Genomic DNA, 72,089 nt, shown 5'->3' with positions numbered 1-72,089 from the left:
ACCGAGACCCTTCATCAGAAAAAGGGGGAAGGGGAGAGGGTTCTGAAATAAATAGGGAGAGAGGGGGAGGCGGATAGAAGATGGATAGAGGAGAAGATAGGTGGAGAGGAGACAGACAAGTTAAAGGGGCGGGGATGGAGCCAGTATAGGTGAGTGTAGGTTGGGAGGTAGGGAGGGGATAGGTCAGTCTGGGGAGGGCAGGCAGGTCAGGGGGGCAGGATGAGGTTAGTGGGTAGGAAATGGAGGTGCAGCTTGAGGGGAGGACGAGCTGGGCTGGTTTTGGGATGCGGTGGGGGAAGGGGAGATTTTGAAGCTTGTGAAGTCCACATTGATACCATTAGGCTGCAGGGTTCCCAAGCGGAATATGAGTTGCTGTTCCTGCAACCTTCGGGTGGCATCATTGTAGCGCTGCAGGAGGCCCATGATAGGCATGTCATCTAAGGAATGGGAGGGGGAGTTGAAATGGTTCGTGACTGGGAGGTGCAGTTGTTTATTGCAAACCGAGCGCAGATGTTCTGCAAACCGGTCCCCAAGCTTCCACTTGGTTTCCCCAAAGTAGTGGAGTCCACAACAGGTACAGTGGATGCAGCATACTACACTGGCAGATGTGCAGGTGAATATCTGCTTGATGTGGAAGGTCTTCTTGGGGCCTGGGTGGGGGTGAGGGAGGTGGTGTGAGGGCGAGTGTAGCACTTCCTGCGGTTGCAAGGAAAAGTGCCGGGTGTGTTGGGGTTGGAGTGGAGTGTGGAGTGGACAACGGAGTTACGGAGAGAGTGGTCCCTCCAGAAAGCAGTCAAAGGGTGGGGAGGGAAAAATATCTTTGGTGGTGGGGTCGGATTGCAGATGGCAGAAGTGTTAGAGGATGATGCGTTGTATCCAGAGGTTGGTAGGGTGGTATGAGAGGACTAGGGGGATTCTCTTTGGGCATTATTGCAGGGGCGGTGTGTGAGGGATGAGTTGCGGGAAATGCAGGAGACAAGGTCGAGGGCATTCTCAACCACTGTGGTGGGGAGCCTGCCCTCTACTGCAACCCAAAACCAGCCCAGCTCGTCCCCGCCTTCTTAACCTGTTCTTCCTCTCACCTATCCCCTCCTCCGACCTCAAGCCACCCCCAATCTCCCACCTACTAACCTCATCTCACCCCCTTGACCAGTTTGTCCTCCCCGGACTGACCTATCCCCACCCTTCGCCCCCACCTGCACTCACCTTTACTGGCTCCATCCCCACCTCTTTGACTTGGCTGTCAACTTTCCACTATTTTCTCTATCTATCTTTGATCCACCTCCACTTCTTTCCCTATTTATTTCAGAACCCTGTCCCTCTCCCCCTTTTCTGATGAAGGTCTAGGTCCAAAACTTCAGCTTTTGTGCTCCTAAGATGCTGCTTGGCCTGCTGTGTTCATCCAACTCCACACTTTGTTATCTTGGATTCTCCAGCATCTACAGTTCCCATTATCTCTGAAATAATTAACAAATGTTTATTACAGCTTCTGGTGCATACATCAGTTACAGTCCCAGGTACTTCAGCAAGCAGGCTAACAATAAACTATTCAATTAGGAAAAATTAACACAATTTCATCCATGTGTCATGCTTCACGTGGCCCACGTTACAATGGAGCCCGAGACCTTTTACCTTCAGGATGTGTACAATGATATAGCAATGATATTGAGCATGCCAGTTACAGTTATCCTGCATTCCACCCCAAGCACCACAGGTGGCAGTAGTCATGCTTAAACTTCACTGTCTGTGTAGAAGACTATAGACCGTGGATGCCATTAGCAATGTTACCAGACTCAGTTTTCAGTATTCACATTCCTTCTCTCTTTAATGTTTATTATCAACATTTCTAAACTAAATTTCATTTCTACCTTGAAATATCACTGATTTTCTCTATATATTCCAAACTGCTGTATAAAAATCTAAGTTGATTGAAAATCTCCTCTTGTAAGTGAATCTTATGCTCATTCTTTCATCAGGTATGACAACTTCCTTGGTACAAATTTGCAACAAAATGTTAAATCAGCTGAAATTACTTGTTATGATGCACCATCATGTTTATAAAGACTGCCCATTTATTGTGTCAAATACTAAACTGTACAGTGCAGAGTCACATTATTATAATGTCTCAACCTGATGAAAGCTATCAGATTGTCTTGAAATTCCAAAAATTCTAACATGCACCTCTATCATTTCATGAGCTCTAAATAAAAGCAATTACTTTTGGATTCAGTCAAACTTGTAATATTATTTGACTCTTCAGTCCATCACATCAACAGGAAAGGAAACCATTTGATGCACCAAGTTAACACTAATTCTGAAAGCGCAATATAATTAGCCTCATTCACTATTCTTTCCCCAATGCTTTGCACATTAACCTACACTGAGTCCAATGTAGCTGCTAACCTTTCTGATAAGACAGTGAATGAAAGCTCCATCTGTCAGCTAACATCAGTCTCAACTGTTGGAAAGATCCTTTGGGTTCTTTGTGAAATGAGTAGATAGCCCCCCTGGCATCCTGAGCAATCTTCAGCAAATTGCCAAAAACAAAATTGATTAATTATTTATTTAATTGTTTATGTAAGAGTTTGCAGTGCGTCAAATGGCTCCTGTGATTTGCAAACACTCCAAAAGGCATTTATTGTCAATAAAGTGAAGTGTTCCAAGACATTTCCAAAAGATGTGATATAGCATTTTGTAAGTGCAAGTCTTGCATTTGTTTTAAACTGATATTTACATCAGTCTCTCTAGTCTTTTGAAACAGAAAAATATGGCCAGTGCCAAAGCGACACTATGGCATAAATTGCATGTCTATTTTATCCTCGAGCAGGGATTCAAGATGGAGACATTTGACACCACACAGATGTTGGCTTTACATTTCAGCGATGTCTCCCTAATGATTTTGCTGTAGCTCATCCATGGGAGAAGGGATGTACTGTTTCCAAAGGATGGCCACAAAAAGCCAGGCTGACTGACCAGACAGGTCATTGCAGAGATTGGCAACTGTGGACAACACAAAGAGATTCTCTACCCTATGCAATAAAACAATGACTTATCTATTGTACTCTATTGATAGACAGACTATAAGACCTAAAAGTAGGCAATTCAGCCCATGAAATCTATTCTGTCATTCAATGAGATCATAGCCAACTTGATTATCCTTAACTCCACCTTCCTGCCATTTCCCCCATGACCCTTGATTCCTTTCCCAATTGAAAATCTGCCTTTCTTAACTTTGAAAATACCAATACTTAATACCTCAATGGCCCCCCTGTGATAAGCTTCTCTACCCTCTGAGCAATTAATCCTAAACTCTGTATTAAAAGGGCAGCCTTGTTTAGATATTATACACTGTTGTCCTAGACTCTCCCACAAGAGGACAACCTTTCTACATTCACGCTGTCAAACCCTCCAAGAATCTCTGGATAATATGATAGTAAAAGATCTAACAAACATTTATCACAGCTCATGGATACATATAAATACTACATTCTCAGGCACATCAGTGTCTGGGCTGCTGTTAAGTTATCTGGTTACCAGCTTCAATCAGTGGGTTATGTTCTAAGTGACCTAAGTTAGGACAGACTCTGAGAACATGATACCCATAGCACATATGCTGTGATACAGCAACGATACCATGGGCATGTCACGTGAATGTATACTGACATATTGACTGTCAGACATTACACAAATTTTCCCCTTTTCCCCAAAGAATAGAAAAACTCCAAGTAGATATATATAGCTATACATAGGCACATGTCAAATCCAACAAATTATACAGCTAGTGTAAAACCCAAGTTTACAAGGTTAACAATTCATTCCCCAATGTTACAATTTGGAGAAGTAACCATTACCCTCTTAGGATGCTGCTTGTCCTGCTGTGTTCATCTAGCTCCACACTTTGTTATCTCGGATTCTCCAGCATCTGCACTTCCCATTATCTCTCATTACTCTCTGTTGCACTTGTTTAATAATTTGGTTTTCTTGTTGCTGTCTTGTGGGACTCAGCACCTCACATAATTATCATAGTTCTTCCTCACTGTGTGTGAGAGAGATTGGTACATCGGTCTGAGCAGCTTCTCTTCTTGCACAATGTAACTCCTTAAATCAGACATTAAACGATCATGGTTGGTTGCACATTTCAGAATCATTCACTGTTAACCAAGTATTTAGTATCTCTAACATGCCCAAAGCACAGTTTCGTTAATTATCTATTTGCTCACTTGTCATGTATTTCAAAGAATGCCCTGTGATTAGGAATGGTTAGGGTATTATTTGCTGGACAGTTGTGCGTTGCCTTCCAGCATAAGTTGTGTCAAGGATGGTGATCGTTTCTCAATTGAGGTTGGAAGAAAATGTAGCAATGCAACATGAAAATTCTGTTTGGCTGCAAGATGCTCCCCACTTGTCTGGATGAGTGCAACTTCAACATGAAGCTCAACACCATCCAGGAGAAAGTAGTCTCCTTGATTAGCACTACATCTGTAAACTCCACCACCCACACACATAAGCTGCAATGGGTTCCATTTACTGGATGCACTGCAGAAATTCATCAAAAAGTCTTAGATAGTACATTCCTAACCCAAGACTACTTCCATCTAGAAGGTCAAAGGCAGCAGATATATGGGAACACCACCACCTGCAGTTTCCTCCACTCATCATCCTGACTTGGAAATGTATCAAAATCCTGGATAACAAAGTATGGAGCTGGATGAACACAGCAGGTCAAGCAGCATCTCAGGAGCACAAAGGCTGACGTTTCGGGCCTAGAAAAGGCCCGAAACGTCAGCCTTTGTGCTCCTGAGATGCTGCGTGGCCTGCTGTGTTCATCCAGCTCCACACTTTGTTATCCAGGATTCTCCAGCATCTGCAGTTCCCATTATCTCTGATATCAAAATCCTGGAACCACCTCCCTAAGGGCATTGTGTGGCCACCTACAGCGCATGGACTGCAGCAGTTCATGAAGGCAGCTTACCACCACCTTCCCAAGGGCAACTAGGGATGGGCAGTAAATATTGGAGGGAAGGGCATTGATGAAGCAACTAAAGACGGTTAGGCCTAGGACACTACTCTGACGAACTGGAGGTTCTTGTGGCACAGTGGTAGTGCCATTGCCTCTGAAACAGACATCCTCAGTCCAAGTCCCACCTGCTCCAGAAATTTATAATTACATCTGTGAACAGATTGATTAGAGATATCTACCTTGAGAAACTCCTGCAGAGATATCCTGGAGCTGAGATGACTGGCCTCCAACAACAATCATCTTCCTTTGCACTAGGTATAACTGGAACCAATACAAAGAGTGTTCAGGGAAAAAATATGCAATAACACAGTTGGGCTGAACAAACAAAACACTTCTAACCATGATAAATGGAAGGAATTTGCAGGATCAAAGGGACCTTGGAGTGCATGGCCACTGTCCTTTAAGGCAGTTGGGCAGGTAAATGGAGTGGTCAGGAAGGTATATAGGAAACTTGCTTTCGTTAGCTGAGGCACCGAGTTTAAGAGCAGGACAGTTATGCTGCAACTGGTTTGTTCGGCCACAAATGAAATGCTGTGTACAGTTCTGGAATCCAGATTATGAGAGGGTTGTGATTGCACTGGAGAGAATGCAGAAGAGATTTATGGAGGATGCAGCCTGAGCTGGACAGTTTTAGTTCTGATGAGAGATTAGACAGTCTGGGGTTGTTTTCGTTGGAGCAGAGGAGATTGAAACTGGATATGATTGAGAAGAATAAAGTTATAAAGGGGCATTGACAGAGTGGACAGGAAGAATCTTTTCATTTTGATGAAGGGATCAATGACCAAGGGAATAGATTTAAGAAAAGGAGCAGGAGGTTGTCAGGATCCCAGAACTTATTGTTTGTAAGGGTGGTAGAGACAGAAACTCCTGAGTCATTTAAGGAGCATTTATATGTGCGATTGTGATTCCAAGGCATGCATAGCTATGGCCAAGCGTTGGAAAATGGGATTAAAATAGGGAAGTAGTTATATTTATTTGGCCAGGGCACATGCTGAAGGGACTTTTTCCTATGCCGTAGATGTCTATAACTCTAAGCCTATGACTCTAACTCAACATTTCATGTTTGGCATTTCCTGTGCAGCATGAGAATTCATCGATGTTCCAGCAGCTTCGCACCTCCACCAACCTGAACAGAAGTCTGATTGGACACCCCGTGACCCTATGATAACTACAATGTTTTCAATAATTAGAAGGTTTTGTTCTTAGAAGAAATGAAAATTAACCTTTAAATGAGGGGGGGTAAGGGGCCAACAGTTATCCTGACATCATGTGGAGCTGTTCCATCATCCCAAGAAAGTTAGAACAGGTGGTTGTCACTGTTGTGTCAATCAGTCCCTAAAATAATGTATATCAAATGGGATAGACAGACAGAGTGATTCAAAAAGGTTCTAGCCACACCATCTCCTTCGCCGCCCTACCTTCATCCCTCCATCGATGAGGGAAGGGCAGTGGATGTTGTCTACATGAACATCAGTAAAGCCTCTGACAAGGCCCCTCATGGCAGTCTGATACAGAAGGTAAAGTCACACAGGGTCAGAGGTGGATTAAAAAAATACCTGGCTCAGTCATAGAAGGCAGAGGGTAGCAATGGAAGGGTGCGTTTCTGAATGGAGGGCTGTGACTAGTGGTGTTTCACAGGGATCTGTGTTGGGACCTTTGCTGTTGGTAATATATATATATATATATATATACACACACACACACACACACGACTTGGAGGAGAATATAACTAGTCTGATTAGTAAGTTGCCGATGGCACAAAAGATTGGTTGAATTGCCAAGAAGACTGTAAGAGGATACAGATCGGTTGGTGACTTGGGTAGAGAGATGGCAGATGAAGTTTAATCTGCAAAGTGTGAGGAAATACATTTTGGAAGGTCTAATCCATTTGGAAAATATACAGTAAATGACAGAACCCTTAAGAGTACTGGTAGGCAGTGGGATCTGGGTGTACAGGTACACAGGTCACTGAAAGTGGTAATGCAGGTGGAGAAGGTAGTCAACAAAGCATATGGTATGCTTGCCTTCATCGGCCAGGGCACGGAGTTTAAAAATTGACAAGTAATGTCACACCTTTAGACAAACTTACTTAGGCTGCATTTGGAATAGTGTGTTCAATTCTGGTCACCACATTACCAGAGGATGTGGTAGCTTTGGAGAGGACACAGAAAAAAATTACGAGGGTGTTGTCTGCTATGGAAGGCATTAGCTATGAGGACAGGTTGGAGAAACTTGGCTGTTCTCACTGGAATGACGGAGGTTGAGAGGGAGAGCTGATAGAGGTCTACAAGATTATGAAGGGCATGGACAGAGTGGACAGTCAAAAGGTTTTTCCCAGGGTGGAAGAGTCAGTTACCAGGGTCCATGGATTTAAGGTGCCAGGGGAAGGTTTAAAGGTGATGTACGAAGCAAGTTTTTTTTAAAAATACAGAAGTTGGTGGGTGCCGGGAACTCACTGCTGGGGGAGGTAGCGGAAACAGATACTATAGTAACTTCTAAAGGGCATCTTGACAAATACATGAATAGGATGGGAATAGAGGGATAAGGTCCCTGGAAGTGTAGGGGGTTTTAGTTGCGACAGGCAGCATATCAGTGCAGGCTTGGCTGAAGGGTTTGTTCCAGTACTCTAATTTTCTTTAAAAAGCAAAAAATGTACTGCACACCAGGAACAAAAACAAAAGTTGCTGGAAAAGCTCAGCAGATCTGGCAGCATCTGTGGAGGAGAAAACAGAGTTAACGTTTCGGGTCCGGTGACCCTTCCTCAGAACTAATGGTGGCTGGAAAAACAGCTGTTTATATGAAGAAAGCAGGGAGGTGGGTGAGGTAGGGAGTCAATGATAGGATAGTGCCCAAAGAGATAGAGAAAGACAGTTGGAGAGACAAAAAGGTTTTTTGTCTCTCCAACTATCTTTCTTTCTCTTTAAGCTCTATTTTATTGTTTACTCCCTACCTCACCCACCTCCCTACTTTCTTCATATAAACAGCTGTTTTCCCAGCCACCATTAGTTCTGAGGAAGGGTCACCGGACCCGAAATGTTAACTGTTTTCTCCTCCACAGATGCTGCCAGATCTGCTGAGCTTTTCCAGCAACTTTGTTTTTTGTTCATCAGTGCAATGTATCATCAACTGCCTAAAAATCAGTAGCTGTGACCATGAACCCTTTAAAATGAACACCTCTCATGCAATACAAATATTCCTTTCCCTTTGAGTTGGTATTCTTGTGCATTATTCGGATGTATCCAAGACAAAACATTTTGAAAAGGTATCCTTTTTAAGAATTCACTCTTGTATGGATTAATTTTCATAGCAATACAAGGTTAAGGGGTAGCCTGACAGTGAGGTTTAAAATGATTACAGGATTGGATAGCTCGTAGGAAATAAATTACTTCCTCTGGCCAGAGAATCAGAATGAATGGGACAATCTCAGAATGAGAAAAAGGCCATTCAAAGATGGCCTAAGGAAACCTTTCTACTGACAACAGTGATTGGAAATCTGGAATTCTATCTTGCAAAAAGAAGCTGGGTCAATTATAAATTTAAAGCAGACTTTGATAGATTTTTATCTGTCAAGTGTTACAGAACCAGTATCAGGCAACTCAAGTTCAGAAACAAAAACAAAGTGCTCGAGAAGCTCCGCAGGTCTGGCAGCGTCAGTGAAGGCAAAAAACAGAGTTAGCCTTTCGCGTCTGGTGAACCTTCCTCGGAACTCCGCTCAAAGTTCAGACTCAGTTTGGTAACAGTTTCTGTCAACAAACTTCCAGATGCTGCATGATTTCTTTGTATTGCATGTTGAGTTGTCTATGGTTTTACTAAAATATTGAATTGGCAAAAATCTCTCCTATATTCTATAATACTTTGAACAGCTGTAAATTAATATCTGTATTAGACTACATAGCTTCAGGTATAAAGTTAACCTGTCAGTCTTATTGATTGTGAAGGTTAAGAAACAGCTGAAAGTCAATATTACAGATATCACTTGATTACTGAATACAAAGAAAAACCCCCATGAATGGCAAGGGTGGGGGGAATTTGAAATATAGCAAGGCCATAAAGCTGGCAAAATTCTCTTAGGTGCTATTGTGCACTTTTTCTGATTCTCTTTTTCATTAAAGTTAATAGGTTTTCTCTTTGAAAACACATATCATATTCCCTTAGAAATTCCAATTTCTATCATTATGTTTCCATCTCACTTTCAACCTGTGCTTTCCAGATCATAGCACTTCCTAGAATGTGTGCACCACAATCTCCTTCTCAAAGCGAACTGCCAAACTATACGTGCTGAGAATATCCAGCACAAACTGCAACTCAAGTGTTCAAAGAAATAAAAGGTTACAAAAAAAAAATTGATGTGAAAAGCCATGGAACCTGATCAGCTCACTCTGTTGTCTAGGTACGCTGAGAGGACACGGTCAGTTGTCCATCAATTTCATCCGATTTCCAAATTGATACCCATCTACTTGCTGCTAAAACAAGGATCAAATCTAATTCCTTATAACCACTTCAACTGCCTCAATATTTACTGCAGAAAGTGGCAGTCTGCTTCATTTATCAATGTTAAATATAGAGAGATCACTGTATAAGGATGGGGAAGCAATCAGTGGAGACCATGATTAACTTTGAGAACGATAGAGAACTTAAAACTATAACAACTTTTCTATAGGTCAGACAATTGCAGCAATAAAAAGAAAGCTTTATTTCAGTTCATTTAGAGGGGCAGGCAGAGAGAAGTAATGTTTTTCTATCAAGAGACTTCAATAGATTTGGTACAGCAGAATAGTTGCAATCAGTCAGTGATAACTCAGCTGCTGGAGCTCTCATCTTGGGGTCAGTGTTGAGGGTTGGACCACGTCTCTGGGGACTTGACCACAATACAGAGCAGTTCTATTGTTGCAGGTGCGGTGTTATAGATGGAATATCAAACAAATCTGCTTTCTGAAGTGGGTGTAAATGGCTTCATGGAGCTATTTTACTTCCTGTAGAGGGGCAAGGATTTACTCTGCTGACTGACATTAACAAACATGCTCAAGCAGATTTAGAATCATGGAATCCCTACAGAATGGAAGCAAGACATTCAGACCATCAAGTCCATGCTAACCCTCCAAAAAGCATCCCAGCCAGACTCACCCACTACCATAGGTAGACAAATTGTAATTGTAACTGCTGGGACCATATGTAAGTGGATTAGGAACGTGCCACAGCATTCAAGACTATGAGCCTAGTGTGGGAAATTGGGACTGTTGTAGGTTGTCGTATATTTTTGGTGGTGCAGACTCTTCTATACTGTATAATTCTGATTCCCATCCAGCCACATCCCCAAACTCTGCTTGCATGTCTTTCACAGACCCCTGAGGAGGTTAATGCCAGCTCTGCCAGTCCAAAAAACAAAAAAAAAAGTCTTTTTTAGAAATATTTCATTGCCATTTGGCAAAGTGCTGAAGGCCAAGGGAGGCGATTGCCTAGTGGTATTATTGTCAGACTGTTAATCCAAAAACCCAGGTAATGTTCTTGGTCCAAATCCTGCCAGACAGATAGTGGAATTTGAATTCAATAAAAGAATCTGGAATTAAGAGTTGAATGATGACTGTTAGAAGGAAAAAAAACCCATCTGGCTCACTAATGTCCTTTAGGGAAGGAAACTGCCATCCTTACCTGATCTGGCCTACATGTGACTCCAGACGCACAGCAATGTGGTTGACTCTGAACTTCCCTCTTGGCAATCAGGGATGGGCAATAAATGCTGCCTCATCCCAGTGGCACCTTCATTTTATTAATGAATTAAACATAAAGGCCATCCTACATGGGAAAATTAAGGTCAATGGGAGTTGGGTGAAAATTGCCAAGAGGTTGTGTCTTACCAATTACAAAGATGATTGTAGCTTGGAGATAAAATTCTCTCACCCCCAGGACAGCAATACAAGAGTCTCTCAGCATACTATCCATGGTCCCAATATCTTCAGCTGTTACATCAATGACCTTCTCTTCATTATTAGGTTTGAACTGGGGACGACTGCCTAGTGTCTAGTACCATTTGTGAATCTGCTGATACCAAGTGACTATGTACAGCATGAATAAAAACAGAAATTACTGATAAAGCTCAGCAGGTCTGGCAGCACCTGTGAAGAGGAAAAAAAAAACAAGAGTTAATCTTTCAGGGTCCGGTGACCCTTCCTCAGAATTTTCAATCTACACCAAGAGGGATTCTACCATCCACTCCTTTGAAGGTTTTCATCACATCAGCCATTCACCACCCACACCCTGTAACCTACATCATTTCTGCAGTTAATCCTCTTAGACATTGGAACTGTATATGCATGGGCATGGTCCTGATAACCTGCAGCAATTCTCCTGATCTTCCTTTGCATTACAGAAGACCATTAGAAAAAGGAGGTAAATGCCACCATTCTCACTGCACATTCCTGATTTCTGCCAATCTCTCAGTGGCATTACACAAAGTGTCAGACGAACCCTTATAGAATTTCAAGGCCGAGGTTTTCAAACACACCAAATGTAACCCAAGATTACAATTTGGTTTTCTTCAATTCCAGGCTGCACCCTTTCACCTTATATTAAATATCGATTTAATCATTGCATTACTGTTCTGCCTGAAGGCCCAAAAAAAAAAATGAGTTTGTAGAAACCGAGAGAAAAGTACAATTGGCAGTAAAATGAATAAGTGCAAACTGGACAGAAACTGTCATGAAATTGACATGGTGCTGGTCCCTTATTACAGGAGGAGCATGATTAAATAGACAAAAAGAAATGCACTTGCTCTTTTTCTTAAATGCACCTACACATCCCATTTTTATCTTGCTGTCTAAACCTCTTCATTCCTGTAGGGTATAAATGAATTTTGAGGGCAATTTTAAACTGAACTGAAATTCATGGCACCAAAATACAGAAGGAACTATTGGCATGCCAAGTTCTCCTTTTTCAATGTATTACAACTGTGTAGCCTAAAGACAGGCTTGAGCTCATTACACTTCTAACACAATAGGCACATTCTGGTTTAGAAAACAGCAAGTAATACTTAAAAAGATTCCATTTAATTTAAAGACGTGAAAGAAAACAAGGGGTTGAGTTGTAGGGTAAGTCCCCCTCCCATTCCTCAGACGACATGTCCATCATGGGCGTCCTGCAGTGCCACAATGATGCCACCCGAAGGTTGCAGGAACAGCAACTCATAGTCCACTTGGGAAACCTGCAGCCCAATGGTATCAATGTGGACTTCACTAGCTTCAAATCTCCCCTCCCCCCGCTGCATCCCAAAACCAGCCCAGTTCTTCCCCTCCCCCCACTGCATCACAAAACCAGCCCGGTCCATCCCTGCCTGCCTAACCTGTTCTTCCTCTCACATATCCCCTCCTCCCACCTCAAGCCACATCTCCATTTCCACTTACTAGCCTCATCCCACCCCCTTGACCTGTCCATCCTCCTCGGACTGACCTATCCCTTCCCTACCTCCCCATACGGTCCTCTGCACTGATCTTATCCTTTATCTATCCTCAGTCTGCCTCCCCCTCTCTCCCTATTTATTTCAGAACCCTCTCCCCATCTCCCTTTTCTGATAAAGGGTCTAGGCCTGAAATGTCAGCTTTTGTGCTCCCAAGATGCTGCTTGGCCTGCTGTGTTCATCCAGTTCCACACTTTGTAGTCAGGTGACTCACAGCAGAAATGGCTAGGAGACTGGTTAAGAGCTAGAACGTAGCATGCTGGGATTTCAGTCAAGCTAGTGTAAACTCTGACCTCAGTTAAAATTGCGGTCAGGACACGTGACCTGTGGTTTCCTTGTTGATCAAATAAGGTAAGTGTCATGTGACCAGCTAAACAGACAGTACCATATATGGTCCATGGTGTGTAGCAACTTAAACATTTGGAAGTTTTTCTGAAATAGTAAAACTCCATATTTTGGAAACAAACAATATGTTCAGAGGTTGAGTGCCAGAGAGCTTTCTGGAAACGGAGCATATGTTTGAGATAAGTAGCAGGACAAATGGCTTTTTCTAGAGAAGTCATTGAGATCGACAATTGGGAAGCATGTACCTTGAAGCGATCTTCTGACAAGACAAAGGACCACGAGGCCAGACCTACAAGAAGAACAAAGTCAGCCTCTTCGCTCAAATCAGGTTAGTATTTGATAGAAACCAAACTTCTAGAGTTACAATTAAGGTTCAATGTGAATTAAATAATGTAAGAGTACAGTAAAGTACAATGAAGGGAGTTAAAAGTTGGATATTTTTAGATGAAGTAAGAATAAATGTTACAACAAATATGTTTTATACAGTATTGGTACCTAAAGGGTTAAATAAAGAAAGGGTTTGTTTAAATAAAATCTGAGCCAGTTCACACAATGGAAGAACACCTGGGGAAAATGTTTCAACACTCCTTTTCAGACAACAGATTAATTCCAGTCATAGAACATAACAGCGCAGTACAGGCCCTTCGGCCCTCGATGTTGCAAAACCAATCTGAAGCCCATCTCACCAACACTATTCCATTATCATCCATATGTTTATGGAATGACCATTTAAATGCCCTTAATGTTGGTGAGTCTACTATTGTTGCAGGCAGGGCATTCCACGCCCTTACTACACTGAGTAAAGAACCTACCTCTGACACCTGTCCTGTATCTATCTCCCTTCAATTTAAACCAACGTCCCCTTGTGTTAGCCATCACCATCTGAGGAAAAAGGCTCTCACTGTCCAACCTATCAAATCCTCTGATCATCTTGTATGTCTCTGTTAAGTCACCTCGTAACCTTTTTCTCTCCAATGAGAACAGCCTCAAGTTCCTCAGAAGACCTTTCCTCCATACCAGACAACATCCTGGTAAATCTCCTTTGCACCCTTGCCAATGCTTACACATCCTTCTGATAATGCAGCACTCAGAACTGCATGCAATACTCCAAGTGTGGCTGCACCAGAGTTTTGTACAGCTGCAACATGACCTCATGGCTCTGAAACTCAATCCCTCTATCAATAAAACCGAACACACCATATGCATTCTTAACAGCCCTATCAACCTGGGTGGCAACTTTCAGGGATCTATGCACATGGACACCAACATCTCCCTGCTCATCCACACTACCAAGAATCTTACCATTTGCCTAGTACTCTGTATTCCTGTTACTCCTTTCAAAGTGAATCACCTCGCACTTTTCCACATTAAACTCCATCTGCCACCTCTCAGCCCAGCTCTGCAGCTTATCTATGTCTCTCTGTAACCTGCAACATCCTTCCGCACTATCCACACCTCCGCCAACTTTAGTGTCATCCACAAATTTACTAACCAATCCTTCTACGTCCCCATCCAGGTCATTTATAAAAAAAAATGACAACCAGCAGTGGCCCCAAAACAGATCCTTGTGGTACACCACTAGTAACTGGTCTCCAGGATGAACATTTTCCATCAACCACCACCCTCTGTTGTCTTACAGCTGGCCAACTTCTGATCCAAACCACTAAATCACTCAATCCCATGCCTCCATATTTTCTGCAATAGCCTACCGTGGGGAACCTTATCAAATGCTTTACTAAAATCCATATACACCACATCAACTGCTTTACTCTCATCCACCTGTTTGGTCACCTTCTCAAAGAACTCAATAAGGTTTGTGAGGCATGACCTTCCCTTCATTAAACAGTGTTGACTATCCCTAATCAAATTATTCCTTTCTAGATGATTATAAATCTTCTCTCATGATCCTTTCCAACACTTTACCCACAACCAAAGTAAGGCTCACTGGTCTATAATTACCAGGGTTGTCTCTACTCCCCTTCTTGAATAAGGAGACATTTGCTATCCTCCAGTCTTCTGGCACTATTCCTGTAGACAATAACAACATAAAGATCAAAGCCAAAAAGGCTCTGCAATCTCCTTCCTAGCTTCCCAGACAATCCTCGGATAAATTCTATCCAGCCCAGGGGACTTATCTATTTTCACACTTTCCAAAATTATTAACATCTCCTCCTTATAAACCTTAGTCCCGTCTAGTCTAATAGCCTGTATCTCAGTATTCTCCTCGACATCATTGTCTTTTTCCTGTGTGAATACTGATGAAAAATATTCATTTAGCACCTCTTCTATCTCTTCAAACTCCACGCACAACTTCCCACTACTATTCTTGACTGGGTCTAATCTTAATCTAGACAATCTTCCAGGGCTGAATCATAACAGAAATTGTCTAGGTGTTGTTGAGTTTCTGGGAGAGGGAGAATTTCTCTCCATTGAGGCCTGGTGAGTTTTCTTGTACTATCATCCCATATTTTTCTCAAACTATCCTTGTCCCTAGACAGCCTGATGATCCTATTCAACCCACGTGGAGGGGTACTCAATACTTCCACAATATCCAAGGCACGACAATGTGTACCTGGATAACTGCTGGCAAATGGAGTTACCCTGCACAGTTCCTCAGAGACAGCAAGAACTGCCGATGCTGGAGTCAGAGACAACACATTATGGAGCTGGAGGAACACAGCAGGCCAGTAAGCATCAGAGGAGCAGGAAAGTTGACATTTCAGGTCAGGATCCTTCAGAAACTGGGAAGGGCGGGGGAAGGGAGCTGGGGAAATAATTGGAAGGAAGAGGGGTTGGGCTGGGGAAGGTAGGTGGGATGGTCATAGGTAGATGCCAGTAGGTAGTGGTGGGGATTGGTTAGCAGGAAGGGCTGGGCGGATAGGTGGAGAAGATGATGTGTGATAACGGGAACTGCAGATGCTGGAGAATCCAAGATAATAAAATGGGAGGCTGGATGAACACAGCAGGCCCAGCAGCATCTCAGGAGCACAAAAGCTGACGTTTCAGGCCAATCCTCTCTGATGAAGGGTCTAGGCCCGAAACATCAGCTTTTGTGCTCCCGAGATGTTGCTAGGCCTGCTGTGTTCATCCAGCCTCACATTTTATTACCTTGGAGAAGATGATGGACATGTTGTGTCAGGTCAAGGAGGCAGGGTTGAGGCGGAGATTTGGACATTGGATGAGGCGGCGGGGGTGGGCATTGGGAAAATTTTAACACTGTCGAATTCCACGTTTAGGCCATCGGGCTGTAGGCTCCCGAGGAGGAATCGGAGGTGCTGTTCCTCCAGTTTGTGGGTGGTGTCATTGTGACACTGGAGAAGGCCCAGGATGGACATGTCACCCAGGGATTAGGAGGGGGCATTAAAATGGTTAGCCACTGGAAGATGCTGTCGATTACCGCAAACAGTGCAGATGCTCTACGAAATGGTCTCTGAGTCCGCGCTTGGTCTCACCGACGTAGAGGCCACCACATTGGGAGCAGCAGGATACAATTGACTAAGTTGGAGAACATACAGGTGAACCCCTGACTGATATGAAAGGTTTACTTGGGCTATGGACTGAGGTGAGAGGGCAGCTGAAGGGGCAGGTGTAGTACTTCCTGCAGTTGCAGGGAAAGGAACTGGGTGTGGTGGAAGCACCTGTCACCAACCCATTACCTTTCCCCAGCCACACCCATCCACCCCCTCCCCTTCTTGACCTGACACAACCTGCCCATCTTTTCTCCCACTTATCTGCTCCACCAATCCCACTGACCAATCCCCACCACTCCCCACTCGGGCTCATCACCATTCCACCTACCTTTCCCAGCTCCACCCATCCCCTCTTTATTTAAACCCCAGTTCCCTTCTCTCTCCCCATTTTTGAAGAAGGGTCCCAACCTGAAAAATGACAACTTTCCCGCTCCTCTGATGCTGCCCAGCCTGCCGTGTTCCTCCAGCTTCACGCTATTTTCTCTGCACAGTTCCTGATGTTTTTCTTTGACATTGTGGGTGAGGGAAAGTAGTTGCCCCATTTTGTGAACAGGGACCTGATGTCCTGGTGTATAGAGTCCTGCAGAGGAGGCTTGTCCCCCTTCCCCCAAGGACCTACTGAGAACTAAACCCCCAGCTGAATCAGTCTGCACCCACCTCCCACCAAGGCTGGGCCACTCTCACTAACACACACAGCATCACTCTTATCCATTGCAACACACCTGGTCCTATTCACTTGGTATGGCATCTGTGCTGCGTATTCACTCACTTGGGATACTGTGCCATCTTTCCTTGACCTGCATGGGAACTGACAGCTGCACCACCATTGTCACCTTCTTCTCCCCCCTTCTCTCTTTCCAGCCTCCAAATGGGACAGGAAGTGCCAGGCTGTGTGGCAGGAGAGCTGGGTGTCAACCTCTTTACCCCTTAGGGGACAGGATCTTATCCCTCTTGGTGAGGATTGGGATTGGCCCTCATGAAACACTGAAGTATCCACACATTGGCATCCTTGTCTGACAATTGTCCATTGTTGTGCTACTTCTGCATTACCCTTCTGCTCCCCTGCCCCCACTGTGAACGCGTCATTAACCTACCTGAACTCCTATCACTTGTTCATGACACATTCTTTTGTCTCCTGAAGGCATTAAATACAATCCCCACAGCTAAGACATCCCCTTCTCCAACTCTGAGAAAGATAGCACAAATGTCTAAGGGTGCACCAGCAAAGCTGCCTCCTGCACCCACGCCCCCACCAGCTCAGATACTGATGCCCCCAATCCAAACCAAGGTATCTGGTGCTGAGCATATCACTGCCCTGTCTGTTCAACCGACTGAGGAAGTAATGGCCAGGGGGCCCGCACATGGAGAATGCTAAAAGCCAAGTTCTTTCTCAGGCTCAGGTTAGAGAGAGGATCCCATGGTGTCAGCCATTTGTGAATTAATTGCAGTGCACAAAGAAACACAAGAGCAGCAGGTGGGTTTTGTCTAGGACTCTGAGCAAATCCTTCCCCATTTCTGAAGGGTCTAGGCCGGAAAGCTAACACTTTCGTGCTCCTCTGATGCTGCTTGGCCTGCTGTGTTCACCCAGTTCTACACCTTGTTATCTCAGATTCTCCAGCATCGGTACTTCCTACTATCTCAAATAATTTTAAGCCCACTGCGAAGGCTCTTCTAAGGATGCCTACCTTGAAGAAGTTACCCTCCTCCCTCCAAAAAGACCTCACTGGATCTCTTTCCCACAGCAGCTCTCTCATCAGTCCCCTCTCCACCTCTCCCTATTTATTTCAGAACCCCCTTCCTCTTCCCCCATTTCTGAAGAAGTGTCCAGGCCCAAAGCATCAGCTTTCCTGCTCCTCTGATGCTGCTTGGCCTGCTGTGTTCATCCAGCTCCACACCGTGTTATCTCAGATTCACAAGTGTCTGCAGCTCCTGATATCTCTTGACAACGGTTGCTAGGCTGTTGTGGTGCTTTTGGGATCCTGCTGCCTTTGCCTTCAGGCAGCCTCTGTCTCCATGGGACAGGTTGCTGGCTGCCTTGGAGAGCCAGATCCAGACCTTTCAGAGTCTTCCAGGTATTCACCCAGGTCTGCTCTCCACTGCTGCAGCCATTGGTGCCGAGCACCAACAGCAAGGCGGCAGACACAGGTCCAGGGGGAGGGGTGAGTGTGGCAAGGGGCCTTGACCTCAGTCAAGGCACTCATTCCTCACAAGGAGACACGGAGGGGTCCTGTAGACCTCCAACCCCCAGGTGAGATGCCACATATACAGGACCTCCCGAGTCTTCTCCAAGAACACTCCAGCCATGGCTGGGCCATCCACCTCCACCCTGAGTACAGCAGGAGTTCAAGCAGAGGAGTCTGCACCTGGGAAGGACGAATTCAACAGGCCTGAGCTTTCCAGGCACAAACCCTCCTGTGGACTCCCAGCCAAAACTCTATGGCCACTGGCACCCTCTTTAGGGTAGGTCTCTCTGCCTCAGCTGTGGAGCCAGGAATGGTACAGAATGGAAGGAAGAGAAAGTAGAATATCATCCGAGGGCTCATAGATGTCAAGGGTGAGAGTTCATTGGAAATATGTGATCATACTTGTTGATATATGTTCACTTTTCAGAATTAGCAGCATGCGTAACTGTCTGACTAGTCACAACGATGACATTGAAAGTGCAGAGCGCAGCAATCGTTGACACTACACAAGGTATTCTGGTCCGAGAAGTGAAGTGAACACCTCTTGCAACATATGAAGTCTGTGGCCTTTGGAAGTTGCTTGTTGATTTGACAAGAGTGACTACTTCTGGGCTACAATACATTGTTTGTACATCACAGAAACAGGCCTCTGGCAACCTTTTTCAGCATCTGCGTTTCCCCTAATCTTTGTGTCATCCACAAAAGAAGCTTCCAATGTTCTCCTCAAAATCATTTACCCATTACGGACAACAGGGGTTCCAGCACTGATCCCTGCGGAACACCACTAGTCACAGATTTCAGGCAAGGGAAAATATCCTTCCACTGTTACTCTCTCTTCTACGACTAAGCCACTTTTGTATTCATCTTACCAGCTTGTTGCAGATCCTATGTCACTTTACTTTGTGTATCAGACTACCGGGGGGTCCTTGACAAAGATGTTGCTAAAGTCCATATAAAATCAACATTAACTGCAGCATTCTCAATTATCTTTGAGGAACTGGCAATCAAGTTTGAGAGACACAACCATGCCTGCATAAAACCCAGCTCTCTGCCCTAATAATTTATACCCACAACCCATCAAACTAATGTAGTGTAATGTACAAAATACCATGTGAGGACTGAGAGAAACATTACATAGGCCAAACCAGAAGAAAGCTGACAATAAAAGGATACACAAACACCAACAAACCACCAAGAGACACGACCAGTTCTCACTGGCCTCAATACAAAGCAGGACACAGATTCGACTGGGACAGCACATCCCTAGTAGCACAAGCCAAACAGAGACACGCCAGGGAATTCCTGGAGGCCTGGAATTGGAACCAGAACTCTGAGCAAACATGTTGAGCTGTACCCAATATGCAAAATGCTGAAAAACAGAATCAGAAGTGATCCCAACCGAGCAAACCGAGGCATATAAATAACAAGTGAGGCAGACACCAACTCTTCACCAGAGACACACTGATGATATTACCTAGCAGGATGATGAAACATCTGCCACTAAAAAAAACTTATCTGCTCTGAGGAAGGGTCGCTGAACCCAAAACATTAACTCTGATTGTTTTCTTTACAGATGCTGCCAGACATGCTGAGCTTTTTCAGCAACTTCTGATTTTGTACCTGATTTACAGCATCTGCAGTTCTTTTAGTTTCTAGAACCTTAGTCTAATGCTTTTCAAACACCCAACACCTCTTCCCTTTTTAATATTGACATGCACCAGAATTGCCCTTGAATTTTGATTACACACAGAGTTATTATCAAATGTTCACATACAACATGTAGTGCTAGTAAATATCTTTCATTCATTCTGTTGTCATTCTTTCAAAAGCCTCTTATTGCTCTCATGGCTGATCCCAACTATTCTCCAAAGACTTGTCTTTATCTTACCTTGAGATCACTTTCCACTTATTTTTAAGTCCAATTAATGAGAGGCCTAATTGCCAGCAGAAATACTTTTGCCCCTTTTTATTTACGGCTTGCAGATCTGAGGTGACTTTAAGTACAAGGCTAGAGTTCCTGTCAACACATGGATACTGTGCAAAATATTTAAAATATGATCCTACACTGTTTTTTGGGCTGAGATACAATGTTGGTCTCTCATTTTGAGAATCCCTCTCATGCAGCCTGTGAGAAATCATCAAGGCTCTAAAAACACTTCTTGTCCATTTTGTATCACCATGCTGCATTCCTGTAGCACAATGCCTCAGTTAAGCCAGCTCAAAGAGAAATGGTCAGCTTTCTTGCCCAACCTTGACCAGCAAGTACAGTAATAGCACTGATAGATATGAAATAATATTTGGGTACTAGTGTAGAAAGATTAGCTCCTTGGCAAGACTCAGCACTTCACTTTCTTGAAGACACCAAAACTGAAAATCAGCCTTGACCAACTCAATTTTAGGAGCTGTTACCTTGAAATAATAGCCACTTCACAGTTACAAACCTCTCTCCTACTGATCCAGGACCTAGCCTCCCACACACATAGATCAGAATTCTGCTTTTCCAGGCTCAACTCTCTGGCTTCTCTACTTCACATCAAACTCTCTGGATCCTGATGTCCATACCCCAAAGTAGATATGGAACAGTGGCAGCACACAGAACACTTTAAAATCAAACTCCCTACGTCCTCTGGACTCACCCCATAAGTCACTGCAATTTCCCAGAAAGCAGGAAATTTGTATTTAATGAGCATTAACTGCCTTGTTTGCTGTCACTGCTTCACTTTAATACAATTAGATTGCACTGGGGACAACCAGATTAGTCTGATTGAGTGGAGAGGTTAAGAACAAAGCAAAATGAACACACCATCCAACCAGCAGAATCTGTTTGTATAATGGTATTTTAATGGTATTTTACTCAACAAACACATTTGCAGCTCAGAGGATGAATTGCAGTGTAACTTTCTTCCTGAAATGGACTTATAGACTAAGTAATTGAGTTAAAAGCTTTCAAAACAATGTGACAGTAATATAATTAAAATTGGCAAACAAATTCAGCAGGTATCACGGAAATGACTGACACTGGGTGACAATGGACTGCAGGCCCCATAGTGACAACCAACGTTCTCCTAATTCTTATTCTCACTCTGTGGACCCTGAGGTCCATAGAACAGCAATATCCACAGACAGACTTCAATGTGTCAGCATTCTGACTGATACACAGCAGTTGCATTACCTCCAGAAACAATTAAGTCAAGCCGAAAGATGTGACAGTAAACAGAACTCAGTTCCGATTATCTCAGAACTCTGTCTCTGTTGCTTTTCTTGGATGCTGCAAAATGGTGGTAACAGGAAGAGATAGGGTTGCATTTTATCTTGTGTTTTGAAATCCTTAACATTGCTTTATATTTGAATAGCTTGGTTTTATTTTATCAACATTTATCTTGTGTCATGAACTTCAATTTATTATTAAAACGAAGATCTGCAGCACAGGGTATTATGTTTCAGGGAAAGAGCTATAAAGTTTGAGCTATCAAGTCAGATTTCAGGTGCCATCCAACTTGTTAAGTCATAACATCAGCTGGGGTCAGAACGCTATCCTTGACATCAAGCAATCACTTCTCCAATAAAGAACCCAACAAACCTGGACTCAGTGGAAATTGGATAAAAGCTCACACTGCTTAGGATCATGTGAGAACAAAGGAAGGTGGCTGTGGTTATTGGAGAACAATCATCCAAGTGTGCGGGACATCTCCGACCGGGTTGAAAGGATATTGGTGCGGGAGGGGGAGGGTCCAGTTGTTGTGGTCCACGTTGGGACTAACGACATGGGCAAAGCTAGGGTAGAGGACCAGTTCAGGGATTATCAAGCACTAGGAAAGAAATTGAAGTACAGGTCCTCAAGGGTCATAATCTCCGGATTACTGCCCGAGCCACGTGACCATTGGCATAGGGAAAAGAAAGTTAGGGAAGTAAACACGTGGCTAAGGGATTGGTGTGGGAAAGAGGAATTCCATTTCATGGGGCATTGGCATCAGTTTTGGAACTGGGGGGATCTGTACCATCGGGTCAGTCTCCACCTGAACCGATCTGGAACCAGTGTTCTAGCGGAAAGGATAAATAGGGTGGCCAGTAGGACATTAAACTTGTGAGTCGGGGGGAAGGGGAAGGGAAAGAGACAGGGAGTATGGAGTTAAATGGAAAGATAAGCAACAGGATAGCATGTAACCAGGTGGATTTAAGCTCGAGGCAGACGAGGAATACGGCAAAATGGAAGGATAGCTTAAGTCATCTTGGGATTTCCAACCTCTCTAATAATGATAAGAAAGTTAGCATTAAGACACTTTATCTAAATGCTCATAGTATTCGCAACAAAGTAGATGAATTAACAGCACAAATACTCTTGAATGACTATGATGTGGTAGGCATCACAGAGGCATGGTTGCAGGGAGCTCAGGACTGGCAGTTAAACATCCAAGGATTCACAACATATCGAAAAGACAGGGAGGTGGGCAGAGGGGGTGTGGTTGCCTTGTTAGTTAAGAATGAAATTAAATCTATGGCACTGAATGACATAGGGTCAGAAGATGTGGAGTCTGTGTGAATGGAATTGAGGAACCACAAGGCAAAAAAACTATAATGGGAGTTATGTACAGACCTCCTAACAGTGATCTGGACCAGGGGCGCAAGATGCACCGAGAAGTAAACAGGGCATGTCAGAAAGGCAAGTTCACGGTGATCATGGGGGACTTCAGTATGCAGGTGGATTGGGTGAATAATGTTGCCGGTGGATCCAAAGAAAAGGAATTCATGGAATGTTTGCAGGATGGCTTTTTGGAACAGCTTGTGATGGAGCCCACAAGGGAGCAGGCTATTCTGGACTTAGTGCTATGTAATGAGTCAGACTTTATAAAGGCCTTAAAGTAAGGGAACACTTAGGAGGCAGCGATCATAATATGGTAGAGTTCAGTCTGCAGTTTGAAAGAGAGAAGGCAAAATCGGATGGAATGGTGTTACAGTTAAATAAAGGTAATTACAGGGGCATGAGAGAGGAATTGACGAAAATCGACTGGAAGCAGAGCCTAGCGGGGAAGACAGTAGAGCAACAATGGCAGGAGTTTCTGGGTATAATTGAGGACACAGTACAGAGGTTCATCCCAAGGAAAAGAAAGATTATCCGGGGTGGGATTAGACAGCCATGGCTGACAAAGGAAGTCAGGAAATATATCAAAGAAAAAGAGACAGCCTATAAAGTGGTCAAGAGCACTGGGAAATCAAAAGATTGGGAAGGCTACAAAAACAAACAGAGGATAACAAAGAGAGCAATAAGGAAGGAGAGGATCAAATATGAAGGTAGGCGAGCTAGTAATATTAGAAATGATAGTAAAAGCTTCTTTCAATACACAAGAAACAAACGAGAGGCAAAAGTAGATATTGGGCCCCTCCAAATTGATGCTGGAAGGTTAGTGATGGGAGATAAGGAAATAGCTGAAGAACTTAATAAGTACTTTGCGTCAGTCTTCACAGTGGAAGACATGAGTAGTATGCCAACAATTAGGGAGATCCAAGGTACAGAGTTGAGTATGGTAGGCATTACAAAAGAGAAAGTGCTAGAAAAATTGATAAATCTCCTGGCCCCGAAGGGTTATATCCTAGAGTTCTGAGGGAGGTGGCTGAGGAAATAGCGGAGGCTTTAGTCGTGATCTTTCAAAAGTCACTGGAGTCAGGGAAAGCCCCAGATGATTGGAAAATCACTGTTGTAACCCCCTTGTTTAAGAAAGGATCAAGGCAAAAGATGGAAAGTTATAGGCCGATTAGCCTAACCTCGGTAGTTGGTAAAATTCTAGAATCCATTGTCAAGGATGAGATTTCTAAATTGCTGGAAGTGCAGGGTCAGATTAAAACAAGTCAGCATGGATTTAGTAAGGGGAGGTCATGCCTGATAAACCTGTTAGAATTCTTTGAAGAGGTAACAAGTATGTTAGACCAGGGAAACCCATTAGATGTTATCTATCTAGACTTCCAAAAGGCCTTTGATACGGTGCCTCATGGGAGGCTGCTGAGCAGGGTGAGTGCCCATGGTGTTCGAGGTGAGCTACTGGCTTGGTTTGAGGATTGACTGTCTGGCAGAAGGCAGAGAGTTGGGATAAAAGGCTCTTTTTTGGAATGGCAACCAGTGATGAGTGGTGTCCCACAGGGTTCAGTGTTGGGGCCACAGCTGTTCACCTTATACATTAATGATCTGGATGAAGGGACTGGGGGCATTCTGGCGAAGTTTGCTGATGATACAAAGATAGGTGGACAGACAGGTAGTTCTGAGGAGGTGGGGAAGCTGCAGAAAGATTTAAACAGTTTAGGAGAGTGGTCCAGGAAATGGCTGATGAAATTCAATGTGAGTAAATGTGAGGTTTTGCACTTTGGAAAAAAGAATACAGGCATGGACTATTTTCTAAACGGTGAGAAAATTCGCAAAGCAGAAGTACAAAGGGATCTGGGAGTGTTGGTCCAGGATTCTCGAAAGGTTAACTTGCAGGTAGAGTCCGTAATTAAGAAAGCGAATGTAATATTGTCGTTTATCTCAAAAGGGTTGGAATATAAAAGCAGAGATGTGCTTCTGAGGCTTTATAAAGCTCTAGTTACGCCCCATTTAGAATACTGTGTCCAACTTTGGGCCCCACACCTCAGGAAGGACATACTAGCCCTGGAGAATGTCCAGCGGAGATTCACGCGGATGATCCCTGGAATGGTAGGTTTAACATATGATGAACGGCTAAGGATCCTGGGATTGTACTCATTACAGTTTAGAAGGATGGGGGGAGATCTAATAGAAATTTACAAGATAATGTATGGTTTTGAAGGGGTGGATGCTAGGACGTTTTTTCCGTTAGGCGGGGAGACTGGGACCCGTGGGCACAGCCTTAAAATTAGAGGGGGTAAATTTAAAACTGAAATGAGACAACGTTTCTTCAGCCAGAGAGTGGTGGGCTTGTGGAATTCATTGCCGCAAAGTGCAGTGGAGGCCAGGGCGTTGGATGCCTTCAAGGCAGAGGTCGACAAATTCTTGATCTCAAAAGGAATCAAGGCCTACCGGGGGAGTGCAGGGAAGTGGAGTTGAAATGCCTATCATCCATGATTTAATTGGCAGGGTGGACTTGATGGGCCGAATGGCCTTACTTCCACTCCTATGTCTTATGGCCTTATGGTCTAATGTTTCTGATACCTCCACAATGTTTTGCATTGATATTTTGTGGTGTAGAAATCATCTCAAAATATTGTGACTACCTGCCTCTTGCAGCCCCAGCAAACCTAGATGGTTTCTTTAGGATAATAATGCAACTTGGAAGTATCTTGTGGAAAGTTAGATAGCAAGAGCTGCAGATAATGGAGTCAGAAACAACACAGCAGATCATGCATCATCAGAGGAACCAATGTGGCCTCCTCTACATCGGTGAGACAAAACATAGACTCGGATTTCATTTTGCAGAGCATCTGCATTCTGTACATGATAAATGACAACACCTTCAGTTGCCAAGATAATAAAGTGTGAAGCTGGATGAACACAGCAGGCCAAGCAGCATCTCAGGAGCACAAAAGCGACGTTTCTGGCCTAGACCCTTTATCAGAGAGGGTCTAGGCCCGAAACGTCAGCTTTTGTGCTCCTGAGATGCTGCTTGGCCTGCTGTGTTCATCCAGCTTCACACTTTGTTATCTTGGATTCTCCAGCGTCTGCAGTTCCCATTATCACCTTCAGTTGCCAACCATTTTAACTCCCCCTCCCACTCCCTTGGTGACATGTCCATCCTGGGCCTCCTCCAGTGTCACAGTGACACCACCCACAAACTGGAGGAGTAGAACCTCATATTCCATCTCTGGACCCTGCAGCCCAATGGCCTAAACATGGAATTCACCAGTTTTAAAACTTCCCCACCCCCCAGCCTCATCCTGTGTTCAACCGTCCCTGTCATCACCACCTCCTTGACCTGACACAACCTGCCCATCTTCTCCCCCACCTCACTGACCAATTCCCACCACTCCCTGCCTGCACTCCCCTATCACCATCCCATCTGCCTTCACCAGCCGCACCCCTCTCCTCTATTTATGTCCCAGCTCCCATCCCCATCCTCATTTCTGAAGAAGGTTCCTGACCCAAAAAGCCATCTTTTCTGCTCCTCTGATGCTGCCTGACCTGCTTTGCACCTCCAGCTCCACAATGTACTGTGGAAGTCTAGTTTTCCAAGTGCTTTTGTTTGCTTTTCATTGATTTTTCAGCCTCAATTTCATGTAAAGTAATCATAAGGGTCCTTATGTAACATTTAAAGTTGAGCAGATTTGGAAGTACAGTACCCATTATATGTCCTGAACAACACATCTCCTGGAAACTCGTAGATTGATACATTTATTTTCAAAATGATTTTAATTATGTCACGGCTGTCAGTCAGATGGAGTACTTTTCTGCAACTCTTCTTTAGCGTTTAGCAATTTTGGATTTTGGAGTTATTTACCTGGAAGCATGTCTAACACTATGCACTGGAGAATTGCCTTTAATTGTTTCCTCAATTGCTGTAATTAAGCCTATAGAATTATCGAATTATTGAGGATTGTTCACGAAACTTGCAGTTTTCTTTTCTTGTCCTGGTGAAATCTTTAACTTTATTTTTAATTCTGTGCATAACATTCCCTAATGTATTTTATTTATTGTCTGTGATCAAAGTGTTTTTATGATCGACTTTAATGTGTTTTGTTACCTTTGAAGTGATTTGTCTGAATGTAAATGATTCCAGCAGCAAACTTCTTTGTCTTTAAAAATAAAGATTGTTAGTTGTTATGGATTTTGCACAGAAGTTCAGAACATGATGTCTCACATAGCTATCATATACATAGAAGACTAGATGCAAGTGGAAAAAAAATCAAAATAATTACCCTTTGGGATTATTATAGTCTTTTCATTAGCAGGGCTGCAGTTTCTTAGATGAATCAATGGTTTGTTTGCAATGGATGTCACACAAAAGTAGAGGATTTTCAGCAAATTATGAGACCAAGAAGTTAGATTTCTGATGAATTTGAAATTGGAACGGTGTGGTGTGGTGGTATGGTGGGGGTGGGGGAGACCCATTCCCCTACTTTCAAGAACAAAAACAAAGTTGCTGGAAAAGCTCAGGAGGTCTGGCTGCATCTGTGGAAAAGACAACAGAGTTAATGTTTTGGGTCCAGTGACACTTCCTCAGAACTTTCAAGCTGTTTTACCTTTGTTCCTTAGTCATTTAGTAGCTGGTTTGATACTTTACAGGTGTTTTGTTTTCAGGTGGTATCTGCCATAGAACAGTATCTGCCATTGTTTTGAAATGTAGTTAGCAACAAATGCTGATTTGCTCATATGACCCTCTACTGGTCCAAGGACATTTTACAAATAAGATGATGCATTAAAATGATACATATCATGTGTCATACCTTTTCACACTTTGTGCATCTGAGACAATGGAAGTCTTTATGTTTGGAATGAACAGCCAACACAACACAATTAAATCATGAAGGGTCTTGGCCCGAAACATCAGCTTTTGTGCTCCTGAGATGCTGCTGGGCCTGCTGTGTTCATCCAGCCTCACATTTTATTATCTACAATTAAATCAATCACTGGTTTTTAGGTTTTATTGGTAGAGGGATTGAGTTCTGGAGCTGTGATGTCATGCTGCAACTGTACAAAATGCGAGTGCAGCCTCACTTGGTATATTGCACACAGTTCTGGTTGCCCCATTACAGGAAGGATGTGGAAGCATTGGAAAAGTGCAGAGGAGATTTACCAGGATGTTGCCTGGTCTGGAGTGCAGGCCTATGAAGAAAGGCTGAGGGACTTGGGTGTGTTCTCATTGGGGAGAAGAAGGCTAAGAGGGGATTTAATAGAGACATACAAGGTGATCAGAGGATTAGATAGGGCGGACAGTGAGAGTCTTTTTCCGAGGATGATGACTTCAGCTTGTACAAGGGGGCATAGCTACAAATTGAGGGGTGATAGATTTAAGACAGATGTCAGAGGCAGGTTCTTTACTCAGAGAGTGGTAAGGGCATGGAACGCCCTGCCTGCCAATGTAGTTAACTCAGCCACATTAGGGGCATTTAAACAGTCCTTGGATAAGCATATGGATGATGATGGGATAGTGTGGGGGGGAGGGGCTTAGATTAGTTCACAGGTCAGCGCAACATCAAGGGCCGAAGGGCCTGTTCTGCGCTGTATTGTTCTATGTTCTATGTTCTACGTTCTGTGGTATGTGAAATTATCCAATAACCCACAGCTTGGGTTTGGTTAGTTCAATTATCTGGAAGGCTGGTTTGTGAATGTCAACAGGGTGGATTCAATTCTTGCATTGGCTCGGGTTACCGTGAAATCTCCACCTTCTGAACCTCACCCCCTGCCTGAGGCCTGGTGTCCTTCTGGTTAGATCATCACCCAGTCATCTCTCACAAATGAGCGAGCAATCATTATCTTTTGTAATATTTGTTTAGTCAATACTCTGCATAAATAGTCAAGAGAATAGTCTCAAGTTCTAGGCTTTAACCCTTGAATGATATTTTAAGTCATGTTTTCTCCGACCAAATATTATCACTTGCTGTTTGTGATCATGATTGCCCAAAGATAAAAAGCGAAAACAGCCTCCCTCCACAATGATTCTAAAAGGGCAATAAATATTTTTTTAAAAAGCCTGAAGGCTGTGTTACTCAAGGTAAGGAGAATTTCTGATAAGGCAGAGGAATTAACTACGCAGACAGTGATTAACGGATATGATGTAGTTGGGATCGCAGAGGCCTGGCTCCAGAGTGACCAAGGATAGGAACTCAATCTCCAGGGTTATTCAATCTTCAGGAAAGATAGACAGAAAGGAAAGGGAAGTGGGGTAGTGTTACTGGTCAAAGAGGAGATTAACACAACAGTAAGGGAAGACATTAGACTGGACAATGTGAAATAAGTATGGGTGGAGTTTCAGAACTCCAAAATGAAAAAGATGTTGGTTGGACTAAACAGTAGTTGTGATGTTGGGGACTGTATCGTACAGGAAATTTGAGATGCATAGACGAAGGATACAGGAATTATTATGGGTGACCTCAATCGACATATTAAATTTGGACTAATCAAACTGGCAGCAATTCATTGGAGGAAGATTTCCTGAAATGTATGAGGAATGGCTTTCTCGACCAATATGTCGAGAAACCAACTGAAGAGCAGGCTAACCTAGACTATGTATTGTGTAATGAGACAGGGCCAATTAGCAAAATTGCGGTGTGAGATCCCTTGGGGCACAGTGACCATAATATGGTAGAATTCTTCACTAAGGTGGAGAGTAACACAATAAAATCTGGAACTAGGGTCCTGAACTTAAAGAAAGTTAACTTAACTTTGCTGGTGTGACGTGTCACTTGGCTGGGATAAACTGGCTTAAGGGGTTGACAGTAAATAGGCAATGGCAGACATTTAAAGAAGATAACAGATAAAATTCAATAATTGTACATCCCTATCTGGCTTAAGACTAAAACAGGCAAGGTGGCGGAACCATGGCTAACAAGGGAAATCAGGAATCATGTTAAAGCCAAAGAGGAGGCATATAAATTGGCCAGAAAATACAGCAAACTCCAGGACTGGGAGAAATTTAAAATTCAGCAGAGGAGAACAAAGTGTTTAATTCAGAGAGGGAAAATAGAACATGACAGTACGCTTGCAGAAAACATAAAAACTGACTGCAAAAGCTTCTACCGAGATGTGAAAAGAAAAAGACTGGTGAAGACAAATGCACGTCCCTTACAGTTGGACTCAGGTGAATTCATAATGGACGGCAAAGAGATGGCAGACAGTTGAACACATGCTTTGGATCTGTCTTCACGAAGGAGGATGTGAATAATCTTCTGGAATTGCTAGGGACAGAGTTTCAAGCATGAAGGAGGAACTAAAGGAAATCCTTATCAGTCAGGAAATGGTATTGGGGAAATTGATGTGATTAAAAGTCAATAAACCCCAAGGGCCTGATGCTTTTCATCCCAGAGTACTAAAGGAAGTGTCGCTAGAAATAGTAAATGCATTGGTGATCATTTTCTAGAATTCTGAAGACTTTAGAAGAGTTTCAATGGATTGGAGGGTAGCTGATGTAACCCCACTCTTTAAAAATGGAGGGAGTGAGAAAATGGGAAATAATAGACTGATTAGCCTGACATCGGTGGTGGGGAAGATGCTGAGCATTTGAACAGTGGTGACTGAAGGGCAATCATGCTTGACAAATCTTCTTGAATCTTATGAGGATGTGACCAATAGGGTAGACAAAGGTGAATCAGTAGTTGTTGAGTATCTGACCTTCAAAAGGCTTTTGACAAGGTTCTACTCGAGAGAATGGTAATGAAAATTAAAGTTCATGGTACTGGAGGTAATGTATTGGACAAAGAGCTGGTTGGCAGGCTGGAAGCAGAGAGTTGGAATGAACAGGTCCTTTTCAGAGTGGCATGTAGTAAGTGGGGTGCCACATGGTTCAGTGCTGGGCCCCAGCTGTTCATAACATATATTAACAATCTGGGAAAAGGAATTGAATACCATATCTCTAAATTTGCAGATGACACTAAGCTGGGTGGCAGTGTGTGCTGCGAGGAGGATGCTAAGACACTGCAGGATTCCTTGGACAGACTGGCTGAGAGGGCAAATATTGGGCAAATACAACATCATGTGGATAAATGTGAGGTTATTCACGTTGGTCACAAAAACAGGAAGTCAGATTATTGTCTGAATAGTAAGAGTTTAGGAGAAGGTAAGTTGTAACGAGACCTGGGTGTCACAGTGGAACAGTCACTGAAGGTTGGCACGCAGGCGCAGCAGGCAGTGAAGAAAGCTAATGGCATTCTGGCCTTCATAGTGAGAGGACATAAAACATACATAGAACATTACAGCACAGTACAGGCCCTTCAGCCCTCGATGTTGTGCCGACCTGTCATACCGATCTGAAGCCCATCTAACCTACACTATTCCATGTACGTCAATATGCTTATCCAATGACAACTTAAATGTACCTAAAGTTGGCGAATCTACTACCGTTGCAGGCAAAGCGTTCCATTCCCTTACTACTCTCTGAGTAAAGAAACTACCTCTGACATCTGTCCTATATCTTTCACCCCTCAATTTAAAGCTATGCTCCCTCGTGCTCACCGTCACCATCCCAGGAAAAAAGGCTCTCCCTATCCACCCTATCTAACCCTCTGATTATTTTATATGTTTCAATTAAGTCACCTCTCAACCTTCTTCTCTCTAATGAAAACAGCCTCAAATCTCTCAGCCTTTCCTCATAAGACCTTCCCTCCATACCAGGCAACATCCTCGTAAATCTCATAGAACATAGAACATAGAACATAGAACAGTACAGCACAGAACAGGCCCTTCAGCCCACAATGTTGTGCCGACCATTGATCCTCATGTATGCACCCTCAAATTTCTGTGACCATATGCATGTCCAGCAGTCTCTTAAATGACCCCAATGACCTTGCTTCCACAACTGCTGCTGGCAACGCATTCCATGCTCTCACAACTCTCTGCGTAAAGAACCTGCCTCTGACATCCCCTCTATACTTTCCACCAACCAGCTTAAAACTATGACCCCTCGTGCTAGCCATTTCTGCCCTGGGAAATAGTCTCTGGCTATCAACTCTATCTATGCCTCTCATTATCTTGTATACCTCAATTAGGTCACCTCTCCTCCTCCTTTTCTCCAATGAAAAGAGACCGAGCTCAGTCAACCTCTCTTCATAAGATAAGCCCTCCAGTCCAGGCAGCATCCTGGTAAACCTCCTCTGAACCCTCTCCAAAGCATCCACATCTTTCCTATAATAGGGCGCCCAGAACTGGACGCAGTATTCCAAGTGCGGTCTAACCAAAGTTTTATAGAGCTGCAACAAGATCTCACGACTCTTAAACTCAAACCCCCTGTTAATGAAAGCCAAAACACCATATGCTTTCTTAACAACCCTGTCCACTTGGGTGGCCATTTTAAGGGATCTATGTATCTGCACACCAAGATCCCTCTGTTCCTCCACGCTGCCAAGAATCCTATCCTTAATCCTGTACTCAGCTTTCAAATTCGACCTTCCAAAATGCATCACCTCGCATTTATCCAGGTTGAACTCCATCTGCCACCTCTCAGCCCATCTCTGCATCCTGTCAATGTCCCGCTGCAGCCTACAACAGCCCTCTACACTGTCAACGACACCTCCGACCTTTGTGTCGTCTGCAAACTTGCTGACCCATCCTTCAATTCCCTCGCCCAAGTCATTAATAAAAATTACAAACAGTAGAGGCCCAAGGACAGAGCCCTGTGGAACCCCACTCACCACTGACTTTCAGGCAGAATATTTTCCTTCTACTACCACTCGCTGTCTTCTGTTGGCCAGCCAATTCTGTATCCAAGCAGCTAAGTTCCCCTGTATCCCATTCCTCCTGACCTTCTGAATGAGCCTTCCATGGGGAACCTTATCAAATGCCTTACTGAAGTCCATATACACCACATCCACAGCTCGACCCTCATCAACTTTTCTAGTCACATCCTCAAAAAACTCGATAAGGTTTGTAAGGCATGACCTACCCCTCACAAAGCCGTGTTGACTGTATTTGATCAAGCCATGCTCTTCCAGATGGTCATAAATCTTATCCCTCAGAATCCTTTCTAACACCTTGCAGACGACAGACGTGAGACTTACCGGTCTATAATTGCCGGGGATTTCCCTATTTCCTTTCTTGAAGAGAGGAATTACATTTGCCTCTCTCCAGTCCTCAGGTACGACTCCAGTGGAGAGCGAGGATTCAAAGATCTTCGCAAGTGGCGAAGCAATTGCATTTCTCGCTTCCCAAAGCAGCCGAGGACAAATCTGATCCGGGCCTGGCGACTTGTCAATCTTAATGTTTGACAAAATTTTCAGCACATCAGCTTCGTCTATCTCTATCCATTCCAGCATGCACACCTGCTCTTCAAAGGTTTTATTCACTACAAAGTTGGTTTCTTTCGTAAAGACAGAAGCAAAAAACTCATTTAGGGCTTCCCCTACCTCCTCAGGCTCCACACACAAGTTCCCTATGCTATCCCTGATCGGCCCTACTCTTTCTTTGACCATTCTCTTATTCCTCACGTAAGTGTAAAATGCCTTTGTGTTTTCCCGGATTCCTTCTGCCAAGCCTTTCTCGTGCCCCCTCCTGGCTCTCCTCAGACCATTTTTGAGCTCCTTCCTTGCCTGTATGTAATCCTCTCTAGCTGAACTTGACCCTAGCTTCCTCCACCTTATGTAAGCTACCTTCTTCCTTTTCACTAGAAGCTCCACCGCTCTCGTTATCCAAGGTTCCTTAATCTTACCCCTTCTTGCTTGTCTCAGAGGGACATATTTACTCCCAACAACTGTTCCTTAAACCATCTCCACATGTCTATAGTTCCCTTACCATGGAACAACTGCTCCCAGTCCATGCTTCCTAACTCATGTCTAATCGCATCATAGTTTCCTCTTCCCCAATTAAATATCCTCCCATTCTGCCTAATCCTCTCCTTCTCCATAGCTATGTAAAATGTGAGGCAGTTATGGTCACTATCACCAAAATGCTCTCCCACCACAAGATCTGATACCTGCCCCGGCTCGTTTCCGAGCACCAAGTCTAGAATGGCCTCTCCCCTCGTCGGCCTGTCAACGTACTGCGTTAGGAAACCCTCCTGAACACACCTTACAAAAACAGCTCCATTCAAATCTTCTGCTCGAAGGAGGTTCCAATCAATATTAGGAAAGTTAAAGTCACCCATTACAACAACCCTACTGCGTCCACACTTTTCCAAAATCTGTCGACCTATGCTTTCTTCAATCTCCCTGCTGCTATTGGGGGGCCTGTATTAAACCCTTAACGAGGTGGCTACTCCCTTGATGTTCCTAATTTCCACCCATACTGACTCAGTAGGCAGATCTTCCTCGACAATGGAAGCTTCTGTAGCTGTGATACCATCTCTGATTAGTAGTGCTACACCCCCTCCTCTTTTTCCCCCCTCCCTATTCTTTTTAAATGTTCTAAACCCTGGAACATCCAGCAACCATTCCTGCCCATGAGAAACCCATGTCTCTGTTATGGCCACAACATCATAGCACCAGGTACTGATCCATGCTCTAAGTTCATCACTTTTATTCCTGATACTCCTTGCATTAAAGCAAACACACTTTAAATGGTCACTATCACCAAAATGCTCTCCCACCACAAGATCTGATACCTGCCCCGGCTCGTTTCCGAGCACCAAGTCTAGAATGGCCTCTAGAATCTCCTCTGCACCCTTTCCAAAGCTTCCACATCCTTCTTATAATGCGGTGACCAGAACTGTACACAATAAGTGCGGCCGCACCAGAGTTTTGTACAGCTGTGGCATAACCTCTTGGTTCCGGAACTCGATCCCTCTATTAATAAAAGCTAAAACACTGTATGTCTTCTTAACAGCCCTGTCAACATTGGTGGCAACATTCAAGGAACTGTGTACATGGAAACCGAGATCTCACTGGTCATCGACAGTACTAAGAATCTTACCATTAGCCCAGTACTTTTCCTTCCGGTTACTCCTACCAAAGTTGCATCACCTCACACTTGTCTGCATTAAACTCCATTTGCCACCTCTCAGCCCAGCCCTGCAACTTATCTATGTCTCTCTGCAACCTACAGCATTCTTTGTCACTACCGACAACTCCACCGACCGAAGTGTCGTCTGCACATTTACTAACCGATCCTTGTACGCCCTCAGTAAGAATGGGAACTGCAGATGCTGAAGAATCCAAGAAATAAAGTGTGAAGCTGGATGAACACAGCAAGCCAAGCAGCATCTCAGGAGCACAAAAGCTGACGTTTCGGGCCTAGACCCTTCATCAGAGAGGGGGATGGGGTGAGGGTTCTGGAATAAATAGGGAGAGAGGGGGAGGCAGACCGAAGGTGGAGAGAAAAGAAGATAGGTGAGAGGAGAGTATAGGTGGGGAGGAGGGAGGGGATAGGTCAGTCCAGGGAAGACGGACAGGTCAAGGAGGTGGGTTAGTAGGTAGGAGATGGAGGTGTGGCTTGGGGTGGGAGGAAGGGATGGGTGAGAGGAAGAACAGGTTAGGGAGGCAGAGGCAGGCTGGGCTGGTTTTGGGATGCAGTGGGGGGAGGGGAAGAGCTGGGCTGGTTGTGTGGTGCAGTCGGGGGAGGGGACGAACTGGGCTGGTTTTGGGGTGCGGTGGAAGAAGGGGAAATTTTGAAGCTGATGAAGTCCACATTGATACCATATGGCTGCAGGGTTCCCAAGCGGAATATGAGTTGCTGTTCCTGCAATCTTCGGGTGGCATCATTGTGGCACTGCAGGACGCCCATGATGGACATGTCATCTAATGAATGGGAGGGGGAGTTGAACTGGTTTGCGACTGGGAGGTGCAGTTGTTTATTGCGAACTGAGTGGAGGTGTTCTGCAAAGCGGTCCCCAAGCCTCCGCTTGGTTTCCCCAATGTAGAGGAAACCTCACCGGGTACAATGGAAGCAGGATACCACATTGGCAGATGATACAGTATACCACATTGGCAGATAATACAGGCCCCAAACCCCACCTCTTCCTCCTTTACATTGATGACTGTATCGGCGCTGCCTCTTGCTCCCCAGAGGAGCTCGAACAGTTCATCCACTTCACCAACACCTTCCACCCCAACCTTCAGTTCACCTGGGCCATCTCCAGCACATCACTCACCTTCCTGGACCTTTCATTCTCCATCTCAGGCAACCAGCTTGTAACTGATGTCCATTTCAAGCCCACTGGCTCCCACAGCTACATAGAATACACCACCTCCCACCCACCATCCTGCAAAAATTCCATTCCCTATTCCCAATTCCTCCGTCTCCGCGGCATCTGCTCCCACGATGAGGCATTCCACTCCTGCACATCCCAGATGTCCAAGTTCTTCAAGGACTGCAACTTTCCCCCCACAGTGGTTGAGAATGCCCTTGACCACATCTCCCGCATTTCCCGCAACACATCCCTCACACCCAGCCCCTGCCACAACCGCCCAAAGATGACCCCCCTCATTCACACACACCACCCCACCAAACTCCAGACACAACGCATCATCCTCCGACACTTCCGCCATCTACAATCCGACCCCACCACCCAAGACATTTTTCCATCCCCACCCCTGTCTGCTTTCCGGAGAGACCACTCTCTCCGAGACTCCCTTGTTCGCTCCACACTGCCCTCCAACCCCACCACACCCGGCACTTTCCCATGCTACCGCAGGAAATGCTACACTTGCCCTCACACCTCCTCCCTCAGCCCTATCCCAGGCCCCAAGTTGACTTTCCATATTAAGCAGAAGTTCACCTGCACATCTGCCAATGTGGTATACTGTATCCATTGTACGCAGTGAGGCTTCCTCTAAATTGGGGAAACCAAGCGGAGGCTTGGGGTCCGCTTTGCAGAACACCTCCGCTTGGTTCGCAATAAACAACTGCACCTCCCAGTCGCAAGCCATTTCAACTCCCCCTCCCATTCCTCAGATGGCATGTCCATCATGGGTCTCCTGCAATGCCACAATGATGCCACCCGAAGGTTGCAGGAACAGCAACTCATATTCCGCCTGGGAACCCTGCAGCCCAATGGTATCAATGTGGACTTCATCAGCTTCAAAATCTCCCCTTCTTCCACCGCATCCCAAAACCAGCCCAGTTCGTCCCCTCCCCCGACTGCACCACACAACCAGCCCAGCTCTTCCCCTGCCCCCACTGCATCCCAAAACCAGCCCAGCCTGTCTCTGCCTCCCTAACCTGTTCTTCCTCTCACCCATCCCCTCCTCCCACCCCAAGTTGCACCTCCATTTCCTACCTACTAACTTCATCCCACCTCCTTGACCTGCTCATCTTCCCTGGACTGACCTATCCCCTCCAACCTTCCCACCTATACTCACCTCTCCACCTATCTTCTTTTCTCTCCACCTTCGGTCCGCCTCCCCCTCTCTCCCTATTTATTCCAGAACCCGCACCCCATCCCCCTCTCTGAAGGGTCCAGGCCCGAAACGTCAGCTTTTGTGCTCCTGAGATGCTGCTTGGCCTGCTGTGTTCATCCAGCTTCACACTTTATTATCTTCTACGCCCTCATCCAGGTCATTTGTGAAAATGATAAACAGCAGGGGACCCAACACCGACCCTTGCAGTACACCACTAGTACACCACTAGTCTCCAGGATGAACATTTCTCATCAACCACCACCCTCTGTCTTCTTTCAGCAAGCCAATTTCTGATCCAAATTGCTATATTTCCCACAATTCCATTCCTCCACATATTGTACAATAGCCTACTGTGGGGAACCTTATCGAACGCCTTGCAGAAATCCATATACACCACATCAACCGGTTTACTCTCATCTACCTGTTTGGTCACCTTCTCAAAGAACTCAATTAGGTTTGTGAGGCACGGCCTTCCCTTCACAAAACCATGCTGACTATCCCTAATCAATTTATTCTTTTCTAGATGATTATAAATCCTATACCTTATAACCTTTTCCAACACTTTACCAACAATTGACAGGATGCAGAGATGGGCTGAGAGGTGGCAGATGGAGTTCAACCTGGATAAATGCGAGGTGATGCATTTTGGAAGGTCGAATTTGAAAGCTGAGTACAGGATTAAGGATAGGATTCTTGGCAGCGTGGAGGAACAGAGGGATCTTGGTGTGCAGATACATAGATCCCTTAAAATGGCCACCCAAGTGGACAGGGTTGTTAAGAAAGCATATGGTGTTTTGGCTTTCATTAACAGGGGGATTGAGTTTAAGAGTCGTGAGATCTTGTTGCAGCTCTATAAAACTTTGGTTAGACCGCACTTGGAATACTGCGTCCAGTTCTGGGCGCCCTATTATAGGAAAGATGTGGATGCTTTGGAGAGGGTTCAGAGGAGGTTTACCAGGATGCTGCCTGGACTGGAGGGCTTATCTTATGAAGAGAGGTTGACTGAGCTCGGTCTCTTTTCATTGGAGAAAAGGAGGAGGAGAGGGGACCTAATTGAGGTATACAAGATAATGAGAGGCATAGATAGAGTCGATAGCCAGAGACTATTTCCCAGGGCAGAAATGGCTAGCACGAGGGGTCATAGTTTTAAGCTGGTTGGTGGAAAGTATAGAGGGGATGTCAGAGGCAGGTTCTTTACGCAGAGAGTTGTGAGAGCATGGAATGCGTTGCCAGCAGCAGTTGTGGAAGCAAGGTCATTGGGGTCATTTAAGAGACTGCTGGACATGCATATGGTCACAGAAATTTGAGGGTGCATCCATGAGGATCAATGGTCGGCACAACATTGTGGGCTGAAGGGCCTGTTCTGTGCTGTACTGTTCTATGTTCTATGTTCTATGTCTAACTGAGGTAAGGCTCACTGGTCTATAATTACCAGGGTTGTCTCTACTCCCCTTCTTGAACAGGGGAACCACATTTGCTATCCTCCAGTCATCTGGCACTATTCCTGTAGACAATAACGAGTTAAAGATCAATACCAAAGGCTCGGCAATCTCCTCCCTGGCATCCCAGAGGATCTGAGGATAAATCCCATCCGGCCCAGGGGACTTATCTATCGTCATACTCTGTAGGATTTCTAATACCTCTTCCCTGTGAACCTCAATCCCACCTAGTCTAGTAGCCCGTATCTCAGTATTCTCCTCGACAACATTGTCGATTTCTAGAGTGAATACTTTTGAAAAATATTCCTTTAGCGCTTCCCCTATCTCATCTGACTCCACACACAACTTACCACTACTATCCTTGATTGGGCCTAATCTTACTTTCGTCATTCTTTTATTCCTTAAATACCTGTAGAAAGCCTTAAGGTTTACCCTGATCCTATCCGCCAACAACTTCTCATGTCTCCTCTTGGCTCTTCTGAGCTCTCTCTTTAGGTCTTTCCTGGCTACCTCATAGCCGTCAAGTGCCCTAACTGAGCCTTCACATCTCATCCTAACATAAGACTTCTTCTTCCTCTTGACCAGAGATTCCACCTCCTTCGTAAACCACGGCTCCCGCACTCTACAGCTTCCTCCCTGCCTGACACGTACATACTTATCTAGGACACACAGGAGCTTTTCCTTGAATAAGTTCCATATTTCTAATGTGCCCATCCCCTGCAGTTTCCTTCCCCATCCTCTGCTCCCTAAATCTTGCCTAATCTCATCATAATTGCCTTTCCCCCAGCTGTAACTGTTGCCCAGTGGTATACACCTATCCCTTTCCATCACTAAAGTAAACATAACAGAATTGTGATTGCTATCACCAAAGTGCTCACCTACTTCCAAATTTAACACCTGGCCGGGCTCATTACCCGGTACCAAATCTAATGTGGCTTCACCCCTTGTTGGCCTATCTGCATACTGTGTCAGGAAACCCTCCTGCACACTCTGGACAAAAACTGACCCATCTATAGTACTCGAACTATATGTGTTCCCAGTCAATATTTGGAAAGTTGAAGTCCCCCATGACAACTACCCTGTCTTTCTCACTCCTGTCGAGAATCATCTTTGCTATCCTTTCCTCTACATCTCTGGAACCATTTGGACACCTATAGAAAACCCCCAACAAGGTGACCTCTCCTTTCCTGTTTCTAACCTCAGCCTATACTACCTCAGTTGATGAGTCCCCAAACATCCTTTCTGCAACTGTAATACTGTCCTTGACCAACAATGCCACACCTCCCCCTCTTTCACCATCTTCTCTGTTCTTGCTGAAACATCTAAACCCCAGAAGCTGCAACAACCATTCCTGTCCCTGCTCTATCCATATCTCCGAAATGGCCACAACATCGAAGTCCCAGGTACTAACCCATGCTGCAAGTTTACCCACCTTATTCCGGACGCTCCTGGCATTGAAGTAGACACACTTCAATCCAACTTCTTGCTTGCCGGTGCCATCTTGCTTCCCTGAAACTTTATTTCGGACCACCCTACGCTCAACCTTTTCTATACTCTCACTACAATTTTAGTGCCATCCCCCTGCTGAATTAGTTTAAACCCACCTGAATAGCCTCAGCAAATTTCCCCCCCAGGATATCGGTACCCCTCTGGTTCAGGTGAAGACCATCTTGCTTGTAGAGGTCCCACCTACCCCAGAAAGAGCCCCAATTATCCAAGAATCCAAAACCCTCACTCCTGCACCATCCCTGTAGCGAGGTGTTCAACTCCTCTCTCTCCCTATTCCTCGCCTTACTAGCACGTGGCACAGGCAACAAACCAGAGACAACAACTCTGTTCGTCCTAGCTCTCAGCTTCCACCCTAGCTCCCTGAATTTCTGCCTTAAATCCCCATCTCTCTTCCTGTCTGTGTCGTTGGTGCCTATGTGGACCACAACTTGGGGATGCTCCCTCTCCTGCTTAAGGATCGCAAAAACACGATCAGAGACATCACGCACCCTGGCAGCTGGGAGGCAACACACCAACCGTGAGTCTCTCTCGTCCCCACAGAACCTCCTATCTGTCCCCCTAACTATGGAGTCCCCAATGACTACTGCTCTGCTCCTCTTCCCCCTTCCCTTCTGAGCAGCAGGGACAGACTCTGTGCCAGAGACCTGTGCCCCACTGCTTTCCCCTGGTATGTCGTCCCCCCCAACAGTATCCAAAACGGTATAATTATTGTTGAGTGGAATGGCCACAGGGGATCCCTGCTCTGCCTGCCGGTTCCCTTTCCGTCCCCTGACCGTAACCCATCTGGCCATTTTCTTGTACCTGAGGAGTGACTACCTCCCTGTTACTCCTCTCAATAACCCCCTCTGCCTCCCAAATGATCCGAAGTTCATCTGTCTCCAGCTCCAGTTCCCTAACGCGGTTTTCAAGGAGCTGGAGTTGGGTGCACTTCCCGCAGATGTAGTCAGCAGGGACACTAGTGGTGACCCTTACCTCCCACATTCTGCAGGAGGAACTTTCAACTGCCCTGACCTCCGTTCCCATTATTCTAAATTCCCAAGACTTAAAAAATAAAGAATAAAAAATAAACTTGTTACCTTCCCAATCAGGCACACAGAACCTTTTTTTTTGGTTAGAGGAGGAGAATGGGTGGGAGACAATACCCGAGTAGTGTTTCGGGGAACGCAACCACACAAATATATTACCTCACTCACTCACCAGTCCCGTGTCGGCTCCTACTCAGTGTACCTCCGCCTATTCACGAGGTAAGCTTTTTAAAGATTCAAAAACCGTGACTCACCGTCTTCCCGACAGTCCCCTGCTCCAAGTTCCCACTCGCGCTGCTGCTCAACCAGAAATGGAAGGCACCGGCACTCGAGGTAAGCTTTTTATAGATTCAAAAGCTGTGACTCACCGGCTTCCCCACAGGCTCCTGCTCCAAGCTCCCGCTCGCGCTGCTGCTCAACCAGAAATGGATTTGAGTATTGGAGTAAGGATGTCCTGTTGCAGTTATACAGGGCCTTGATGAGGCCACAACTTGAGTATTGTGTGCAGTTTTAGCCTCCTAGCCTGAGGAAGGACATTTTTGCTATTGAGGGAGTCCAGCATAGGTTCACCAGAGTGATTCCCAGGATGACAGGACTATCATATCAGGAAAGATTGAATTGACTGGGCTTGTATTCATTGGAATTTAGAAAAATGAGGGTGTTCTTATGGAAACATGATAAACGTGAAACCCTGATAGGATTGGACAGGCTAGGTGCGGGAAGATTGTTCATGACGTTGGGGAAGTCCAGGACGAGGGGTCACAGCCTAAGAATAAAGGGTAAGCCATTCAGAACTGCGATGAGGAAGAGTTTCTTCACTCAGTGTTGTTAATCAGTGCAATTTCTCCCACAGGAAGCTGTTGGGGCCAGCCCATTAGATATTTTCAAGTGGGAGTTAGACATGGCCCTTGCAGCTAAAGGGGTCAGGGAGTATGGGGAGAGGGTGGACATGGAATATTGAGATTGCATGCTCAGTCATGATCATACTGAATGGTGGGGCAGTCTTGAAGGGCCAAATGGCTTACTCCTACTGGCCTATTTTCTATGTTTCTATGTTTCTGTGTTTTTATCCTAATCTGCTTTGATTTTGAAATTCTTTTCCAATAAGAACACTTTAGAATTGGCAATAGTACTATGCTTAGAAAATTATCCTTTTGACGAAGTTTCTTTAAAGGACAAGAATTTTTGTTCTCACCTGAATTTTGTCTTTGTCCGGCTTTGTTCTGGCTTTTGGCAAAATATTCAATGAAACTAGTTCCATTCTGATCACATATGCAGAACATAAAGAGGTGAGATCTGGGTATATCCTGAAACCAAACTGAAATTTTGACAACCCACTGACAATTTGGTAAAGCATTGTGGCTCAACTATGCTGTTAAAGCTCTGATAGAATGCAGGATGACAATGATAAATTCGGAGTTCTTAATACCTAGGTGTGTGAGCTTAGACATTCTATTATTGCCACCCTAACCTTCCCTTCACCATCATTTATAATTGTTGGTGCTATTTCAGAATGTGTAAATTTCTGTATTGTGCCACTTTTTAGCGAAACTCACTTTCCAACACCAGATTTTATCCGCTGGCTAATTTCATGCTCATTTTCATAGGGATTTATGAGGATTTGAAAGTTTGAGAGTGATCATTTTTATTGACACTTGATCATTTATTGTGTGCTTTGAAAAAAACACTCTTCAACCTGTGACAAAATGAGGCAAGAAACTGTTTGCACCACAATAATGCAAAATCTACACATTGAAATCTAATTTCATTCGCTGAAAGAACAGTGAAGAAACCAGGCCCAAGGATATTAAAGATTGTAGTATTTAATAAGATTACAGAGGGCAGATCCAAGACTTAGAACATAGAACATAGAACATAGAACAGTACAGCACAGAACAGGCCCTTCAGCCCACAATGTTGTGCCGACCATTGATCCTCATGTATGCACCCTCAAATTTCTGTGACCATATACATGTCCAGCAGTCTCTCAAATGACCCCAATGACCTTGCTTCCACAACTGCTGCTGGCAACGCATTCCATGCTCTCACAACTCTCTGCGTAAAGAACCTGCCTCTGACATCCCCTCTATACTTTCCACCAACCAGCTTAAAACTATGACCCCTCGTGCTAGCCATTTCCGCCCTGGGAAATAGTCTCTGGCTATCAACTCTATCTATGCCTCTCATTATCTTGTATACCTCAATTAGGTCCCCTCTCCTCCTCCTTTTCTCCAATGAAAAGAGACCGAGCTCAGTCAACCTCTCTTCATAAGATAAGCCCTCCAGTCCAGGCAGCATCCTGGTAAACCTCCTCTGAACCCTCTCCAAAGCATCCACATCTTTCCTATAATAGGGCGCCCAGAACTGGACGCAGTATTCCAAGTGCGGTCTAACCAAAGTTTTATAGAGCTGCAACAAGATCTCACGACTCTTAAACTCAATCCCCCTGTTAATGAAAGCCAAAACACCATATGCTTTCTTAACAACCCTGTCCACTTGGGTGGCCATTTTAAGGGATCTATGTATCTGCACACCAAGATCCCTCTGTTCCTCCATGCTGCCAAGAATCCTATCCTTAATCCTGTACTCAGCTTTCAAATTCGACCTTCCAAAATGCATCACCTCGCATTTATCCAGGTTGAACTCCATCTGCCACCTCTCAGCCCATCTCTGCATACTGTCAATGTCCCGCTGCAGCCTACAACAGCCCTCTACACTGTCAACGACACCTCCGACCTTTGTGTCGTCTGCAAACTTGCTGACCCATCCTTCAATCCCCTCGTCCAAGTCATTAATAAAAATTACAAACAGTAGAGGCCCAAGGACAGAGCCCTGTGGAACTCCACTCACCACTGACTTCCAGGCAGAATATTTTCCTTCTACAACCACTCGCTGTCTTCTGTTGGCCAGCCAATTCTGTATCCAAGCAGCTAAGTTCCCCTGTATCCCATTCCTCCTGACCTTCTGAATGAGCCTACCATGGGGGACCTTATCAAATGCCTTACTGAAGTCCATATACACCACATCCACAGCTCGACCCTCATCAACTTTTCTAGTCACATCCTCAAAAAACTCGATAAGGTTTGTAAGGCATGACCTACCCCTCACAAAGCTTCTTAATGTAGTATCAGTATGTGTCTCTGATTTTGTATGGAGCACATTGTTTCAAGTTGAGGGACTCTGATGAATGAATACTGTGTTCTATAGATACATTTATTTTAATAGCAGTTTTCAAAATTCATCTTTGGTTGCTTCATCAATGACCTTCCCTCCACCATAGCTTTAAAAATGGGGACGTTCATTGAGTAATCAATGTTCAACATCATTTGGGACTTCTTGTTCTTTGTTCATTTGGGACATCTCAGATACTGAAGCAGTCCATGATCAAATGCAACAAGATCTGGACAGTATCCAGGCTTGGGCTGACAAGTGACAAGTCTCATTCACATCACACAAATGCCAGGCTATGACCATCACCCATAAGAGGCAATTTAACCACCACCCCTTAATGTTCAAGAGTGTTACCATCACAGAATTGTCCAATCTCAAGGTCCTGGGATTACCATTCACCAGAAAGTAAACTAGACTAATCAAATAAATACAATAGCTACAACAGCAGGTTAGAGGCTCGGAATCCTGCAGGAAATAATTCACTTCTTGTCTGCCTGAAGCTTGTCCACCATCTACAAGGCATAAGTCAGGAGTGTGATGGAATACTCCCCACTTGTCTGGATGGGGGCAATTCTAGCAACACTCAAGAAGCTTGACACCATCCAGGCCAAAGCAGCCTGTTCGGTTGGCACACATCCATTACTTGTAGTTTCCCCTCCAAGCCACTCACCATTCTGACTTAGAAATATATTGTTGTTTCTTTAATGTCGCCGAGTAAAAATCCTGTAACTTTTCCTCAAAGGGCATTGTGGGTTTACCAACAGGACACAAACTGCAGCAGTTCAAGAATGCAGCTGACCACCACCTTGTCAAGGGCAACTAGGGACGGGCAATATATAAAAAATGAAAAAACTGCGGATACTGGCAGCAGCTGGGCTTTTCCAGCAACTTTGTTTTTGCTATGGGCAATAAATGCTAGGCTAGCCAGCGACATCCTTCCCATGACTGACTGAAAACAACTCAAATTAGCACAGATTAGTACAAAGTAACTCCATAAAATAGGAGCCATGGAAACAAGTCAGAAATGATTGAAGGCTGAGGACCAGACATCATCTCTGGTGATCAAAAACTTTGCAGTTACTGAGGGAATGTCAATGAGAAAATGGCTGCCTGAGTGAAGCACGAATAAGTTTTTTAGGAAGGCCTAGGGATCATCTAAGAGTCCAAGACCACCTTACATGTTGACCAGGAAGTAATCCCATGATTCCATGGTCCAACCAGTGCCATTTGCCTCATGGGTAAAAGTGGAGGCAGAAATCAGGAGGCTGGAAGGGGAAGGAATCATCAAACCAGCCCAGTTTGGGGAATGGACATTGCTGGTCGTACTGATTGTGAAGCCTGGTGGGTCGGTTTGTCTTTGTGGGGATTTTAAACAAGCAGCGAACTGCTCCTCACAGCTGGATAAATACCCAGTCCTTCGCACAGAGGGTTTATTTGCACAGATGGCAGTAGGGCTCTCCCTCACAAAGCTAAAAATGAGCCATGTGCCCTTGTAATTGCAGTTCGATGAGAATTCCCAGAAGTGTGCTACAATTAATACCTGTTAAGGTTTGTATCACTGAGTGTCGCTGCCATTTGGCGTTTTGTCAGCCTGGTCTCTTTTCCAGCGGGTGATGGAGAACATTTTACAAGGTCTACCCCAGGTTCCATTGATCTGGATGACTTGCTAATACCAGGACCAACAAAGAGCACTTAGGGAACTTGAACATGGTTGTTAACCTTTTTCCGATGTGGGCAATGCCCTAGAATAGAAAAGAAAGTGTCCCAGGTCCCCTGGTGATCTACTTGGGCTACACAGTCAACAAGACCAGAGGTGTCTGTTGGAAGATAAAGCGGGGGTGATCAATGGTGCTCCGACTCCCATGTGCACACCAGAGCTTAGGGCTTTCCTTGGATTGGTGAATAATATGCAGAAAATTCATATGTAACCACATTACCATCCTGGCACCCTCACATCTTCTATCGAGAAAGGGTCACCCTTGGAAATGGTCTCATAGTCAGGATGCAGCCTTCAAGGAGGTGAAGAAGCAGCTATCATCTTTAAGGTATTGGCATAATACGATCCCAAGCAAGATGTGGTGCTGACATGTGATGCCTCCTCATATGGTATTGGTGTAGTGTTGGCTCACAGATGGCCCAATGGAGAGGAATGCTAAGTTCAAATACGCTTAGATAGAGAAGGAAAGTTTGGCTGTTATCTTTGGTGCGAGAAGGTTCCACAAATACTTTTTTGGATGTAAATATGTGGTAGTAACAGATCACAAATGCCCTGCTAGGGCTACTCAAAGAGGATAAGGCCATGCTGCCCATAGTTTCAGGTCAGATTTAGTGGTGGGCTCTCATTCTCATTGTTCCAACTTGTAATTGTACGCAATGTCCAGGAGGCCAAGAAGAAAATGAAGATGCTTGGACCCCCTCCCTCTGACAGATCCATGACTGGTAGAGCTGTCACTAGGAAGGTCCATTCTAGTTTTAAACTTTCTGGACACACTCTTCTGGTCACCACTGACAATACCAGACTGTGGGCACAAAAAGGTGCTGTCCTGGTGAAATTGAAGCAGCTGGCGGTGATGGGGAAGCAAAAGGGCCATCACAACCAGGATTAAAATCTTTCTGGACCCAGTGAGACCAGATCACTGTAGAGGGATAATTATGGGAAACATGAGTAACTTTCCCAAGTAAATGTTGCCGCCAGATGCTGGCTGAACTCCACCAGCGTACCCTGGGGTTTCCAGAATGAAGATGTTTGGTGAGATTTTATGCCTGGTGGCCAGGATTGGATGTAGCCTTGGCTGTGTTGGTGAGGCAGAGCCCAGAGCATCAGAAAATTACCACCAGCAGCTCCTCTACATTTGTGGGAATGGCCGGTTAAACCTGGACTGTTACACATTGATTATGTTAGGCCTTTCATGGGGTCTAGGTTTTTAGTCATTGCGGACACTCATTCAAAATGGCTGGAGATGCACAGAGTTCATGTGTCATACACGGGGATGGCGAAAGAAAAACTGCACAGAGTCCTGGAAGTGTTGACCACAGACAAAGGGCCATCTTTTACCCACAGAGAGTTTGAGTATTTCCTAAAGTCAGATGGCATTCGGCATGTAAGGACAGCTCTGTACCATCCATCATCCAATGGTTTGGCAGAAAGAGTAGCCTAAACTTTGAGGGCAGGCTTAAAGAAACAGTTTACACCTTCACTCGATACCAAACTGTCCTGGTGCCTATTTGATTACAGGACCATCCCTCGTCCAACTAAAGAGCTAGCTCCAGTAGTGTTACTGATGGGGAGAACACCCCCATCAGGTTAAATCTGATCTCCTTGGACTGGGGTCGGGGCTGGAGGGGTGGGTTATATGACATCAGAAACGCCACTGCTGGATACAAGTCTCCTCTGAGTGAGTGAAACAGTTTTCTTCGGGGGATGAGTTTCGTGCTGAAACCATGGAAATGGCCCTGCATGGGTAAGAGGCATGGTTAGGCCCCATGGAGTAAAAAGTTCACATGGTAGGGTGGTCCTGAAGCATGTGGGCCATGTATGAAAGCTACAAACTTGTAAACATTGCAGGAACAAAACATGCCCAGCTGCTCAACAGTCTTCCTGATTGTTCTGGAACACATGGGTTCTTCCCTTTCATCCAGCGTCAAAGAAACTCTGCAGTCTGAAATGTTACAACATCGATACCTTTATCCTCTGAAGAAAAGAATGAATTTCTTCTGAGATGCTCTGAGTGCAAGAGGCAGGCTACGAACCAGCACAGCCCACTTGTACCCAAGGCTGAGTTGTAGGAATGGAATGAGGTGCGAAAATGCCCCGGGGGGAGCTACCAGAAAAAAGATTAAGCCTCTGCCCTCAGATACAGGGTTTTAGTCATCGGGTCAGATAGTTATACAGCACAGAAACAGACCATTCAGTCCAACACATCCATGCTGACCAACATCTTAAATTAATGGAAACCCATTTGTCAGCATTTGGTCTCTATCCCTCTAAACCCCTCCTATTCACATACCCATCCAGATACCTTTTAAATGTTGTAGTTGTACACACCTCCACCACTTCCTCTGGTAGCTCCTTCCACATACTCGCCACCCTCTGCATTAAAATGTACCATTAGGTCCCTTTTTAAATCTTTCTCTCTCACCTTAAACCTATGCCCCTCTAGTTTTTGACTCCCCCTCTGGGGAAAATGCCTTTGTTATTACCTTATCCATGCCCCTCATCATTTTATAAACCTCTATAAGGTCACCCCTCAGTCTCCATGCTTCAGGGAAAATAATTATAGTTTATTCAGCCTCTTCCCATAATTCAAACCCTCCAACCCTGGCAACATCCTTGTAAATCTTTTCTGAATCTTTTCAAGTTTCACAATATGCTTCCTATAGCAGGGAGACCAAAATTGCATGCAGTATTCCAAAAGTGGCCTGACCAATGCCCTGTCCAGCCGTAACATAACCTCACAACTCTGACTCTCAATGCAATGTCCAATGAATGCAAGCAGACCAAACACCTTCTTCACTATAACAAAATGTGAAGCTGGATGAACACAGCAGACCAAGCAGCATTTCAGGAGCACAAAAGCTGATATTTCGGGCCTAGACCCTTCATCAGAGACCCTAGGCCTGAAACGTCAGCGTTTGTGCTCCTGAGATGCTGCTTGGCCTGCTGTGTTCATCCAGCTCCACACTTTGTTATCTTTCTCCAGCATCTGCAGTTCCCATTATCTCTGATCACCTTCTTCACTATCCTTTCTACCTGTTTCTCTGCTTTCAAGAACTACGAACCTGCATCCAAGGTCTCTTTGATAACAAGGTGTAGAGCTGAGCCAGTGTCAAGAATGCTCCATGTGTAAATAAAAGTTGATTTGCTGGTGGGACAGCAGCCTCTATGAAGTTATTTCAAGGTAAAAGCAAATTGCCAGTAGTTCACTGCTCTCCCTTAGCCTTCCCTGTGAGCTGTTCTCTCTGCAAATTTCCCTGTTGAAAGGAAGAAGAGGGAAACCCCTTTTAGAGGAACTGCAGGAAGATTCCTCAGTGAATGAATGACTGAGAATTGCTTTGTCCATAACCTTGCTTTATGAGCAGAAAATTGGAAGAATGATGAAACAAGACAGCTAATTGATATCTGTGATCCAGCGTGATGCCAAGATTATGTCCCTCTGACTTTTATTTTTCTATCTCTATGATACTAGTATCTTGTCTCTTTGTGGGTTTGTTTGAGTTAACACACCCATGCATATGAAAATCTTAAACTGGGGTTCATCTTAAGGTATAGAGTTATAGGTTAGCAATTCAATGTCATTGATTTTTGCCATTGGCTACATGTAATCTGTTGGATTACAAGACATTCATCGGAGAGGTGATGGCCTAGTGGTATTAAAGCTGGACTTCTAATCCACAGACTGTATGTACTGTTCTGGGGACCTGGGTTCAAATCCTGCCGCAGCAGCTGGTGGAATTTGGATCCGATAAATATCTAGAGTTAAAGGTCTAATGATGATTATGAATCTATTGTCGATTGTTGGAAAAACCCACCTGGCTCACTAATGTCCTTTAAGGGAGGAAACTGCCGTCCTTACCCAGTATGGCCTACATATGACTCCAGGCCCACAGCAATGTGGTTAACTCTGAACTGCCCTCTGGGTAATTAGGGATGGGCAATAAATGCTGCCTGGCCAGTGACGCCCTCATCCCATGAATGAATAAAGAAAAAAAATGAATTTCCTTCCAAATGAAGAAATACCTAGTGTAACATTTTTTAAAAATTTGAATTAAGCAGTGAGAGAAAATTGGATAATTCTGCAATTTAATCAAATGTTAACATTTGTGATAATTCTGTGAATAATGGGGCTTGATTTCCAATATCCTACTGCAATGAGTTGTGACAGTTAGTTTCTTGTGATTTGATTTGCAAATATATCCAGATCCCTCTGAATACCAACATCTCCACAGTATTTACATGCTCAGCTGCTTTAATACCCCAGGTAAATGCTGGGCATAATTTTTGGTTGAGTTTGCACAATCAAAACTCTTAGGACTAATACTCGTAGGATCTCATGGACTGTAAAATCATGATGTGTCTCACATTAGTGTTTTGAATGATATCTGGATGAGTTCACCTGCTGAACAGACAAAGTCAGGAACGTGGCTAAACTTGACCTATAAGTGAACTAGATAACAAAGTGTGGAGCTGGATGAATGCAGCAGGTCAAGCCGCATCTCAGGAGCACAAAAGCTGACGTTTCGGGCCTAGACCCCTCTCTGATGAAGGGTCTAGGCCCGAAAATGTCAGCTTTTGTGCTCCTGAGATGCTGCTTGGCCTGCTGTGTTCATCCAGCTTCACATTTTGTTACCGTGGATTCTCCAGCATCTGCAGTTCCCATTATCACTATAAGTGAACTAGGCAGGTCATCAGGAATTTTATCATGAAACCAAATAAAATGTTATAGATTTGAATCAGTACATAGCAGAAGTTGCTGCTGGGTTTTTGTGAAATTTGTCTATTGTCTCCTCCTGAGTAGAATCTGATGAAGTTATATGTATAAAATCAGTTGGTTTCAGCCTGTCTTATAAGCCCAGAAAGAAAAACACAACACCAGGTTATAGTCCAACAAGTTTATCTGAAAACACAAGCTTTTGGAGTATCTCCCCTCCAGGTGGTAGTGAGGAATTTACTGATAAAGGTGAGAGGCTCCAAAAGCTTGTGTTTTCAAATAAACCTGTTGAACTATAAGTTGTAATAAAATGTGAGGCTGATGAACACAGCAGGCCCAGCAGCATCTCAGGAGCTTTTGTGCTCCTGAGATGCTGCTGGGCCTGCTGTGTTCATCCAGCCTCACATTTTATTATCTTGGATTCTCCAGCATCTGCAGTTCCCATTATCACTGAACTATAAGTTGTTGTGTGATTTCTGACCTTGTCCACCCCAGTCCAACACAGGCACATCTATATTACATATTTCAGTAGAATATGAAAGCAACATTTCTATGTATCTGTGCCTTAGGCACTTGTTTAATTATAAACTAAAACATAAATGAATTGAGTAGTTTAAATTTACGTTCATTATGCTCTAATGAGGATTACTTCCTTATACATTTCAATAAAAGATCATAACATCTTCAATCAGACAACTGTCCAAATGACCTTTCAACATGTTTATGAAGCTGTGAGGGCATATGGCTCGAATTTGAAATTATCATTTGTAGTCCATCTCTTTTCTCGCTATCACAATGCTAATTGGTAAAGTTTTCATTCAGCTAAAACACAGTCCTACAATAAATCTATTTTGGTTTACAGAATACTTATCACAATACTTATAAACTTATAAACCCAGGATAATAGTCTGTTCCATTACTAAGCAGACTGCACACCGTGATCCCAGTTTATGATATTATCAGACGAGTCAGAGCTAAGTCAGGAACATGGCTTAAAAGATTATGTCGAATTTGTTTTGTTTTCAACAAAGTGATTTTTCACTGAACTATAAGTATACAATGCTGTAGATTTTTCATAACAATAAAACAGGAACAATAAAACAATTAACAAGAGAAAGTAAGATAAAATGGAATAAATCAACCCACCAACTTCTAACAGATGCAAATTTTAAATACACAGTAAAAATGTGATTGAAAAGCACTCATTTTTTTGTACAGTAGCCAAATCTCCACCCCACAATACTATACCACAAACCCTCTAGCTAGGTTTAAGTCACTTGCAACTTAATTTTTAGACTGTAACTGTACAAAGCTCTAGAAAAGAGGCTGTCACATACCATCTTAAATGTAGTTAGCTTTGAGTACCATTTTCAGGGCTTTATCGCAAGACCCCTGCTCTGGCACTAGCACGAGCTCCCCACTCTAGGGTAATGTCACTGCATATCCTTCCGTGTTTATGCTTCTGATTTCCAGTAATCATAGTTAAGTCAAAATGAAAATGGAATCGGATGAAAAAATGTATTCTGGGTTTTTTTTTGTTTATCTTTTTATCTGATTTTATACAATATACAAACACAACCAGAACAAGATTGAGAATCTTACTCTGTAATCAAGACACCTTGAAATATGATTTCTGCTTTGTTTTGTTGGTAACACACTTCACTGTAGTGCCAGATGAGTTTTTGCAATTTTCTTGGCTGCAAATTGCTATTAATGGGATGCAGACAGTCTTAGACTTTGGCCCAACAAGTTCACATTGACCCTCTGAGCATCCTACCAAAGTCCATCCCCCTAATCTACACATCCCTGAACATGACCATTTCCCATGGCCAACCCATTTAGCCTACATATCTTTGGACTGTGGGAGGAAACTGGAGCACCCGGAGAAAACCCATGCAGACACGGGGAGAATATGCAAACTCCATACACAGTCGCCCGAGGGTGGAATTGGTCCCAAAACCCCTAGTGCTGTAAGCCAGCAGAGCTAACCACTGAGCCACCACAGCTACCATTGGGTGAATACATATTAAAAGCAAAGAATGGCACCTCGCTGTCTCACATTTGAGCAAAAATATCAAAATATATTTTTCCAGAATTTCCATAATTCCTGAAGGTCTTGAATCCAATCACCAATTTCATAATTATGTGCTCCTAAGATGCTGCTTGAACTGCTGTGTTCATGCTTTGTTATCTTGGATTCTCCAGCATCTGCAGTTCCCATTATCTCTGGTACAATTTTAACCTCACTGCGAAGCCTCTTCCAGGGACGCCTAACCTGAAGTAGTTACCCTCCTCCCTCCGGACCAACCTCAGGGGATCTCTCTCCCACTGTAACTGTCTTGTGGTCCCTATTTATTTCAGAATCCTTTCCCCATCCCCCTTTTCTGATGAAGGGTCTAGGCCCGAAACGTCAGCTTTTGTGCTCCTAAGATGCTGCTTGGCCTGCTGTGTTCATCCAGCTTCACACTTTGTTATCATAATTATGCATAATTGTGAAAGTAAGTGTCTTAAGTTTAAACGGAAAATCAATATGTTCCGAAGCATTGGCAGTGTTTCCTTGCTGAGGACTGAAGCAGTGAGAACTATTACTTGGGAAATTGGATATATTAGACAGGAAGCTGTATTTTCAGCTGTTTAAAAGGATTTATCTCACAGTATGAAAACTGATGTCTTCAATGACAAATGTATTTTTTTATTCCATCAGATATAGCTTTATGAAATATGTTTTACTTATACTATCAATTTTTCATCAGCTGAAATGGGGATATAACTTGCTGCAATGTAAGTCGATAATAATAAGTTTGAAGTCAAGTCCTGACCTGATTGATGGAAGCAGCATGATGATGTGAGAGCTCCTGGAGGAGGATATCTTTGAGCTGATATCGCAGGAAGCATCATTATGTTCTGGTGTGAAGTCTGCTTTCAACTGTGCTTGGAATTCACTGGACTCCTTGAATACTTTATTAATTTAGATAAAGCTTATATAAATGCCTTAGAAGTGTGAATGTTCTTGTGAAAAGACAGCTGTATCCACACGCGTGAAATCATTGGAAGAATCCTGTTTTCTTTACGTTCTTGGTGTGAGGAGACAATCAATTGAGAATTAATGTGGTGGGCTTCAGATTTAGACCCTCAGAACTGAGCAAAAACAAAATAAAAGTGTTATCTAAAGACAACATATTTCAAATACTATATTGGTGCGGTGGGTTAGTTTTATTTATTTGAGGGATGTGGCCATCACCGGCTGGGCCAGCATTTATTGCCCTTGCTGCCCTTGAGAAGATGGTAGTGAGTTGCTTCCTTGAACCCCTGCAGTCCATGTGTTGTGGGTTGGCCCACAATGCCATTAGGGAGGGAATTCCAGGATTCTGATTCAGTGACACTGAAGGAACAGCAATATAATTCCAAGTCAGGATGGTTAGAAGCTCAGAGAGGAATTTGCAGGTGATGGTGTTCCCATGCATCTGCTTGTCCTTCTGGAAAGTAGTGATCATTTGTTTGAAATGTGCTGTGCGAAATCTTTGAATTTTTGTAGTGCATCTTGTAGATGGTAAACACTGCAGCTGGAGTGGACAGTGTGGGATGTTTGCAGATGTCATGCCAATCAAGCGGCTGCTTTGTCCTGGATGGTATCAAGCTTCTTGTGTGTTGTTGTGGCTGCACCCATCCAGGCAAATGGGGAGTGTCCCATCACACTCCTGGCTTGCACCTTGTAGATACTGGACAGGCTTTGAGGAGTCAGGAGCTGAGTAACTCACCGCAGTATTCCCAGCTTCTGAACAGCTCTTGTAGTCATTGTGTTCATGTAGCAAGTCCCGTTGAGGTTCTGGTAAATAGTCATCTCCAGAATGTAGTTAGTGGAGGATTTAAGTGATTGTAACATTACTGAATGTTAAGGGGCAGTGGTTACATTGTCTCTTATTAGTGATAGTCATAGCCTGGCATTTATGTGACACAAATGTCAATTGCCATCTGTCAGCCTAAGACTGGATATTGTCCAGGTCTTGTTGCATTTGAACTTGGACTGCTTCAGTATCTGAGCAGTCACAAATGGTGCTGAACATTGTGCAATCATCGGTGAACATTCCTGACATTATGATGGAGGAAAAATCATTAATAAAGCAGGTGAAGATGGTTGGGCCTAGACCACTATCCTGAGGAACTCCTGCAGAGATGTCCTGAAGTTGAGATGACCGACCTCCTACAACCACAACCGACGTGTCAGGTATAACTCTAACCACGGGAGAATTTGTACCCCTGATACCTATTGACTGCAGTTTTGCTGGGGCTCCTTGATGCCACATTCAGTCAAATCCGACCTTGATGTCAAGGTCTGTCACTCTCTCCTCACCTCTGGAATTCAGCTCTTTTGTCCATGTTTGAACCAAGGCTGTAATGAGATCAGGAGCTGAGTGGCCCTGGCAGAACCTAAACTGGGTGTCACTGAGCAAGTTATTGCTGAGTAGTTGCTGCTTGTTACAGTGCCATGTTCAGGACTCCAGGAAGATATGTTGCCTCTCTCGTGCCAGGGTCCAGAACGTCCCTGAGCAGTTGCACAAAATTCTTAAGGGGAAGGGTGAGCTGCCAGAGGTCATGGTGCACATTGACACCAATGACACAGGTAGAAAGAGGGATGGGGTCCTGCAGAGCTGGAAGCTTGTGAAGTCCACATTGATACCCTTGGGCTGAAGAGTTCTCAAGTGGAATATGAGTTGCTGTTCCTGCATCTTTTGGGTGGCATCATTGTGGCAATGCAGGAGGCCCAGGATGGACATGTTGTCTGAGGAGTGGGGGGGAAGAATTAAAATGGTTTGCGGCTGGGAGGTGTAGTTGTTCGTTGTGAATTTCACAAGCTTTAAAATCTCCCCTCCCTTGACCACATGCCAAAACCAGCCCAGCTAGTCCCCGTTTCCCTAACCATTCCTCCCACCTCAAGCCCCACCCCCATCCCCTACCCACTAACCTCATCCTGACCCCCTGACCTGTCCATCCTCCCTGGACTGACCTATCCCCCTCTAACTCCCCACCTACATTCACCTTCACTGGCTATAACCCCGCTCTTTGACCTGTCTGTCTCCTCTCACCCTATCTTCTCCTCTATCCATCTTCTATTCGCCTCCCCCGTCTCCTATTTATTTCAGAATCACCTTCCCCTCCCCCATTTCTGCGGAAGGGTCCTGACCCAAAACATCAAGCTTTCCTGCTCCTCTGATGCTGCTTGGCCTGCCGTGTTCACCCAGCTTCACACAGCAATAAAAACAGAGTCGTCATAGTGGGTAACTTTAATATCCCCAGTATTGACTGGGACTCCCTCAGAGCAGGAGGCTTAGACAGGGCAGAATTTGTTAAGTGTATCCAAGAGGGTTTCATGGAACAGTATGTCGCAAGGCCAACTGGAGGATGGGGCCATCCTGGACCTTGTACTGACTAATGAGCCTGGCCCGGAGACTGATCTTTCAGGAGGAGAGCATTTTGGAAACAGAGATCGCAAATTAAGTTTTAAGGTAGCTATGAATAAGGATGTCAGGATCTTGCAAAAGGTACAAAAATGGGGGAGAGAAAATTATGTCATTATTAAGCAGGAGCCGGGGAATTTTATTTGGGAAGACCTGTTATCAGGCAAATCCACACTTGATTGTGAGAACTGATGGATCTTTACCTGCTAATAAGAGGTCAGGACAGGCATCCAAGGGACCTTTGGATAACATGAGCAGTTGTGAATTATTCAAAAGGAGAAAAGAAGCATATGTAAGGTTTAGGAAGCTAAAATTGGATAGGAACCATACGGGATATAAAGAAAGCAGGAAAGAACTCAAACAGGGAAAGAGGAAAGCAAGAAGGTTCCATAAACTGATCTGGGCAAGCACGGTTAGAGAAAGTCCCAAGGCATTCTATACTTAGAGTAAAAACTAACCAGGGAGAAGGTGAAGGAGCAAACTTGTGCTTGGAGGCAAAGGATGTGGGTGAGATCTGAAATAAGTACTTTCGGCCAGTATTCACTTAGGAGAGGGATATGAAGGATAGTGAGATTTGTGCAGAGAATGCTAATATACTACAGCATTTTGAGATCAAGAAAGACGTGGTGTTGGGCCACTTGAAGGGCTTTAAGGTGGGTAAGTCCCCAGGGCACAATGGTATCCACCTCAGGTTTTGAGAAAGACAAGTGAGGACATTGCTGGGTCCTTGTCCATGATCTTTATAGCCTTGCTAGCCACTGGAGACTTCCCAGAGTACTGGCAAATTCTTGATGTTATTCCTGTGTTCAAGAAGGGAAATGGTGTCTTCCATGAAACTATAGATAGGTAAGTCTCACATAAGTGGTTAGTAAGCTATTGGAGGGAATTCTTGGGGGTACCATTCACATTAGTGACAGTCGCCATGATTTTGTGCAGGGCATGTCATGTCTTACTAACTTGATTGAATTTTTCAAAGATGTGACAAAAGTGATCGCTGAGGGTAGAACAGTGGATATTGTTTCATGGGTTTCAGTAAGGCTTTTGACATGATCCCTCACGGTAGGCTTAGCCAGAAGTTTAAGATGCATGGGATCCATGGTGATTTGGCCACTTGGATTCAGAATTGGCTTGCCCAGCACAGGCAGAAAGTTGTGGTGGAAGAGTATATTTCAGGCTAGAGGTCTGTGACTAGGGGTGTTCCACAGGGATCCGTACAGGGACCTCTGCTGTTTGTGATATATATAAATGACTTGAATGAAAATGTAGATGGGTGGGTTAGCACGTTTTCAGATGATATAAAGATCGGTGGAGTTGTGGATAGTGTGGAATGTTGTCAAAGGATATAGCGGGATATAGATCAGTTGCAGATATGGGCAGGGAAATAGCAGATGGCATTTAATTCGGGTAAGTGTGAAGTGCTGCACTTTGGGAGATCAAATGTTAAGGAAACATATACAGTTAATCACAAGATGTACAGAAGGATCTTGGGGATCAAGCCCATAGCTCCCTGAAAGTGGCCACATGAGTAAATAGGGCGGTAAGGAAGGCTATGACATTCTTGCCTTTATTAGTGAGGGAATTGAGTACAAGAGTCAGGATGTAGCAGCTTTCTCAGACTTTGGTTAGGCCACAGTTGGAATATTGTGTTCAATTCTGTTTGTTACATTTCAGGAAGGATTGGAGGCTTTGGAGAGGGTGAGAAGAGGTTTACCAGGATACTGCCTAGTATTAGAGGGTATGAGCTATAAGAAGAGGCTAGAAAAACTCAAATTGTTTTCTCTTGAGTGGTGGAGGCTGAGGGGAGACAATAGAAGTCTGTAAGATTGAGTTGCATAGATAAGGTTGATGATCAGAATCTTCTTTCCAGAGCTGTATAGTCCAATACTTAGGGCATGGGACATTATGTTAGCAGTTATATAAGTTATTGGTGAGGCTACATTTGGAGTATTGTGTATGTTTTTGGTCACCCTGTTATAGGAAATACACAGCTAAACTGGAAAGGGTGCAAAGAAGACTTAGGAGGATGTCAGGATTAATAGGCCTGAGTTTTAGGAAGAGATTGGCCAGGATAGGGCTTTATTCATTGGAACATAGGAGAATGAAGGGTAACCTTATTGAGGTGTATAAAATCATGAGTGCCATAGAGAGGTTGAATGCATACAGTCATTCTTCCAGGGATGGGAAATTGAAAACTAGAAGGCATAGGTCTAGGGTGAGGGAGGAAAAATTTAAGAAGGTCCGAAGGAGCAACTTATTCAGGCAGAGAGTGGTGCATATATGGAATGGGCTGCCATTCATAGCTGGATGTAGCAGGATTTTGGTTATGGATCACTTCGCTCTGTTATTTATTTTCAGTAAGTGTAAAAATGTGTTTGACATCTGCATAAAGAAGCAAGAACCACAAAATAATTTTTGAATGTTGCTTATAAACACTTAACATGTTAACATGAAATTCCTTTATATGTTGTTTGAACAGAAGCATTAGTTTATTAATTTTAGTCAGATGAAAAATAAAAGTGAAGTTGTCTTGGTCCCAAAGGGTGATGAGACTACTCTCTGATCGACTGAGGCAACTGGTGAATTTGACCTGAGGGTCACCATGCCTCGGAGTGGAGGAGTTGAGAAATTGGGTCTTTGATGGTGACCTGAGTCAGTGCAGGAATTGAACTTGTGCTGTCTGCATCACCTTTTATTAAAATCAGATAATACTTCTATCAAACACAGAAGAACCAAAAGGTCCATGCAAATATGTTGCATGGTCTGGTATTAAGGCAGAAGTGCTGACTTTTAAGATGGTTTGAGAATTGAAAATTCAGCAAATGAAGAACCTTTAAAATAATAAAATGTGAGGCTGGATGAACACAGCAGGCCAAGCAGCATCTCAGGAGCACCTGAGCTCCTGAGATGCTGCTTGGCCTGCTGTGTTCATCCAGCCTCACATTTTATTATCTTGGAATCTCCAGCATCTGCAGTTCCCATTATCTCTGATACTATTTTAACCTTTAAAATAAAGCAGCTGAACTTGAAACATCACAGAAACTTGTGACAACTAATGGATTCTACAAGGTCTTGCACAAAAACATGCTTAGGAATATGAAAACTGAAGTTACAGTTTGAATTTTGCATGAAAACAACAGCAAATTATGTATAAGAGATAATGGGAACTGCAGATGCTGGAGATTCCAAGATAATAAAATGTGAGGCTGGATGAACACAGCAGGCCAAGCAGCATCCTTTGCTCTGATGAAGGGTCTAGGCCCGAAACGTCAGCTTTTGTGCTCCTGAGATGCTGCTTGGCCTGCTGTGTTCATCCAGCCTCACATTTTATTATCTCAGCAAATTATGTATAAATCACTTTAATAGGGTTTCTCTGAGATGCCTTACTTAGTCTCCTGTATTTCGGATTCACTGATGCCTCTGGCTTTCTGACAATTCACATGAAGCTGCAAGTCATTCAACTGTGAATCCTTACCGTAAATGCCAACAGGTTATTCTGCCACAGTCAAGCCCATTCATATTTGCTAGCCAGATGACAAGCAATCACTTCAAACTGAAACTGTGCTGTGTCATGTAAATGCATCGTACGATTTAATTAACCTTTTGCAATATATTAGATGAAACATCTTTCAACCACATTTCTGACAAAGTTGAATCAGTTACTGTCAGCTGTGGCCCTGTGTGTACCCCCTCCCAATTCTGATTTTGAAAATTAGGGTTCAAGCCACAAAAGCATTAAATGTTCTCTGTGCTACATCGTCTGAGGAGTTGGCTTTTAGATAAGGTATTAACTAACTAACTAACATACTAAGGAATTAACTAACTAACTAACATACTGAGGTACTAATAAACTAACATACCATCTATTCTCTCAAGTGCATGTAATAGATAATAGACAATAGACAATAGGTGCAGGAGTAGGCCATTTGGCCCTTCAAGCCAACACCACCATTCATTATGATCATGGCTGATCATCCACAATCAGTATCTTGTTCCTGCCATATACCCATAACCCTTGATTCCACTATCTTTAAGAGCTCTATCTATCTCCTTCTTGAAACTATCCAGAGACTTGGCCTCTACTGCCTTCTGGGGCAGAGCATTCCATATATCCACCACTCTCTGAGTGAAGACGTTTCTCCTCAACTCTGTTCTAAATGGCCTACCTCTTACTTTTAAACTGTGCCCTCTGGTTCTGGACTCCCCCATCAATAGAAACACATTTCCTGCCTCCAGAGTGCCCAATCCCTTAATAATCTGATACGTCTCAATCAGATCCCCTCTCATCCTTCCAAAGTCAAGTGTATACAAGCCCAGTCACTCCAATCTTTCGACATTTGATAGTCCCGCCATTCCAGGAATTGACCTCGTGAACCTACGCTGCACTCTCTCAATAGCCAGGATGTCCTTCCTCAAATTTGGAGACCAAAACTGCACACAATACTCCAGGTGTGGTCTCACCAGGGCCCTGTACAGCTGCAGAAGGACCTCTTTGCTCCTATACTCAATTCCTCTTGTGATGAAGGCCAGCATGCCATTAGCTTTCTTCACTGCCTGCTGTACCTGCATGCTTGCTTTCATTGACTGATGTACAAGAACACCTAGATCTCGTTGAACTTCCCCTTTACCTAACTTGACTCTATTTAGACAGTAATCTGCCTTCCTGTTCTTGCCACCAAAGTGGAGAACCACATATTTATCCACATTAAACTGCATCTGCCATGCATCCGTCCACTCACTTAGCCTGTCCAAGTCACCCTGTATTCTCATAACATCTTCCTCACATTTCACAGACTTCATAGTAGTATTTTGAAGAAAGCAGGAGTGATACCTCATGTCTAGGCAAAAGTTAAATGATCGATAAATGATAGATGGGAAACCTGGTCATTATCACTTTGAGTTTGTGGATTCTTGCTGTGTACAAATTATCTGCCATTTTTCCAATCTAATAACAGTTGTTGTGTTTCAAAAATACTTCATTAGCTGTGAAACTCTTTGAGGCAAACTGTGAATAACAAAGCTGCGTTATAACTGCATATCTTTCTCTAAACATCTCCATCTTTCTTTAAGCTTCTCCTTAGCAACTGACTCATCAAGATTTGAAAACCTTTTTCAGTTACCTGGGACTTCATCTTGTTGTAAAATTATCTTGCTGTAGACAATTGTATTGCATTAAAAATGTTATATAAATGCAACAAAAACAAAAGTTGCTAGAAAAGCTCAGCAGGTCTGGCAGCATCTGTGAACAGAAATAAGAGTTAACATTTCAGGTCTGGTGAACTGTCCGCAAAACTGATGATAGCTAGGAAAATGTCCGTTTATATGCAGAAGATAAGGAAGGGGATTTGGTAAGGAGAAAATGATAGATAGGGATGGAGCCCAAAGAGAGAGAAGAATAGATGGACAGACAAGAGTGGATAATGTTCTGGCTAAGAAAGTAATAGTTGTTAATGGAGACTGTTAGTGGCTACCAATAGGTAGTGTGTAACCGCAGACTGTGATAACAAGGCCTGGTGTGTGGGGTTGGGGACTTGGACATGGGAGGCTTCAGGCTTTAAAATTATTGAACTTGATATTGAGTCCAGAGGGCTGCAGGGTCCCCAATTGGAAAAAGAGTGCTGTTCTTCCAGCTTGGGGTGAACTTCATTGGAACACTGCAGATGTTCTGTGAGAGGGTTACCCAAAAAGCTTTGACTTCCCAATGTAGAGGGGACCATATTGTGAGCAGCGAATGCAATAGACTAGATTCTGGGAAGTACAGGTAAAGCGTTGTTTCATAAAAACCAAAAAAAACTGCAGATGTTGTAAATCAGGAACAAAAACAAAAGTTGCTGGAGAAGCTCAGCAGGTCTGGCAGCATCTGTGAAGAGAAAATCAGAGTTAACGTTTCGGGTCTGGAGACCCTTCTTCAGAGCTGCTGCGCTTCTCCGGCAACCTCTGTTTTTGTCAAAACAATGCTTCACCCAGAAGGTGTGTTTGGGCCCTTGGATATTGGGGAGGGAAGAGGTAAATGGGCAGGTGTTACACCTTTGCTGGTTGCAAGGGATGGTGCCATGGGGTTTAGGGAGTGAAGGACAAGTGGACCAGGGTGTCCTTGAGACAATGGTACCTGCAGAAGGCTGACAACGGAGGGGAGGGGAATATCTCTCTGGTGGTGTCTCACTGGAGGTGGTGGCTGATGTTCTTCTGGATGTGGATGCTGGCGGGATGTTAAGTGAGGACAAGGGGAATCCTATCATTGATGTGGGAGGGAGGAGGAAGATGAGAGCAGAATTGCATGTCGGACCTAGTTGAGAGCTCTGATGACAATCCCAGTTGAGGAAGAAGATGATCATTTTGGAGGCTCCCTTGTTGAAGTTGGCCTTTATCAGAACATGTGCAATGGAGATGGCGGAACTGGGAGAATGGAATGGAACCTTTACAAGAAGCAGATGTTATCTCTGACTCCAACATCAGCAGTTGTTACGATGTAAATCCAGATAGCTGTGGGAATCAATGGGTTTATAACGAATATCTAGTTGCCAGTTTATTGCCAGAAATGGAAACAAATGTCGAGGAAGGGGAGGGAGGAGTCAGACCAGGTGAAAGTGAGTGTGGAGTGGAAATTGGGAGCAAAATTAATGAAGCTTTCCAATTCTGGACAAGATGGGAAGCAGCACCAATGATATCAGCGATTATATTGGAGAAAGAATTGTGGGTGGGGGCCGGAATAGGACTGGAACAAGAAATGTTTCCACAAGGAGCCAAGCGTAACCGGAGCCCATCCATGTACAGAAGGCTAACGCTCTGACCTGAAGAAAATGATAGGAATTAAAAAAAACTTGTTGAAGAGGAGGGTGGTGGTGGGTGGGGACGGTTCAGGTCTGTACTCCAGAGAGAAGCAAAGAACTCAGAGGCCCTCCTGGTGGAGCATGGATGTGTAAAGGTATTGCACATCCATGGTAAAGAGGTGGTAGCTGTAACTGGCAAACTGGAAATTCTGAAACTGTTGTAAAGCATCAGAGGAATCATAGATATATGTGGGCAGGGATTGAACCGGGAGCGGGGATGGGGGGCATTGAGTGGGAGGGGAAGAGGTTTGAGTCAAGGTAGGAAGGGATGAGTTTTGTGGGGCAGGACCAGGCTGAAACAATGGGTCTGCCCATTACAGATGACAGGAAGATTGGCGGAGTAGCAGATAGTAAAGGGGACTGTCAGAGATTACAGCAGAATGTAGATAGATTGGAGAGTTGGGCAGATAAATGGCAGATGGAGTTCAATCTGGGCAACTGCGAGACGATGCATTTTGGAAGATCTAATTCAAGACCGAACTATACAGTAAATGGAAAAGTCCTAGGGAAAATTGATGCACAGAGAGATCTGGGTGTTCAGGTCCATTGTTCCCTGAAGGTGGCAACACAGGTCAATAGAGCGATCAAGAAGGCATACGGCGTGCTTTCCTTCATCGGATGAGGTATGGAGTACAAGAGTTGGCAGGTCTTGTTACAGTTGTATAAGACTTTGGTTCAGCCACATTTAGAGTATTGCGTACAGTTCTGGTCGCCACATTACCAAAAGGATGTGGATGCTTTGGAGAGGGTGCAGAGGAGGTCCACCAGAATGTTGCCTGGTATGGAGGGTGCTAGCTAAGAAGAGAGGTTGAGTAGATTAGGGTTATTTTCATTCGAAAGACAAAGATTGAAGGGGGTTAAAATTGTACCAGTGATAATGGGAACTGCGGATGCTGGAGAATCCAAGATAATAAAATGTGAGGCTGGATGAACACAGCAGGCCCAGCAGCATCTCAGGAGCACAAAAGCTGACGTTTTGGGCCTAGACCCTCTCTGATGAAGGGTCTAGGCCCGAAACGTCAGCTTTTGTGCTCCTGAGATGCTGCTGGGTTTGCTGTGTTCATCCAGCCTCACATTTTATTATCAAAGATTGAAGGGGGACCTGATTGAGGTCTACAAAATCATGAGGGGTATAGATAATGTGGATAGCAAGAAGCTTTTTCCCGCAGAGTGGGGGACTCAATGACTAGGGGTCATGAGTTGAAAGTGAGAGGAGGAAAGTTTAAGGGAGATATGTGTGGAAAGTTCTTTACACAGAGGATGGTGGGTGCCTGGAACAAGTTGCCAGCGGAGGTGGTAGACACAGACACGATAGTGTCTTTTAAGATGTATCTGAATAGGTACATGGATGGGCGGGGAGCAAAGGGATACAGAACCTTAGAAAATGGATGGCAGGTTTAGACAGGGGATCTCGATCGGCACAGGCTTGAAGTGCTGAAGGGCCTGTTGTTGTGCTGTAATTTTCATTGTTCTTTGTTCTTTGCCCAGACAGTCCTGTTTGTGTGGATTTTTGGAAGGAGGTAGAAGTGAGTTGTGTGAGGCGGGTAGCTATCAGCTTGGGTGTAGTGGGATGGGAAATCGACGGCTGAAATGAGGCCCATGACTGTGGTTGATATAATGGCCTGATGTGTCATGGTGGGGTCATGGTCCAGGGAAAGGTAGGAGAAAGTATCTATGAGCTGGTGCTCAGCCTCTGCAACGTAGAGGTCAGCACGCCAGATTAAAACAGCACCACCCTTATCAGCAGGCTTAGTAACAAAGTCAGGGTTAGATCTGAGTGCACGGAGCGCAGTAGTTCGGAGGGAGATAGGTTGGGGAGACTAATATCACATCGGCAGTTCTCAACGATGTAGAGATGTAGTGCAGGTGAAAGGCCAGAGAGAGGGGTCCAGTTGGACAGAGAATGTTGGACATAGGTGAAGGGGTCTGTAGAACAGGGGAGGATTCTTTTCCAAAGAAATGACCACGGACGTGAAGACAGCGGACTAAGAGTTCTACATCATGTTGCGTTCAAAATACATTAAGGTGGGGACACAGAGGAATAAAGCAGAAGGCTTCACTGAGCATGCAATATTCAGTATCAGAGAGCGGCAGGTTAGGAGAAATGGTGAATACCGTACAGGAGGTGGGGGTGTTGGGAGAGGAGATGGAGTCAGAGGGAAGGGGTGGGGAGGAAGGTTCCAGAGGGCCACTGGTATTTTTGAATTGTTGCATCTTGCAGGCCTTGACTGTAACACAGAGAAAGTTTCTTGTTAGATAATGAATGAGCCAGAGGATGAAGTGGAACTATGGAGTGGTGCAGCCCTGAGCCACTGTGATGTGACACAGTTAAGGAGAAAGGTTGAGAGTGTGTACTGAGTGTGGATCTTAGGATGTGGTGAGAGAAGCTGCCCATGAAATGTTAAACATCACAGAGACACTAGTGATCCTGGGCGGATTCAAAGCAGGAGGGATGAAATTTGAGTTGGAATCCACCTGGGGCGAGTCTGAGCCGAAATGTACATCTTTTTCCACAATCAAGGATTCCCCAGTACCATTATTGACAGGGCCCTCACCTGGGTCCGATCCATCTCCCATAATTCCTCCCTCACCCCTTCTCTTCTCTCCTGCAATAGCGATAGGGTTCCCCTTGTCTTTACCTACCATCCCACCAGCATCCACATCCAGAAGAACATCAGATGCCATTTCTGCCAAATCCAATGAGGTGCCACCAACAGGCCCATATTCCCCCCCTGTCCCGTGCCTGCCTTCGGCAGGGACCATTCCCTCTGGGACACCCTGATCCACATTTCCTTCGCTCCCAACACCCTCAGCGCTTTACTTGTTCTTCCTGGAATCTAGTCTACTGCATTTGCTGCTCACAATGTGATATCCTCTACGTTGGGGAAATGAAGTGTAGACTGCATGACCACTTCACAGAACATCTTTGATTTGCTTGCAGAAAAGACCCTGAGTTTTCAGTTGTCTGCCACTTTAACGCACCACCCTGCTCCCTGGCGAACATCTGTCTCTGGCTTGCTGCATTGTTTTGGTGAAGCTCAGTGCAAGCTGGCAGAACAACACTTCATTTTCCTTTTGGGGACTCTGCAGGCCTCTGGGCTCAATACTGAGTTCAATAATGTTAGAGTCTGAACTCTCCTATGTCCTAGACCGCTACCAGTCATACACTGGACCTTGTTATCACCTAGCCTGCCATCACATACTACTTACTGTTAGCCTATTTGTGTGCTGATTTTACAGGGCAAGCAATTAGTTGCTCCACTAAGGTGAGCAGCATCACTGTTACTACATAATACAGTTTGTTCTCTGTGGTACAAAAACTTTTCATAGTGAATTTAGAGTCATTATACAATATCATTACTTGTAATAATGCCAACATTTACGAGCTAGAGTTTCTCAGTACCATGGAGAAATAAGAACATCAAGGTCACTTGCTATCAAGGAGATTTTCTGATTCCATATTCATGTTCATGAAAGAAAATTAAAATTTGTAATGGATCATTTCTAAATATAACATGTGCTCTTTATCTTGCTACTCTATATTTTCTCTTAGAAATTATTTTCTTGACTCCTGAAGGCATAAATATAAGCACCGAGAACAGTGCAGCTCAGTTTACAAGAATTGCCATTTCTCTTGCTAACTGATAGAATCAGTTAGGAATAACACAAAATATATTTCCCATCTTTGGAACACTGTTGGAGCTAATCAACTGCCAGGCATTCTTACAATTATAGCTCGCTGTTTGATAAAGGCTGGGTTGGTGAAAAGTCCAATGGCACTGGATTCACAATCCTGAGATTCAAGCAATGTGATCAAATGCCACCATAGCAACTGGGAGAGTCTGCACGAAATAAACACTAAACTGAGATTCCCTCAGGAATGGAAACCATCACTTTTGTTGCTGTGAAAGCCCATCTGGTTCAGTCATGCTCTTTAGGGAAGGAAATCTACTGTCCTTACCTGGTCTGGCCTACAGGTGACTCCAGACCCACAGCAATGTGGCTGAGTTTTGATTGTCCTCAATTATATGTGAAGTTACCAAGTGAACCACTTCAGAATAAGTTCTCTCCTATGCAATGTAACAGATGCGAATATTGGACGCATATTTTTTAAATAGAATCTATACCAGCAGAAACTGACTGACCTAATTTTTCCTACTTTTTGATGTTGTGAATACATTTTAAACAGCTCAATGCGAATTTTAATTTGTTCACAGGATGTGAGCATTGTTGTCTAGGCCCTATATTTAATGCGCTTTCTCAGTTGCTCCTTGAGAAGCTGGTGGTGATGTTCTTTCTTGAACTGCTGCAGTCTGCATACTGAAGGACCCACAATGTCATTTGGAAGGGAATTCCAGGATTTTGACTGAGTGGCACTGAAGGAACAGCATCCAAAGATATGCAGTTTAGGCGCATAGGCCATGGGAAACGTAGATTTACAGGGATAAGATGGAGAGGGTGACTCTGGATGGGATGCTCTTCAGGCAATTGATGTAGACAAGATGGGCCGATTGGCCTGCTTCCACACTCTAAGAATTCAATGATTCCATGATTCTATAGTTCAAAATCAGGATGATGAGTGGGTTGGAGGGGAACTTGCAGCTGATGGTGTTCCCATATTTCTGTTGCTCTTGTCCTTCCAGTGAGTAATGGTTGTGGGTATGGGAGGTGTTGTCTAAGGAGTCTTGGCAAGTTACTACCACATTCTGCTGCTGTTGCTATGTGTTGCTGGTGGAGTCAGTGAATTCTGAAGGTGGTGGATGGGGTGGCAATCAAGTAGACATCTTTGTCCTGGATGAATAGGAACATCTTGAGTTTGAATGGTTGCCATGGAGGCAGAAATAATTCAATCATTTTGAAGTGTTAGTCAGTAGAGACGTTCATAATGTGATCCACTCACTAAATAAGGCCTGTTGCTATGGTCCGGAAGGGAGATTAATATTGTTTTACCACTTTGGCATATTTCCATTAGCATGTGTCTCCACTGAGCAAGCAATTAACCCACCCAGGTGCCTAATTATAGGCCAATTCCTATCCTATGGGCTTTTTTCTCATGAGTGGTGCCACTTGAACAGTCTGGTAAGTAAACCCATTCCTCTCAGCAAGACTACACTCCTTTGTTGGGAAAGCAATGGCCACTTCCATGGTAAAGCCACAGCTGCTTGAGAGGGAACATGCACTCATTTCTGCCATTCTTAGAGGAAGAACTGCCAAGGTTAGCTACAAGCCATCTCTCCAAGTTGGCCAAATGTTCTGGTAAATTAACCATTGCTGGGAAAGTGCAACTCCAGATTTCTGGCATCTACCATTAAAGTCAGCTCTTGCTTTTTAATCCCACGGATGAGACCCTTTCAGTGCTGACAAAATTCAACTCAAAATGTCTCACATTGAACTACTTCACTCAGTCTGGCTAACTACAAAACGTTATTGAGATTTGACAACAATCAAGAAAGAGGGTCAAAACACTGTAGATGTAAGGGGAGGCAAATGCCTAGTGGCATTATTGCTGTCTTGTTAATCCAGAGACCCAGATATCGTTCTGGGGGCCCGGGTTTGAATCCCACCATGGCATATGGTGGAATTTGAATTCAACAAAATATCTGGAACTAATAGTCAAATGATGACCACGAATCCATTGTCAATTGTCAGAAAAACCCATCTGGTTCACTCATGCCCTTTAGGGAAGGAAACTGCTATCCTTACCTGGTCTGGCGTATATGTGACCCCAGACCCACAGCAATGTGGTTGACTCCTAACTGCCCTCTGGGCAATTAGGGATGGGCAATAAATGCTGCCTGCCTAGCGATGCCCTAATCCTGTGAATGAACATAAATAAATAGTACTAATTTAGTACAATATCCATTCAATATTTCTTAATGCTCTTACTGATATAGTATAGCTAAATTTTGAAAACCAAAATGGCCCTCCCTCATTTGAGGGTGAGATTAAGGTCATTTTGGAAATCGCTATTAGTTAATGTTTTATTCCCAATTTATGTTAACATGCAGCAAAAAGAGTACCTCAGTTACTGATAATTTGAATCACATGCACTGTCTCTGGAGATGGTCTGAAAACAAATGGATGTAAGACCATAAGATATAGGAGCAAAATTAGATCATTCAGCCCATTGAATCAACTCCAGCCTTGACTGACATGTTTCTCAGCTCCATTCTCCTGCCTTCTCCCTGTAACCCTTGATGCTGTTACTAATAAAGAACCTCTCTATCTCTGTCTTTAAAGACACTCAATGACTCAGTCTGCACAGATTAACCAGCCTCTGGCTGAAGAAATTCCTGCTCGTCTAATTCAAAAGGATCATTCCTTTACTCTGAGGCTGGGCTCTCAGTTCCTACTCTCTTTTGCTTCCACTCTATCCAGGCCTCTCCGTATTATCGTAACTTTCAATCAGATCCTTCCTCATTCTTCTAAACTCCACTGGGTACAAACCTAGAACCCTTAACCACTCCTCATATGACAAGCCCTTCATCCCTGGAATCATTCTTGTAAACCTCCTCCGTATTCCTCCAAGACCAGCGCATCCTTTCTCAGATATGGTGTCCAAAACTGCTCACAATATTCCAAATGCAGTCTGATCAAAGCCTTCCGCAGTTGTAGTAATACATCTCTTCTCTTGTATTCTAGCCCTCTCAAAACAAATGTTAACATTTGCCTTCCTCACTGTCATCTGAATCTGCATGTTAACCTTGAAAGATTCTTGAGCTAGGACTCCCAAGTTCCTTTATACTTCAGGTTTCTAAAACCTTTCCTAGTTTAGAAAATAGTCTACATCTCTACACTTTCCACAAAAGTGCAAAACCTCAGACTTTCCCACGTTATGTCCCATCAGCCACATCCTTGCCTACTCCTCTAGCCTGCCTAAGTCCTTCCGCAGCCTCCCCACTTTTTCAAACATTACCTACTCCTTTATGGTGCCTCAGTGGTTAGCACTGCTGCCTGATAGTATGAGGGACCTCGTTTTGATTCCACCCTCGGGCAACTGTGTGGAGTTTGCACGTTCTCCCAGTGTCTGTGTGGGTTTCCACCAGGTGCCCTGGTTCCCTCCCAGACTCCAAAGATGTGTGGACTAGGTGGATTGGCCATGAGAAATTGCCAAAAGTGTTCAGAGACGTGTGGGTTGTTGGGGGAATAGATCTGAATGGGATGGTCTGAGGGTTGGTGTGGACCTGTTGGGCCAATGGGCCTGTTTCCACACTGTAGGGGTTCTTTGAAATTATCTTTGTATTGTGTGCAAATGTAGCAAAAATGCTCTCAGTTCCTTCATTCCAGGCCTGAAACATCAACCTTCCTGCTCCTCTGATGCTGCTTGGCCTGCTGTCTTCATCCAGCTCTATACCTTGTCATCTCATTGCCACATTATATGGTTTTTCTTATACACTATCCCCAATTTCCCTAGTCAGCTGTGGTTGCCACACCTTCCCTAGTATGTTCTTCTCCTTGGATGAATTGTTGCTGTGCCTCCTGAATCACTCCCAGAAATATTGCTGCTCCACTACCTTCCCTGCTAGACTCCTCTTCCAACTAATTCTGGACAGCTCCTCCCTCATGCCTTTGTGGTTACCTTTACTCAGTTGTTCCACTGTCCCGCCTGATTCCAGACCCTCCGTCTCAAACTACAGGGTGAATTCTATTGTGTTATGGTCACTGTACCCAAAGGATTACATAGAAGAACATAGAAAGGTACAGCACAGTTTCAGGCCCTTTGGCCCACAATGTTGTGCTGACTTATTACCCTGCTAAGATCAACCTTCCCTACCTTTTACTATCTTTTTTTTAAAAAAAGGCCTCTTTCACCTTAAACTCCTTAAGCAAGTCTACCTCATTACACATGACCAAATCCAGATTATCCTGTTTCCTCAAATTATCCTGTTTCCTCAAGGTCTTCACCATAAGCTGCTCCAAAAAAAATCTTGCCAACATTCCACAAATTCCTTTCCCTGAGATCTTCTTCCAACCTGATTTTCCCAGTCCTGCACATTGAAGTTCCCAATGATTACTGTCATGGTGCCTTTCTCACATGCCTTTTCTATCTCCTGATTTATTTTCTGCCCACATCCTGACTACTGCTAGGAGGCGTGTACATAACTCCCGCCAAGCTCTGTTTTCCTTTTGTGATTCCTCAAATCTACCCACACAGATTGCCCATCACCCACTTTTATACCATTTCCTACAATTGAATTAATAACAAGGCAGTCCCACCTCACTGTCCACCCCTGCCCTTTCTACAGGGTGCATATGCTTGGAAATTTTGTTCCCAGCCCTGAACCTTTTGCAGCCACAACATTGTACCTGCCAATTCCAATCTGTGCCTCGAGCTCATTTACCTTGTTTTGTATACTGTGTGCCCTCAGAATCATAGAATCCCCATAGTGCATCAAGAGGCCATCAAGTCTGCACTGGCTTTCCAAACAGTCTCTTACCTGGACACAGCCCTCACTATATCTCTACAACTGTGCATTTACTCTGGCTAATCCGCCAAACCTGCACACTATTGGCCACTTAGCCTGGCCAGTCCACCTAACCTGCATATTTGTTGGACTGTGGGAGAAAACCAGGGCACCTGATGGAAACACACTTAAATATAGCACCCTCAGTCCTTTGTTGACTATCCCACCTTCTCATTTCTCCGCTTACCAGCTGTGCCTGAAGTTCGATTCCTTATCATATCTTCTGTCCTATTCCTTGTTAACTTTCCCCTTCTATGTTCAATGCAATTCCACATATTGGTGTTACCTCTATTAGTGTTGCATCACTGTCCTTGCATTGCTCAGTAACAACATCTGCAGCAAGGGCAAAATTAACAGCCTCTCAGTGGCTGACAGCTTTA

The sequence above is a fragment of the Stegostoma tigrinum genome, chromosome 20 (assembly GCF_030684315.1).
Source record: "Stegostoma tigrinum isolate sSteTig4 chromosome 20, sSteTig4.hap1, whole genome shotgun sequence".
Taxonomy (NCBI): domain Eukaryota; kingdom Metazoa; phylum Chordata; class Chondrichthyes; order Orectolobiformes; family Stegostomatidae; genus Stegostoma; species Stegostoma tigrinum.
The sequence above is the reverse complement of the archived record's forward strand: the minus strand, read 5'-3'. Positions refer to the sequence as shown.